The 72089-nt window shown below is 36.7% G+C and overlaps 1 protein-coding gene across 1 annotated transcript; it reads left to right on the top strand.

The window, feature by feature from the left end:
- The first annotated feature begins 39929 nt into the window (after positions 1-39929).
- Positions 39930-65769, top strand: RGS21 (regulator of G protein signaling 21). Its single transcript, XM_052654147.1, has 4 exons — positions 39930-39940; positions 44467-44543; positions 48123-48289; positions 65566-65769. The coding sequence occupies exons 1-4, from the start codon at positions 39930-39932 to the stop codon at positions 65767-65769; spliced, it is 459 nt and encodes a 152-aa protein (XP_052510107.1).
- The last annotated feature ends 6320 nt before the right edge of the window (positions 65770-72089 follow it).

Genomic DNA, 72089 nt, shown 5'->3' with positions numbered 1-72089 from the left:
ATTGTTCCCTCCTCCAGGGGATTTTCCTGACCACAGGGTTTAACTTGCCTCTCCTGCACTGGCAGGTGGATTCTTTTCTAGTGAGCCACCTGGGAAGGCCTCGCTTGACATTTGAGTAAATCAGGTGAGGTTGTCATAAGTGACAAGAGATGCAGGGGAGGAATGCCCAGGAAGAAGGAGATGAAGCTGGGAAGAAGGAGGCTTGGGAAAGTATAAGAGGAGCAACCAGACTCATGTCACTGGGCTATGGGGTGAGAGGCTGGAACCAAAGGTAGTATTATAGGAGCTGATGTCAGAGAGGTGACCGGGGACCAATTCCAAGGGAAATTTCCACTCACTCTGAGGCAGGGCTGTACCCTTGAGTGGGATGGGAAGTCATGGGAAGGACTGGATGGAGGAGCAACATGATCTGACTTACTTGTAAATAATTGAGCAAGTATTTTATTTAAAAAACAGAAATAAACAGTGAAAACTGATGTGAATCCGTCTTACAAAATATTCTCCAAGGTGGTCTTCTTACAGGGTACTTAGTGAGAAATGACAAATTTCAGAAAAAAAATGTGAATGTTTTTGAGTCATAGAGAATTCCAAATCAGATAAAGAGTATGTGAAATACAAAAAGGCAAATTTCTCTTTTTTTCAGTAAAAATATTTCCTTTAAGAAAATAGTGTAAGCTGTTTACAGGAAACACCATCAGTAAAAAATGGGAATTAATTTTATCTGTTTAGTATTTCTAAAAAATTTTTCAGTAAAATCTCACCACGCATCCAAGCATCCCCCAAACTTGATCACCCCTCACTACCTCCATTGTTGCCACCTTTGTTCAAGCCACCATTATTTCTCACCTGAAATGGTTCAGTAGACTTTTACTGCCCTGTATACCCCATCTCCAGCTTTCCATTACAAATCATATTAAAACATATTAATAACTTTGATATTGTCCCTCGTATGTCTTCCCACCTTATCAGAGAATGGTAGGGAGACAAAACAAAAGAAAAAGGACCCCAGTTTGCCAGACTGAGAAGAGGTTATAGGGGTGAAAGAGACAAGGACGGACATCCTTGGGAAGGATAGTTATTTGATCAGTGGGGTGGTGATGGAGTTGACCGAGTAAAAATCAGGGTAAGGGGTGGATACATCTTGAAAGTAGAATCAAAACAATTTGGCACCTAAACGGAAGAAGGGTGTGAAAGAAAAATACAAGGGGGCTTCCCTGGTGGCTCAGTGGTTCTCACTAAGTACTCTGCTTGCCAATGTAGGAGACACAAGTTCAATCCTGGGCCAGGAAGATCCCACGTGCCACAGAGCAACTAAGCCCATCACAACTATTGACCCTGTGCTCTAGAGGCTCCCCACCCTGAAGCCTGGGTGCCCTAGAGTCCATGCTCTGCAATAAGAGAAGCTCCCACAATGAGAAGCCCTCTCACTGCAACTAGAGTAGCCCCTGCTCGCTGCAACTAGAGAAAAGCCTGAACAGCCAAAATAAATAAAATTTTTTTAAAAAGAATATAAGGAAAAGTCTATAAACGAGGTCAAAATTACTTCTCCACAATGCCCAGGAAAAAAAAAGAAAACCCTGATGAGATAGCTAGAGATTATTCTTTCCTTATTTGCACTTAAATATGTAATAGATTCGAATAATAAAGAATCTGATAACACCCAGAAATCAAGGACATTGAATTACTTCTTTCATAAGATTTATATTAGGTGCAAATGAAAAATCTATTATCTCTCCAAGTATTTATCAGACGTATAACAAAACACAAGATTTCAATGTTTGATAATACTATAGTATTGAACTGTTCCCTGGAAGCATTTTACTAAACGTTTTCCAAATGCCCCTTCCTCAAGTCCTAAGACATTTACTATTAGAACCTCAGTTCCATTTAACTATAACATTCCCATTAATAATACATTTCAGGAGAAAGCAAATATGGTCGCCTAATTAATCAAAGCAGCAATATTATATCCAGATTCAGATCATGAAGGGAGTAGAAACGTTTCATAATAACACAATTCAATTCAACAGACTTTGCAATTTGGACAGTTGATTTGTTTCAAAGGCATTCTGTTGGCCAAGTTATCTTGTAGCCACCCCTGCACCAATTATAATATCCGGACATGCAATCAGCCACTCCACAGGAGATCCTCTGGGTGGTACAATTCTAATTTCCTTGTATTTCCTCCAACTCATTTTGTATATCTAAAAGTGCCCATAAATCCTCTTGCAAGCTTTTACTCTTTCTATCCACTACATGCAGACCTTCTTTTAGGGAAGTTCTATAAAAATTTCATTCTCCAAACCATTTCCCTGAAGTTTTTTGCAAAATAATTTTTACTGAAATATATACTTCTTTACTATTTCTCTTGTACTTTTTCTTTTACAACATTGCTTCCTTCAACATTTATCCCAAATTCACCGTGCTCTTTTTGATTACTGTATTCATTTTAACTTCATGCACTTAAATTATTCAGTTCTAAGTTATCATGGAGATAAAATCCTATAAAAATACAATCTATTATTGCACAAGTATAACTCAAAATGAAGATAGTTCTGTTTAAAACTGTGCTTTATGTGTGTATAAGTGTGTGTGTGTTCTTTTAAGGAGATTTAAAATGTTCTTCTTTTCTTGAATCTGACCTTCTAGTTTCAAAATCTTTTGCTTCTCACTGGATTGTGAATGTGCCCTTTCCCTGTGTCTGAAAATCTTTCAACCTTCACCATTCATTCTAAGAATCAGTAATACGTTATGTTTTTATAGAACCTTTCTTCCAGGGAACAGAGAGTGTTTCATATATATTACCACATTCATCCTTGAAATTTCTCTCACAACACCCATAGCCCTAGCTAAACTATGCCTTGGTTGAAAGCTCAATCCGTATCTTTAGTTCTTCCTTCCTTGACTGCCTTTTGTATCAACTCTGTAAATCACATTTTCAGAATCCTGCATCTGTACAAAATAAGCATAATTCTATCACTCAATGACTTTTCTTTCTACTCTTGTTCTTGGAATTCACCATCTTTATTTCAGAATTTTATCACAACCTACCTGGACAGCCTTAGGGTTATTAAAGTTTAGCTACTTCTCTCTGGAATTTCTCCCACATGAGAGTGAAATGACTTGGTAACATGCTTGTACCACTTTTTTTCTCTACCATGTCACTTATCTTTGTTCTTTATCATAGTCATGTCCCTTTTAAATTGATTTTCCTTTTCTCCTCATGATTAAAAATCACATTCTCAGTTTTATTTGATGTTTATATAAGTACCAAATGTGTGTTTTGAAGTGCTGATCTCTCAATAGTAATAGATAACATTTGTTAGTGTCTACCATGAAGCAGTTGCTTTCGTAAATGCTCAGTTCAGTTGTCTCATTTAACCATCTGTTGTTTTAGTCCAGTCGCTAAGTCGTGTCTGACTCTGCGACTCCATGGTTTCATGGAGTTCTCTCGGCAAGAATACTGGAGTGGCCTGCCATTCCCTCCTCCAGTGGACCACGTGTTGTCAGAGCTCTTCATTATGACCTGTCCATCTTGGATGACCCTGCCTGGCATGGCTCATAGCTTCAATGAGTTAAGCAAGCCAATTCGCCACGACAAGGCTGTGACCCATGAAGGGCATTTAATCCTCAGTACAGGAATAAAAGCTCAATCTCATTTTCTATATGTTAGAACTAGAAAAACTAGGTTTCCAAAGTTTAAATAACATGCCCAAGGATGAACAGAAACTAGCTGAACATGGAAGTAGCCTAAATATATGTTACCCTACATGATCTCATCACAATTATCTTATATTGAATTTTTAAAGTAGTATTTTGTTTTAAATACTCAGAACCCATCACTTATCTACAAAAATTGTAGTTCATCGATCCCATGAAGAAGGGCATGGCAAGCCACTCCAGTATTCTTGCCTGGAGAATCCCATAGACAAAAGAGCCTGGAGGACTATAGTCCATAGTGTTGAAAAGAGTCCGACATGACTGAAGCAACTTAGCATGTATGAACGGTTTCAAACTGGTTCAGAAAATCAGTCTGAAATCTGACCATTTACTTAAACAAGATTACAAGTACTCAAATGTAAAAGTTTTCTCAGAGTTATTAATAAAATAAGCCATCATCCATTGTTGTTATTCAGTTGCTAAGTCCTGTCTGACTCTTTGTGACCCCATGGACTCCAGCATGTCAGGCTTCCCTGTCCTTCATTATCTCCTAGAGTTTGCTCAGATTCATGTCTGTTGAGTCAGTGATGCTATCTAACCATCTCATTCTCTGCTGCCCCCTTCTCCTTTTGCCTTCAATCTTTCCCAGCATCAGGGTCTTTTCCAATGAGTCAGTTCTTCACATCAAACGGCCAAAGTATTGGAGCTTCAGCTTCAGCATCAGCCCTTCCAATGAACATTCAGGGTTGATTTCCTTTAGGATTGACTGGCTTGATCTCCCTGCAGTCCAAGGGGCTCTCAAGAGTCTTCTCCAGCGCCAACATTTCAAAGCATCTTCCGCACTCAGTCTTCTTTATGGTCCAACTCTTATATCCATACATGACTACTGGAAATACCACAGCTGTGACTATATGGACCTTTGTTGGCAAACTGATATCTCTGCTTTCTAATACACTGTCAGTCAAACTGAAAAAACTAATTATCTTCAACGTGCATTTTGAAAGAAAACCATTAGCCAGAACTTAATAGGAAAGTGATATTGTACAGAGGGTATGTTCCTTATTTTTATGTCCTGAGCTGCCCAGTCTCTGGTTCTGTTTTTCCTAATGAAATGGCCTACTTCTATTGGTAGAAACTATCCTGTTACAGATGGCCTACTTCATTACATGACATTGTATTGACTTTTCCCTTTGATTTTTGAATTCTGAGGACTCAGCATTTCTATGTGAACTGGTTTCTTCTCAGGAAGCTCATTTCTCTTCAGTCACTTTATATAGCACTCAGGGACAAAAAACCACGTTAAGTTCTCAGATACTAAACAAAAGCAAAAATAATCTAATTTTAAGGATTGTTTGGGTAAAGCTAATGATTATGCTAAATATTTACCTTTACAGATTTATCACATATCACATTTCAAATACTGCACTCATAAGGTATATTTAACAGAGTAAAGTAAAATACCAAGTGAATTACCAAGGAAAGGAACACATTTCCCTACCTAATGTAATACTAAGATGATATTACTAAACTTGAGGGTACGTGTGACAGAGAACAAAAAGTCAATTATTTGAGCTAAAACCCCAAAAGGTTAAGAGTAAAAATGTGACAAAGTAATTTATTCAGCTTTTTATATAATGTCAGTGTTACAGCATGGAAGATAAACCATATTCCATAAGCTAACCTTTAGTGCCTTCAAATCCTTGAAGAGCATGAGCAACAGCTCCATCACTGCAGCAGCTGATGTTTTACTGATTACAAGACAGATGCAAAAATCTGGGCAGATGCAGTGCCTACTTCTTCTTCTCTCAACACTTCATGTATGTCTCTCCCATTTAGGGCTCATTCCTTTAAAAAACCACCATGTGTGACCATTTCCCTTCAAGTCTTAACAATAAAGATGGTGTTTATGCATTAAAAGATATTTCCCAATTAGTTGAAATCATAAAAGTAGTTATGCAGCTTTTAAGTATTATAGATGTCTTTCAGATAACCTTTGAATTATAAAAACTAAAGGCTATAAGCCATTAAAATAAAAGATAATTTTCCTATGAAAATGTTTATACCATATGAAAGCCATGCAAATGCTGCTTTTGGAAAAAAAAATTTTAAACGTTTATTTATTTATTTTTTTTCCTCAAATGAAGCCCTTTCCTCAGAGCACAGTTGCAAAGCTGGGATTTACATATTTTTGACTGAAAAAATAATTTACATATCATACGGTAAGTGACTTCACAATGTGAAGATTTTAGGGTGCTGACACTACAGGTGCCAGGCTATTGAAAAAAGAGACTCAGATAGTTGAGACTGCTGTAGAACTTGACTTATAATATGCTTAGTAGATATATCACCCAAATCCTTCAAATTGAAACTAAAATCTAAATATCTTGAGTATGGAATGGATTCAGTGGTGTTTATATATTAAACTTGACCTCAAAAATAATGCAGTTAAATGAAGATTGTGTAGGGAAAAAAAATCTATGATAGGGAATATGTCAATATAGAAAGGCTTCCACTTGGAAAAAAATTCCTCTAAAAGAAGTACAGGTTTCCCCATCGATAGTGTCAATCAAGAAAGAATCAAGACAGCAAGGACGACGACGGTTTTCCCTGCATTGCACTTGTGAGTATAGAGATTTAATGTTTGTTATATCAATGAATGTGCTATAAAGATTAAAATGATGACATCTGAAGATACAAATGCCAAATATTAGATTCTATTCATCAAACTCAGCAAGTTTAGAATCATAAAATGGAAAACTTTTACTAGCTGTTCATTTGGTAACATTTGCACAAAATAATGTATTTTGTCACAAACTGTCAGAGAACTGACACTCTGCCAAATAGTCTTTGATTCAAGTTTGTAAAAGAGTAAGATGAACTAAGGAGCTGAGACTCCATTGGGAGGGGGAAAAAGAGACAAAACACAGGCTCATAGAACCCACAGAATTTTGAACTAGAGGAAAAGTTAAAAAAAAAAAAACACACCTCTCATCCTGTTTTTCTATCTTTTTGGCAAAGCAACTACAGCAAGTGATAATAAGACCTTAGTCAAGGGCACAGTTAGTAGGTGGCTAATTACCATCTTATCAAGCAATATATTATATAAATGCAGAAAATGTGATGGTATATGTAGCAAGCAAAAGTAAATTAAATATAAAATTACCCTTCCTATATCTGCATTTATATAGAATTAAACAACTTCGGCAGAACTTAAAAGGATAGAAGTACTACTTTTACAATGTTTAAGGCTTAAGAGATATATTTAAATCAGTATTTTCACTGTTCTTCAAGGTTTTCTTTTCAAAATCATTTTGAAAACTGAATCCTCAAACCATTCTAAATAAAAGTATAAGTCCTTTGAAATACTACATTCTTTAAAAATAGTTTATATACTCAATTTGCAATTTTGTCAGATTCCGGTATTTAGTATGTACATTCCAAATTTAAGGAGTGGTGTTACCATATTTATACATTTACTATTATATGTGCCAACTAGTATGTATGTCCATACAGCTGTGTATTAGTGATTCGGAGCATGCGCTAAAATTTATAACATCAAATGCTGACAGCTCTTCCCCTTTTTTCTAATATGTGTATCATTAAATGTTAATACACATTAATGTCCACCATATATCTGTATTTTAAAGAAATCAAGGCCTTGCTATTTCTAGACATTATCAAAATGTTGCATTATCTAAAAATCACAGTCATTAAACTTAGAAATGTCAAGTATGCCTCTGGGTTTGTTAAGGGGACACTACAGTTTTCCATTTGATTTGAAAATAATTCAAGCAGCCACAGCATCCTTGAAGTAACACTATTAATTACTTCTGCTAATTACCTCTGAGCCCAGTGAACACTTTGTGGAGAAGAAGCCAAGTGGTGTCCCATGTGGTTCAGTTCAAGGGACATCACAGAATCTCACCCCACCAGCCTGCCTCTGACTTCGCCCCTCCCTGGGGCTGGACTCTTACCACCTTCCTACAGTTGCAAAGTCTGCCAGAACTTTGTGCTGAGCTCAACTCCTCTGCCCTGGTCCTTCTGCCACACTGTTCTTCCAGGACTGGTCTTTCAGAAGAAATAAGGGGAGAAAGATTTCTAACAGAAGAGAAATCCTGTGCCAAACTTGATTTACTTCTTAATTTTAGCTACATTAGTTCTTTCTTTATTGATGGGATTTATCATTCAGGTGACACTCTATGACCTAAACTGATATTGATTCATCACCACACTCATCACCACTCAAGCTTAGGAGAAAAACTATCTCTGAAAAAGAAAGTTTTGTTCAATAATTTTCAGGAATTTTCAAAATGTTCCTTCCAACAACTAATACAAGTCCTTCATAACTCCTTGCTGTAATAAAGACCTGTGGTCACTTTCACTTGGAGGAAAATGTAACAGAAACCAAGTTCTAACATCATCTGGGTGTCCATCTGGACACCAATAAAGAGAGGACAGTGAGGTTCAAATCGCCCTAAGCATGCAACCGGCTTTGTAATATCAGATCCCATTTCCAACTCTAATCAAGTTAGTTTTAAAGTGATTGTTTTCCAGGAAAATTCATTTCCCATTAATTTTAAAAACACATTTTCTATTCTTGCTGCCTCCTAAATGTTATTTAAAAATAAGAAAATGACAAGTATATAGACTTTGGTATTTGGAAAGAATTTCACACAAATCTTGGCTAAGGTTGCCTACAATTTGCCAAAATGAGATCACACTTGGGTCATCAAGCAAACTGGCTTCAGTCTTTCTATTTATTTTTTGTAAAGAACAGATTCATTAAAATAAGACCTTGTGGTTCAGTAAGAAAACCAGGAGCTTTGTGGGGTCAACCAATATTGACTGAACTCTGACTCTATTGATAATCAATGGTGAAAATTCAGGCTGCTTTTCGGATTTGATGGAGAAAGGTCATTTTAGCTACTTCACAGGGCAGCTAAGTGGATAAAGTTGATTACTGAACATGAAATTTCTGCTATAATGCCTGACACACAGTAAGCATTTAATAACTGGCAGTTCCCTTTCTACTTCAGTTTTGACTAGTCCTATAAAAATTAATATTTTCAACTCTTCATTACATACTGTGTGCCTCATTATAAATGCTAATAGAGTTCAGATTCATGGGTGGATCAGTGAATTATTCTGCTTAAGCTAAGTCCAAAGGTCAAGCTGAGGCTCATGCAGTCCTTCTAGATATGGCCTTTTGGAATAAATTACACAAGAGGACTACTCAATCAGACCAGTGCCCAGGGAAAGCTAACAGTGCTGCTGGAAACTGGGTGCAGAGTGCCTGAGTTCTAATCCCAGTCATGCAATGCTGGGGAGATGACTCAACTCCCCCTGCCTCAGTTTCCTCATCTAAAAAAATGGTGATGAAGGTCAGAGGAGGATGTTCGGTGGAGCTCAACCCATGCTTGCTGGGAAGTGGAGCATTTGAGTATAGGGCAGACACGGGGGCAAACAGAATGGAGTCCACACAGCAAAGGACACATAGCAACACAGCTGAATCTTTTAAAAAAAAAAAAAAACATAATGCTGCTGAGAGACGTTAAGAAATAAAGTGAAATACACAGCACAGCATCATTTAGCTTTTTAAATTAAAGAATAGGGCAATTCCCTAGCAGTCAACTTGTTACCACTCTATACTTTCACTGCCTAGGGCATGGATGCAATCCCTGGTCAGGGAACTAAGATCCCACAAGCTGCATGGTGCAGCCCAAAAAACAAAAACCAAAGGACATGCATTCACATAGCAAAACACATTTTGCAAGCATATATGCACATGAGATGTTTCACACGACAATGACTGCATGAGAGGTTGAAAACTAAAGAATGGCGACTCTCTGTGGCCCCATGGACTGTAGCCCACAGGCTCCTCTGCCCATGGAATTTTCCAGGCAAGAATACTGGAATGGGTTGGCATTTCCTGCTCCAGGGGATCTTCCCAACCCAGGGATCAAACCTGCGTCTCTTGCAACTCCAGCATTCGCGGGTGAATTGGGAAAGTCCTTCATATAGTAGAAACTTAGTAAATGCTAATTCTGTAGCTCAGAGCATTAAAAAAAGAAACACAAAGGAAAGAGTGTGTGTGTGAGGAGGTGTCGTAATCATCTCTTCAAGCTTTTCTTGTAAGAAAATCATTGGTCATCTAAAACAGGGCTACAAAGAATGGACTTTAAAAACTTCATCAGAATGTGCTATTTATGATTTACCGTGTGTGTGCATGCATGTGTGCGTGTGTTAATCGCTTAGTCACGTCCAACTCTTTGCAACCCCTTTGACTGTAGCCCGCCAACTCCCTTCTCCAGGGGATTTTCCCAACACAGGGATTGAACCCAGGTCTCCTGCATTGCAGGAAGATTCTTTACCATTTGAGCCACCAGGGAAGCCCTTCTGTGATTTACTACATTGTGAATTTAATCTCCTACTGCTACATTAGCAGTTTTAGAAAAAATTTAGAATAGGAAAGAGCATAAGATAAAACAAAGCTAATTTAGAATAAGCTAAAAATATTGAAAAATTCTTTTTCAGCTTGGTTGATCCTAAATAAATCATGGGTATGCTTTTAAATCTGGCTCACACACACACAAGGCAATGGCAACCCACTCTAATGGATGGAGGAGCCTGGTGGACTGCAGTCCATGGGGTCGCTAACAGCTGGGCACGACTGAGCGACTTCACTTTCAATTTTCACTTTCATGCATTGGAGAAGGAAATGGCAACCCACTCCAGTGTTCTTGCCTGGAGAATCCCAGGGATGGGGGAGCCTGGTGGGCTGCCGTCTATGGGGTCGCACAGAGTCGGACACGACTAAAGTGACTTAGCAGCACACACACACAAAAAGAAACATAAAGGCTAATTACAATGCTTAAGGATTTACAAAGATTTTAATCTCCACGTCTTCTGTAAAGTCCACAATTAGCATATTTTCAAAGAACAGAGTCTATAACAGGTAATATTATCATCACCATTCTTATCTAATTAAGCTATCTATCTTAAAATTGAAGTCATATAACAAATAAAAATTCTAATATTTAAATTCTAAGCTAAGGCTTTACATCTTTAACATAATTATACTAAATTTCATTAATAAAATCAAGTCAATATTCACAGCATTATTTTATTTCCATTAAATTTAGATTTCTATTAAACCCATTTTTATACTAAGCACTCATTTAGAAGAAGAAAGAACAATACACCTTGATTTTCCAAAACAACTCTTAAAATGGTTCATCAACTAGTGAAACCACCAGTGTAATTACTTTTCCCATTCTCAAGAATATAAAATGATCTAATTTATAATTAGTGTTGTTATGACAAGTGCCTAATAAACTTTTAGTGATTTGACATTACAGCTGAATTTTCATTGGAAATAGTAGAAAGTTTTATGACTTGAGACTTTCTAATCTAGAGGCATATTGATAAAATCCAACTCCAATATAATAACATCCTGATCCTTCCTTTTTTCTAATTATAACTGTAGGTCCTAAACATTAAAAATATAAATAAATAAGAAAGTTATTGACACCTTATCAAAAGGAGTAAATCTTTATTGATTTTATTTTTATGCTTTGTCACTGCTTGTTTATTAATTATTTACATATTCATATATAATACACACATGATAAACTGAAATATGTACTATAAAGCTGCACACTTAGTAAATCAAAACAGTTTCACATTAATATAGTAATAAGATATAGTATAGTATATATATAAATATAGTTTAGAACTCTGATCTGAGAATAATGTGCTCTTTGAATGTTTTTCATTTTCAGTACTTGAACAAACCCTTCATTTTCAATAGCACATTATACTATCTTAAAATGGAAAATCTAACTCCACAGACTAGAACAGCCAGAACACAAACCTACACCCACAAACTCTTCCCCTACCCATGCAGTTTATAGTAGGTAAATCTTCTGTAATGCCTCATTTTTTAAAAAGACTTCAATGCAGGATTTTTCTTATCATGTCCTTGGAACTACACAATATGTTCCCAGGAAATGAGAAGTGGAACAGTTAATCCAATATCCTGCCCCTTGCAGGGGCCACAGCTGACACTTCCAGGGAGGCTGACAAACACACAGACATGCCCCTCAGCTTCCAAGGTAGATGAGTCAGCCAGGAAGTTCTATCTGTCCCCTTGAGAACCTGAGAAGATTCGTTTGAATATAGAAATATGACATTCAAATACCTAAGGCCAATCATAACTTTTGTAGCAGCTGAAGAAAAGCCCATCATGACAGATGGTAACAAACTAGTTACTCAGAATATATTTTTCCATCTTCAGACTGGTATCTCCTTTAGACAAAGGATCTCTAGAAATCTATAGATCTGCAGTTCCAGCTAATGGTACATATGCTTTAAAATTTTTCTTCAAATATTTTCTCATTCTGGGTTTGGACTCATAATGATTTGATCATTATCTATCAACAAATATTATTCTTAAACAAATTAGGAATGGAAATGCTTGTTTACAATGATTCATTTTGTTCTTTTATTCATCCCCCTCCACTCTGCATCCCTAAATCAAGTGTCCTCAGGGTGTCCCTTGGTTTCCCATGGTCTGCCCCAATGCCATACATACCCATCTCACCCAGGGTCCCACACAACAGCAGACCTCTCAGAAACCCCAAAGTGCTCCCTTCCAAATTTTGCAGACTACTGTCCTCCTCTATTGGCTTATTTGTCTAATAAAAAATTTCTTCATATGTTTTTAAAAACTGCAATTAATTGTCTCTACCAAAATCAATGCTGTTGAAAGGCACTGTGCATTCTGGAATGGTTCCTGGAACAGAAGAAGAAAATCAGTGGGAAATTAGATGAAATCTGATTAAGCCTTAGAGTTTACTTCACAGTAATGTGCCCATGCTGGTTTCTCAGTTTTGATGAACATACATTCAGTTCAGTTCAGTTGCTCAGTCGTGTCTGACTCTTTGCGACCCCATGGACTGCAGCGCACCAGGCCTTGCTGTCCATCACCAATTCCCGGAGCTTACTGAAACTCATGTCCATTGAGTTGGTGATGCCATCCAACCATCTCATCCTCTGTCACTCCCTTCTCCTCCCACATCAGGGAGTCAGTTCTTCGCATCAGGTGGCCAAAGTATTGGAGTTTCAGCTTCAGCATCAGTCTTTCCAATGAATATTAGAACTGATTTCCTTTAGGATGGACTGGTTGGATCACCTTGCAGTCCAAGGGACTCTCAAGAGTCTTCTCCAACACCACAGTTCAAAAGCATCATTTCTTTAGCACTCAGCTTTATGATCCAACTCTCACATCTATACAAGACTACTGAAAAAAACAAAAGCTTTGACTAGATGGACTAGACACTATGAGACAATGTCTCTGCTTTTTAATATGTTGTCTAGGTTGGTCATAGCTTTTCTTCCAAGGATCATGTTTCTTTTAATTTCATGGCTGCTGTCACCATCTGCAGGGATTTTGGAGCCCAAAAAGATACAGTCTGACACTGTTTCCACTGTTTCCCCATCCATCTGCCATGAAGTGATGGGACCAGATGGCATGATCTTAGTTTTCTGAATGTTGATCTTTAAGCCAACTTTATCACTCCCCTCTTTCACTTTCATCAAGAGGCTCTTTAGTTCCTCTTCAGTTTCTGCCATAAGGGTGGTGTCATCTGCATATCTGAGGTTACTGATATTTTTCCTGGCAATCTTGATTCCAGCTTGTGCTTCATCCAGCCCAGTTTCTCTCATGATGTCCTCTGCATATAAGTTAAATAGGCAGGGTGACAATATACAGCTTCGATGTACTCCTTTCCCGATTTGGAACCAGTCTGTTGTTCCATGTCCAGTTCTAACTGTTTCTTCTTGACCTGCATACAGATTCCTCAGGAGGCAGGTCAGGTGGTCTGGTATTCCCATCTCTCATAATTTTCTATATTAAGGGAGAAGGGTGGAATGGGTGAGGCATCTATATGAACTCTGTATTAGCTCTGCCACTTCTCTGTAAAAATAAAACTAGTGCAAAATAAGTGATGTATTTCAAAAACCAAGATTGGGTTTTATTTTATTTTATTATTATTTTTTTTAAGATTGGGTTTTAAAATGAGATTTCAATGTAGGAACCCAAAGAAAGAGGAAGATGGAAATTCCAGTTAGTATGACACTTCTGAAAAGGGAGAAGTTTGAGGTTAAGAAATTTCAGTCACTCCTCCTTTTACCTTGTAGAGGCAGCTGCCCCTCTGCGTTCACATAAAGGTTGGCTGTGAAGGAAACTGCGTTCATTTGCACGACATCTGGTCAGACACCAACATGATCACCAGATTACTTTTCAGGAAGACGACTCATGCTGCATCATGCAGTGTGGCCTTTAGGAAGGCGAGGGAGCACTCCAGGTGAATATGTAGGTGCATCACCCAAGAGCTACACTAGATTAGTTAAAGCAAAGAGAATGTGAAATGGCAATTGAAGGGGCAGTAGGAAACTACACAGGATGTGGTGTGAGAGAGGAAAGTGTCAAAAATGACTCCTGGATTGCTTCTGCTCAGGTCACAGAGTAAATGACAGAAAAACTGACTGAAAGAGAAATTACAAAAGAAACAGCCATTTAGATAGATGGCCAAGATGATAAACATGAACATGCTGGCAGGTTTGGGGAAGTTTTCAGTAGAGATAAAAAGATTAGAAGCTCAGAAGAAGGCTTCTGAGCTGCAAAGGAAAATTTGAAAATCAGCCTTAAAGTGGCATAGATGAATTTACTGAATATTATTCAAATAGTTATTGAGATGATGCAAACAGAATGCATATTTAGGACAGAAAAAAGTCAGGTACTAAGCTTTAGAAATGCACAGCCCAGTGATCATAATTATTTATTAGATTTATGATACAGAATTTATATCTAAAAAGTAGCTTGTATGGAAAAACTGATTGTCAAAACCCATTTCACCTCAAGTTAGTGTTTGTAGCCTATTTCATTATTTGTTCCTGAGAAATACCACAAGTGACAAAGAAAAGCAAATACATAGCTAGAGATGGATAGAAATGATACATACACAATAATTATTATTTCCACAGACACATGTATATGTCTCTAGAGTCATAATATCAAAAAAAATCAGCATTAGAGAGTTTTCTTTAATATTAAAAGATCAATATGGCTTGCGACCAACTATGTTCAATTATATTTAGGTAAAAATGAAGTTTGTAAAGCCCTAGGAGGATGACAAACTCCACAAGAATAATTTTACAATTATTCCACTAAAATAATTTTCTCCCTAGGAGAATTTTCACTTCAGTTTGACACTGGTCTCCATTTGGTATAATTTTCCCCTTGCTTAGGTGTTTTTCCGTAAGACATCTATTTCACAAAAGGATAAGGCATTAGTAGTTTCACTTAACAGTGATTGCATGTTGCACTGGTTGTGAAACTGAACTAAAAGTCAATAACATGATATACTGTTCCCTTTGGAATAGTATTTCACCTGGATATGAATTTCACATTGGAAAAATGGAAATACTGATTATCCTGCACTTGGAAACCTGAACATAAAAAAAAAACAAAAACATTCACAGAGGGATATATACTTATGAAATTTTAACTTTTAAGAATCTCCACTCGTGGAAAAATATACTGGCTTCATCTACATTTATTAAAAACTACTTATCTCTTTTAACTTTTGTGTTGAAAAATAAGTGATATCAAATCTCATGAAAGGCAAGCCTATAAAATCTAACCCATTCCAACAAAAGTCTTAGACTCAGGCTATAATTCAGAAGCTATATTGAAATAATTGGAAACTGATATTTCTAAGAATAGACTGGGAAAGTGAGATTTCTTAAGCTATGAAAAATCATTTCCCAAGAGAATAGGCAGACAAGTCACAAGTCACAAACTGGGAGAAAATATTTGCAAAATACAATTCTGATAAAAGGACTGTTACCCAAAATGTACCCAAAAATCTCTCAAAAAATCAATAATTAAATAATCTAATAAAATAGTAAAAGATTTCAACAAATATCTTACCAAAGAAGATATACAGATGGCAAATAAACATACGAAATGATGTTCCATACCACATGTTATCAGAGACATGCAAATTAAAACAAGAAACCACTACACACCTCTCCTAATATCTGGCAAAAATCCAGAAACCACTACACACCTCTCCTAATATCTGGCAAAAATCCAGAACACTGACAACAAATGCTGGCAAGGAGCAGCAGGAACACCAATTCATTGTCAGTGGAAATGCAAACTGGTGCAGCATTTTGAAAGACAGTCTGGTGGTTTCTTGTAAAACTGAACATACCCTTACCATAAAATGCAGCACTTAGGCTCCTTGGCATTTACCCAAGGAAGTTAAAATCCTACTCCCACAAAACCTTGCACATGACGTTTATATCGACTTTCTTCATAATCGCCGAAACCTAGAAGTGACTCTGATGTCCTTCAGTAGATGCACGAATACATTCGAACAATGAAATATTATTACGACTAAACAGAAATGAGCTATTCAGCCACAAGAAGACATGGAGGACACTTTTACTTCTGCTTCATTGACCTGCTTCATAAAGCCTTTGACTGTAAGGATCACAACAAACAGTGGGAATACCAGACCACATCATCTGCCTCCTGAGAAACCTGTATGCAAGTCAGAAGCAACAGTTAGAATCGGACTTGGAACAACAAACTGGTTCCAAATTGGGAAAGAATTATGTCAAAGCTGTATATTGTCACCCTGCTTATTTAACTTATAAGCAGAATACATCATGCAAAATGCCAGGCTAGATGAAGCATAAGCTGGAATCAAAAATTTAGGGAGAAATATCAATAACCTCAGATATGCAGATGACACCACCCCTATGGCAGAAAGTGAAGAGGAACTAAAAAGCCTCTTGATGAGGGTGAAAGAGGAGAGTTGAAAAGTTGGCTTAAAACTCAACATTCAGAGAACTAAAATCTTGGCATCGGGTGCCATCACTTCATGGCATATACTTGGGGAACGATGGAAATAGTGAAAGACTTTATTTTCTTGGGCTCCAAAAACACTGTGGAGGGTAACTGCAGCCATGAAATTAAAACACACATGATCCTGGGAAGAAAAGTTATGACAAACCTAGACAGCATATTAAAAAGCAGAGACATTACTTTACTGACAAAGGTCCATCTAGTCAAAGCTATGGTTTTTTTCAATAGTCATGTATGGATGTGAGAGTTGGACCATAAAGAAAGTTGAGTGCCAAAGAAATGATGCTTTTGAACTGTGGTGTTGGAGAAGACTCTTGAGAGTCCCTTGGACTGCAAGCAGATCCAACCAGTCAATTCTGGGAGGACTGATGCTGAAGCTGAAACTCCAATACTTTGGCCATCTGATGCTAAGACCTGGTTCATTGGAAAAGGCCCTGATACCGGGAAAGATAGAAGGCAGGAGGAGTAGGGGTGACAGAAGAAGAGATGGTTGGATAGCATCACCGACTTGATGGACATGGGTTTGAAAAAGCTCTGGGAGTTGTTGATGGACAGGAAAGGCTGGTGTGCTGCAGTCCATGGAGTCTCAAAGAGTCGGACACGACTGAATGACTAAACTGAAGTAAAAGATGACATTCTGCAAAAGACTAAACTATGGAGATAGTGAAAAAATCAGTGGCTACCACCATTTGGGTGGGTGAGCAATGAATAGGCAGAGCACAGAAAGAAAAATCAAGGCATTGAAAATACTGTATGATACCATAATAATGGATAGATGTCATTATACATTTGTCCAAACCTATAGAATATGCAGTACTAGTAATGAACCCTAAGGTAAACTCTACTTTGGATGCTTATGCTTCATTGATGCAGATTTTTCCATTTTCATTCTGGTGGGGGATGTTGACAACTGGAGATGCTATGTATGTGTAGGGCACAGGGTATGTGGGAAATCCCTGTAACTTCCTCCCAGTTTTGCTGTGAACCTAAAACTCCCCTTAAAACAAACAAACAAAAAAATTCTTAAGGGCTTCCCTGGTGGCTCAGGGGTGGAGAATCTGCCTGCCAATGCAGGAGACACAGCGTCAATCCCTGGGCCAGGAAGACCCCACTTGCTGTGGAGCAAACATGCCACAACCATTCAGCCTGTGCCTTAGAGCCCATGCATCACAACTACTGAGCCCATGTGTCATATCCACAGAAGCCTGCATGCCCAGAGCCTGTTGCTGCTGCTAAGTCGCTGCAGTCGTGGCGGACTCTGTGCGACCCCATAGACGGCAGCCCACCAGGCTCCTCCATCCCTGGGATTCTCCAGGCAAGAACACTGGAGTGGGTTGCCATTTCCTTCTCCAATGCATGAAAGTGAAAAGTGAAAGTGAAGTCGCTCAGTCGTATCGGACTCTTAGCGACCCCATGGACTGCAGCCTACCAGGCTCCTCTGTCCATAGGATTTTCCAGGCAAGAGTACTGGAGTGGGGTGCAATTGTCTTCTTGTGCCTGTACTCCACAACAAAAGAGGCCGCCACTAGAGAGTAGCCTCGACCCGCCACAACCAGAAAAAGCCAGTTCAGGAACGAAAATCCAGTACAGCCTAAATACATAAAACTACAATAAATAAAATAAAATCTTTAAAAACATTGTGATAATAGGGATGAAATTTGCCCCATCTGTATTTAAGTTGCACTCTATGTGTGAATGAAGGTGTTCTACCTTGTATATCTTACTATTTTAGTTTTACATTGCCTTGTAATAACAAGAATTTTGCTTTGATTAACTAAAGACAGACCACTGTTGATCCACGCCTCCAACAGAGTCTCCCAAACATTCACAGGCAAGTCTGACTCAGTCTCTTATATGGAGTCACTGCTCCTTTTTCCTGGGTCCTGGTGCTCAAAAGGTTTTGTTTGTACCCTGCAAGAGTCTATGTTTCCCCAGTCCTGTGGAAGTTCTGAAATCAAATCCCCCTGACCTTCAAAGTCAGATTCCCTGGGGATTCTCAGTCCCTTTGCCAGAGCCCCAGGTTGGAAAGTCTGTTGTGGGGCTTAGAACTTTTGCAACAGTGCGAGAACTTCCAAAAAGATCATGGCATCTGATCCCATCACTTCATGGCAAAAAGATGGGGAAAAAATGGAAACAGTGACAGGTTTATTTTCTTGGGCTCCAAAATCACTGTTGACAGTGACTGCAGCCATGAAATTAAAAGATGCTTGCACCTTGGAAGAAAAGCTATGACAAACCTAAACAGCATATTAAAAAGCAGAGACTTGACTTTGCCAGCAAAGGTCCATCTAGTCAAAGCTATGGTTCTTCCAATAGTCATATATGGATATAAGAGTTGTACCATAAAGAATGCTGAGTGCCAAATAATTGATGCTTCAGAACTGTGGTGTTGGAGAAGACTCTTGAGAGTTCCTTAAACTGCAAGGAGATCAAACCAGTCAATCCTAAAGGAAATCAACCCTAAATGTTCACTAGAAGGACTGATGTTGAAGCTGAGGCTCCGATACTTTGGCCACCTGATGTGAAGAGCTGACTCATTTGAAAAGACCCTGATGTTGGGAAAGGTTGAAGGCAGGAGGAGAAGGGGATGACAGAAGATGACATGGTTGGATGGCATCCTCGATTCAATGGACATGAGCTTGAGCAAACTCTGGGAGATAGTGAAGGACAGAGAAGCCTGTTGTGCTGCAGTTCGTGGGGTTGCAAAGAGTTGGACGTGACTGAGTGAGTGAACAAGACAAACAAATAAGGGCAGAGGTTGTAGGGAGAATATGGATCTTTTTAGGTTTTCTTACGAAAAAGTAATATTCTATAAGGAAGATTATAACATAATTATTATAGAAATAAAACATGACTAGTCTATGGTGAATAATTAATACTAAAATGTATATGGGACTCCCCTCATGGCTCAGTCGGTAAAGAATCTACCTGTAATACAGGAGACTATCTAAAATGCAGGAAACCCAGGTTCAATTCCTGGGTCAAGAATATTCCTCATTAGAGGAAATGGCAACCCACTCCAGTATTCTCGCCTCGGAAATCCCACAGACAGAGGAGCCTGGAAGCTACAGTTCATGGGGTCACAAAGAGTCAGACACGCCTTCTGACTAAACCATCACCAAATGGTATGTATCCCATTACTGTTACAACTCTATAGTACAAAGAATAAAGAATGTTTTCTACAGGGACAGACAAACCTGGATAGACTTTGTGAGACCAGTTTAGAAAAATGCTACAAATTACTTTAAAATGATATTCCTTTTTATCTTGCATCACTTGATGAAACAAAAGTTATTTCAAAATACATAGCAAGAGCTAAACAGTGGTGTTATCGTCAGGATTACTGGCCTGGAGAGAGAAAGGAAGAGGCCAAATTAGACTCCTGTAAAATTTTTGGACAAACTTGGGTTCCAATTTTAATATTCCAGGTAGTCAGCTTTATGAACTAAGTGAATCAATTTTTGCACCTTAAAAATACAGCTTTTATCTCAAATGTTAAGTTTGAGATAACTATTAGAAGTAATTTCATAAGTAAAAAAATATATATATATATGTATGTGATTATTTTTGTTGTACTGGCCAATCAAACAAAATTAACCAAGAAGGTTTTCTTCACTTGTATGAGTAAAATCCAAGTAATTGGCAATGTGACCATATCCTATATGCAAAATAAAATATAATATCCTCAATTTTAAAAAATTAATGATACATAATGATTCATGTCTGTTGAAATTAATACTGTGAAACATATACACAATAATGCAAATCAATTGAAATTAACACTAATTTCACATTATACACTAAATACATATTATATTATTTCATATTATGAACTCCATTTATAAACCTGGAGGTAAAAGAATTGGAAACAAATTTAAACACAGATGCTTATCAATTACCTGAAAAAAGTTGGTTTTATTACTTCTAAGGGCTTAGTAAGTTCCATTAATAATTTGTCCCTATATTTTTTTTTCTGAATCAAATGTATTTACAAATTGCACATAAGAGTTTTAACAAAAGAGGCCATTACATGTGCTATGGCATTTCATTGCTTTTTTAAATCAGAATGGCAAAGCTTTTGTTAAAAATAATAAAAAGTCATAGACAAATTTTGGGGAAATGCTCTTTGTATAAATGCAAATTGGTAAAATGTTTCTAATGGGAAGTTTGACATTAAGTATCAAAATATAAATTGTGCATAGAATTTGATGTAGAAATCTCATTTCTAGGAACTTACACTGATACAATGACATATGTGTAAAACATGTCCACACGAGAAGGCTCATCACAACATCATCTTAAATAGTGAAAAAGGAGAAAAAACCCAAACTTTAACAGAGAATTAATTAAATAAATCATGAAATAATTTGCAGACAATGGATACTATGCTCAAGAAATCTATTGATATGGAAATATTAAAGTTTGATATTAATAGGATCTCATATTTCACATTATAAATATGATTAAATTTATTTTTAAAGCATTATGCAATTTTATATAATTTCAAATAGACCAATTATTGCAATAATCCCATGAGCTATTTTTGTCTCCTTTTAAACAAAAAGATTCAGAGGAGTTCATCCCAATCAGAATTACACAAGTAAAAGTTATATGATACAATAAATCACAAATTTAATATTAACAAATTTTCCATTTTTTAGTGGCTTCATATCTTTAGGTCAAATTGGAAATAAATGATAGCACTTCACTAAATTCAGTGAAAAAAGTAATGGGCAAGTAAAATATACAGGACTGATCCCATTAGTGTGAGCACAAAATCCAATTACCAAGTCTCTTTTTCCCTTTGGATATATGTCAGCTTCATGAAGAAAATAAGCTATATATTACTCCATTGTTAATTTTGCCTCTCAAGGCTATTACCCTGAAATTAACCAGGTCTCCTGCTTATCAAAGCAGCATTTTGACTGTTTCTGACTCTGAGGTGTCTATTTCTGAAAAGAGTGGAAATCACAATGTCTTGTAATTTATCTGCTGGCTATTGTTAACGGGAAAAAAGGTACCTATGCAAACTGCAGCTTTTATATAAGAAAAATTAAACTGTGTTGCCCCCTGTTACTCGGCTGTGAAGAAAACATTTCTGAGGAATTAAAATTTTTAGGCAATTCACAGACTCTATAAAGCAGAGGGATGTTTATCAAATGAGGTGTGTCATACAATTAATGTAAAACTGTAGCCAAATCTTTGTGCTATAATCTTGTTGCCTGAGGCTATAATACAAATGAGGAAAGGTGGTCAGTAGAGACAGGAAACAGTTCAAACATTGAATCTTGCCCCAAACTCCAAAAATCTACATATTCAGGATAGATGTTCTTTGCCTTATCACATTATGAGCAGGGACAGATATAGGAGTTTATTTATTTAAATGGCACTATTCTACTTAATTATGAATTCCATCTTGCAGATACATACATGGCAAGTTAAAGCCATGTTACTATGGAAGTCTCCCTAGCTGTTGAGAGAGGAATAAAAATGCTCAAGTTATTTATTCTATTGAATTATACTTTTACATTTAATTCTATTAATATTACATGGCAAACAATTGTATTGTTATGTATCAAGTAGTATGCTAAGTTCTGAGAAGAAATTTAAAGATGAATAAAAAACAAATTTCACAGATTAAAAAAAAAGATCTAGAAGGAGAGACATTAAAAGTTCCCAAGTTAGAAGTGATTAGACATTTTGCAGAGGCTATGAAAGTTCAGAGGAACACCATAGCTTCTAGTTCTGTGGATCAGAAAAAACAATTCAGAAAACAACATGTCATGTTATACAGCAAGAACCATAAGGATGTTTATAATCACAATCATTTGCAGGAATTTAATTATGAGAAAAAAATTGAACACTAATAAAATAAATACCTACAAACAAGAAGATGCTCAATGCAATGTTATCTATAACACATATCTAATTGCCAAAATAAAGCTATCTAAAGGTTGAACAATAGAAGTTAGCAAATTAAGATAGATAAATATTATTATGCAATCATTTAAAATAGTAACTGTTAATATGATTTTTAAAAACTGGAAATTTTAATAGTGAGAGACAGAATATTATATTTTAAAAGCATAATATAAAATAGTGTGGTTGAAAATATAAAACACATAGGCCTATGAAAAGAACTATAGAAACTATTCTGTGAAAATATATATCATTAAATGGGGAAATGTGATTATGAATTGTCTTTAAATGTGTGTTTATATTGCTGGTGACCTTTATTAAAAATCACAGGGATTTATGAAAAAAAGAAGAAGAATGTGTGCATGTCAAACTTTGACTTATGATCAAAATTTAGAATTTAAAAATTTAAAGATGATGCAGTTTAAGCAATTCCAGAGGGGGGTCAAAGTATGAACAAAGGTACACAATGAGTAAATTAAAGTGGGAAAAAGACAGTTTTCCTAATGTCCAATCTACTTGAAACAACACACTCTGGAAGAAAATCTAGAAAATCAGACTGAAACCAGATGTAGAAGATGCTGAAAGTCATCCAAAGAAGTTTACATAAAATTTAGGAAGAAACAGAGACATATAAGGTCCTAGGACAGAAACTAATGAGATTATATCTGTTCTCAGTAAGACTCTCCTAAGACATATGTGATGAGTTGGAGAGAAAAAAGAATCTGGAGACAGCATAGTTAGTGAAGACAAATGTGCTAGTTTAGTTGGATACTTGGGTAATGCTGGTTAACTTGTGTCATTCTTGTCGTTCAGTCACTCAGCTGTATCTGACTCTTTATAACCCCATGGACTGCAGCACATCAGGCTTCCTTGTCCTCCACCATCTCCTTGAGCTTGCCCAAAATCATGTCCAGCAGTGATTCCATCCAACCATCTCTTCTTCTGTCATCCCCTTCTCTTCCTGCCTTCTATTTTTCCCAACATCAGGGTCTTTTCCAATGAGCTGGCTCCTCACATCAGGTGGCCAAAGTATTGAAGTTTCAGCTTCAGCATCAGTTCTTCCAATGAATATTCAGGAAATACTGATTTCCTATAGGATTAACTGGTTTGATCTCCTTGCAGTTCAAGGGACTCTCAAGAGTCTTCTCCAGCACCACAGTTCAAAAGTGTCAGTTCTTCAGGGTTTAGCCTTCTTTATGGTCCAACTCTCACACCCATACATGACTACTGGAAAATGCATAACTTTGACTAGATAGACCTTTGTCAGCAGAGTAATGTCTCTGCTTTTTAATATGCTGTCTAGGTTGGTCATAGATTTTCTTCCAAGGAGCAAATGTCTCTCAGTTTCGTGGCTTCAGTCACCATTTGCAGTGATTTTGGAGCCCAAGAAAATAAAGTATTTCACTGTTTCCATAGTTTCCCATCTATAGGCCAAGAAGTGATGGGACCAGATGCCATGATCTTTCTTTTCTGAATGTTGAGTTTTAAGCCAGCCTTTTCACTCTCCTCTTTCACTTTCATCAAGAGGCTTTTTAGCTCCTCTTCACTTTCTGCCATAAGGGTGGTGTCATCTGCATATCTGAGGTTATTGATATTTCTCCCAGTAATCTTGATTCCAGCCTGTGATTCATCCAGCTCATGATTCATCCAGCCCAGCATTTCACATGATATACTCTGTATATAAGTTAAATAAACAGGGTGATAATATACAGCCTTGATGTACTTGTTTCCCAATTTTAAAACAGTCTGTTGTTCCATGCCTGGTTGTAACTGTTGCTTCCTGACCTACATACACATTTCTCAGGAGGCAGGAAGGTGGTCTGGTATTCCAATCTCCTTAAGAATTTTCCACAGTTCACTGTGATACATATACATGACTTGTGAGCTATATACATATGTGAGGGATATCTAAATCTGATAATACATTATCTTCATGCATGTATGCATGCTAAGTCTGTTCAATTGTGTCTGACTCTTTGAACCCAACGGACTGTAAGCCTGCCAGGCTTCTCTGTCCATGGGATACTCCAGGCAAGAATACTGGAGTGGGCTGCCATTCCCTTCTCCACGGAATCTTCCCAACCCAGGGACTGAAACTGCGTCTCTTGAGTCTCCTGCATAGGCAAGTGGGTTCTTTACCACTAGTGCCACCTGCGAAGCCCATATTAATTTACATAAAGAACATTAATAATACCAACTATAATGTTTACATATGAGAGACTGAGGGCATAGTAATGGTCATAAGCAAAAACTGAAGAATCAATGATAGAAGAAGAAATGTGAGAAATTCATTTTTGACACATTGGATTTGATGAGTTTGAGGGATAATCAGCAAGGAGGTATGCAACAATTGGCAATGTGGCAATGAGACTGATTTTGGTAATTAATTAGATGGTTATAACATAGCAGATTGTATTGATTTATATATACATATATGAATATATGTATATATATGTACACACACACATACATATATATATAGGCTTCCCAGGTGGCCTAGTGGTAAAGAATAAGCCTGCTAATGCAGGAGATATGATATACTCTGTTCAATCCCAGGGTCAGGAAGCTCCCTTGGAGAAGGACATGTAAACCCAATCCAGTATCCTTGCTTGGCAATTCCCATGGACAGAGAAGCATGGTGGGCTACAGTCCATGACGTCGCAAAGAGTCAGACATGACTGAACATGCAGGCATGGAATATATGAATGGTGGTGGTTTATTCCCTAAATCATGTCCAAATTTTGTGACCCAATGGACTGTAGCTCATGAGATTTCCCAGGCAAGAATACTGGAGTGGGTTGCCATTTCCTTCTCCAGGGGATCTTCCCGACCCAGGGATCAAACCCGGGTCTCCTGCATTGCAGGCAGATTCTTTACTGACTGAGCTACCAAGGAAGTCCAGGAGATTGTATTGATTCCTATATCCATATACAGTAATAACAAATACAGTTAGCTATAACTGGATGTACACAGTTTAGCCATGCCACCAAGGCCACTTAAAGCAGAGAATATTCAACCCTGGGTAAATAGGAGTTCTGCATTCTTGTTTAATCTGACTGCATGTAGCAGTGCAAACTCTTCACCATTTACTTTCTCCCTTGCTCCTGGATCAAAGAGCTATAGGTAATCTGATAAAAATTGTATTATTTTAAATAAATATAGATGTGTTTAAACTGTTTTTCAGCCTTATAGAGTTATAAACAAATGACAACTTTATACAGTTAAAACATATAACTTTGTGTTTTGATATAGGTAGACAATGTGAAATAATCACTTCCTTCACATCCTCATCAACACTTGTTATCTTTTGGGTTTTATAATAGCTATCCTAACAGATGTGAGGTGATAGCTCACTGTGGTTTTGATTTTCATTTCTCTGTTGATTAGTGATGTTGAGTACCCATTACCTGTTGCCCATTTATATGTCTTCCTTTAAGAAATGTCAATTCATGTCCTTTGCTCATGTTTTAGATCAGGTTACTTTATCTGTTATTGAGTGGTATGAGTTTTATTTACTTATTTATTTTGACCATGTCACGTGATATGCAGGGCCTTAGTTCTTGGACCAGGGATCAAACCTAAGCCCCCTTCAATGGCAGCTCGGAGTCTTGACCACTGGACTGCCAGGGAAGTCTCCGTATGAGTTTGTAATATATTTGTATATTAACTTCATTAACCCCTTATTAGATATATGAATTGTAACTACTTTCTCCTATCCTGTAGTTTGCCTTTTAATTCTATTGTTTTCTCTGCTCTCCAGAAGCTTTTTCATTTCATACAATTCCATTTGTCTACTTTTTCTTTTATTGCCTGTGCTTTCAGTGTCATATCCAAGAAAACATTGCCAATACCAATGTCAAAAAGCTTTTCTTTTTGTTTTTCTGTTAGTTTTATAATTTTAGGATGTGTGTAAGTCTTTAATCCATTGAGTTGATACTTGTACAACTGGTGTAGATAATGGTCCACTTTTTTTTGTATGCTAATACATACTTTTCAGAAAATCAGGCATACCTAAATACCTAATAAGTGGCATAGTGAGAGTAATGGTTAAAAATTAAGCCACAAGTACTTAATTCCTGAAATCATTAAACTGATAGGTTAATCATTGATGCTTAGTTGCTAAATTTTGTCTGACTTTTTTGTGACCCCATAGACTGTAGCCCCCCTGGATCCTCCATCCATGGAGTTTCCCAGGCAAGAATACTGGAGGGGGTTGCCATTTTCTTCTCCAGGGGATCTTCCCAACCCAGGGATCAAACTTGTATAGCCTGCATTGGCAGGCGGATTCTTTATCACTGAGCCACCATGGAAGCCCCAGAGTAATCATTAAATTCCATGAAATCATTAGACTCATAGGCTAGAAAATTATAATGCTATAGGAAATAATGAAAATTATGAAATAATGAAGAATAATTTTCATTATGAGATAATGAAAAGTATTTACTAGGGACTTTAAAAATGGATATAAAAGTATTTCTACTTTTTGTTAAAAAAGTAACATTGAAAATATATTTACTGCTTCTCCTTCAAGAGAAGGAATACCATTGTGAAGTAATATTAAAAGAATAAATACTTATATATCCAAAATAAAAAAGATATTTGGAGCAGAGTTTTGAGTAAAAAAGATATTTTTTATTTGAAAAAGTTAAATGCTGTAAAAAAGAAAAAAAGATCATGCATCAGGGCAAATGAAGCAGAATCTTAGACTAAAGGTTCACAATGGCTGAAAAAGACCAAAAATATAAATATTAACTTCAAGATGTTCACAATCTACTTGGTAAATTGAAGATTCAGAAAAAGAAAACAAACCTTAAGAGAAGAAATTACTGGAAAATAATGAAGGAAAAACTTTCAGACCTAAAGAACATAAAGCTCTATATCGAAATGATCATGTGTCCAGTTTATTAGGTGAATGAAATAGAACCACACTAAGTAATAGTATTAAACTATTTTATGAATCCAGCAGCAAAAAAATATAAAGAGATAAGAATCATATGGTATCAGTCATCAGCAATGTTGGATGGGGGAGGTTGGGCAGCAATACTATCAAAATTACAAGGGAAAATGGTTTTAAACCTAAATTCTATTCCACTCGAATTATCAGTAGTATATCCATAGGCAAAAGAAAAAAACAAACAATCCCCATACAAAAGAAATGTAACATCTAAATTTCCACTTTATATAAACATGAACTCTAAATGGATCATAGAATTAAACATAAAGCATAAAACTCTAAATTGTTTAGAATAGGAGAAAACGTTTAAAACCTAGGACTTGAGGGGGAAAGTCTCAGAAACAGCCTCAAGAGCACATCCATAAAAGAAAAAAAAATTAATAAGTTGGACTCCTAAAATCAAAAATGTTGCTCTGTCAAAGACCCTGGTAAGAGGATGACATACATTAGGAAAGACTATCTGGAAGCTACATATCTGATATGTATATATTTATCAAACTCTGATATATATAGTTATCAAAATTCAATAGTTTTAAAAAATAAATAGAGGTCCAATTAGGAAATGGACAAAACATATGAAGAGGTACTTTACTGAAAAGGATATACAGACTATAGATAAGCACATGAAAACATGCACAATATTATCAGCTATTAGAGAATTAAAATTAAGACCACTAAGGAGTTATCATTACATGCCTATTAGAAGAGATAAAATTAAAAGTAGTGACAAAACTAAAGCAAACAAGGAAAATAAAAGCTATCTTAAAATACTTTGGTTATTTTTAACATATATTTATGTATATACATATATGTAAATGAATACATATGTATAGATACACGTATATACACAGCTATCTGAAAATATTCTGGCTATTTTTTTTTACACACATATATATTTAGATGTATACATATATATGGGCTTCCCAGGTGGCGCTAGTGGTAAAGAACCCTCCTGCCAATGCAGGAGATGTTAGAGATGCATGTTTGATCCCTGGCTTGGGAAGATCCCCTGGAGGAGGAAATAGCCTCCCACTCAAGTATTTTTGCCTGGAAAATCCCATGGACAGAGGATCCTGGCGGACTACAGTCCGTAGGGTCGCAAAGATTTGGACATGACTGAAGCAACTTAACACGTATGCATATATACACATATGCACTTAAATTGCAATCCTCAGCATTTATTCCAAATAAATGAAAACTTTGTTGCTGTTGTTTACTGGCTAAGTGGGTTGCCATTTCCTCCTCTAGAGGACTTACATCCACACGAATATTCATAATAGTTTTATTTATCATAAACCAACCACTCTAAACAATTAATATGTTCCTCAGTAGGTGAATGGTTAAGCAAACAGTGCTACATCCATACTATGGAATGCTATTCATCAATAAAATGGAACAATTTGGGTTACAAAACAACTTGGGTGACAAAACAACTTGCGTGGATCTCAAGGACGTTTTCTAAGTAAAAACAACCAGTCTACAAAGGTCACATGATATTCAATTTCATACATGTATGATAATGTAACAAGATCAAAAGACAAAAAGAGAGATGGAAACAGCCTATTAATTCCCAGGGGTTAGAGATGAGGCAGAGGGATGACTGTAAACGAGAAGAATGGGGAGGTCACTGAGCTTCTGTATCTCTATTGCAATGAATCTAGATGTAGCAAATGACAGAAATAAACACACATGTACAAATGTCAGTTTGCTGGTTCTGACAGGGTGCTGTGATTTTGTATGACACAAGCACTGGGGAAGACTGAGTGGAGGGTACACATATGGTTCCCCTCTGTCCTATCTTTATAATTTCCTGAGAATCTATAATTATGTCAAAATAAAAAGCCTGTAAAAAAGTAAAATAAAACATATTGTATGGCTTAAATATAACTCAAAATTATACCATTAGTCTTATGGAAAGAGTGAACTACTTTAACATATGGCTCCTTAAACGTATGCTGGATATAAAAAGATGGACTTCCTGTACACATCTTTGAGTCTGCATGCCCTTTGCTAATCTAGGCTCCACGTTAAAACAGACCTTCTCATCAGAAGTGTGGTGGAAAACAGATTAAGATGTAGAGAGATGTGAGCTTCAATCTAAGATCCAGCAGTTATTAATTTAAGAAGTTTGCTACTTATGTGTATGTGTTGTGTGTCAGTCACTCGGCTGCGTCTGACTCTGTAACTCCAAGGACTAGAGCCCAGCAGGCTCCTCTGTCCATGGGATTCTCCAGGCAAGAATACTGGAGTTCATTGCCTTTCCCTTCTCCAGGGGATCTTCCTGACCCAGAGATCGAATCCGGGTGTCCCACACTGCAGGCAAATTCTTTACTATCTGAGCCAGCAGGGAAGCCCCACTACTTACGCAGTCATACATAAAAACCTTACTGTATTTTCTAAGGTTCAGCTTATCATATTTAAAGTACAGATAATAAATAGTGAATATATAGTTTTGTGGTCCAGAAAAAAACACTATTTATGAAGTGATCTCTACCAACTTCCTTCCATTTTATTTTAAGAATAGAATTATTGGTCTATGCTGGGAAGAACCTACATTTCTTCACATAAAAATGAGTATAACCTACTTTTATGATTGCATCATGAAAGGTCACCTAACGTTGGCTTTTCTGTAGTTGAGAAACTTTACAAAACAAAGAGAACAAGTGATGTCTAATTGATGAAGTGATGTCTAATTTATGCTAGGATATATGTAGGAAACTTAGGATGGCCAACACCCAAAAAATATCAAAGAAATGCTGAAAAGGGCAGAGATGGTGGAATAAAGAATGAGTTGCAAAATTAGGAAGAGACATGAGGAGATAATACATAGTGCTTATGAGTGTGTGTGTTTAGTTTGAAAAAGCCCAAGTAACAAAGGCATTAAGTATGTTAAATCGTATTGCTAAAACTGCAAAAGCAAACATGCCCTGTATCTACCCATCTCCTTCTCCTTGTCTCACCAAATTTAGGCTGATACTAGTATAGTGCTTCTTTTAAAATAAATCATAATCCATACACCACTTATGTTACCAAACTTGAAAGCCTACCCAATGAGTTTGCATAAATTCTATTTTCATGTTTTATTTCATATACTCTTCCAATTAAATATTTATTAGTATATCTGCATCTACAAATAAGAGTATTCAGATTTGATCCTGAATAAATACATTCATTACGTTATTCCCCCAGACATATCTTCCATAAAATAATAATTTCATAGGTTGTTAGAAAAATGCTTGATACCTTTATTCCTTTAAAGCTATTACAAATACCTTTACAGCAAAGGATTAATCTAATTAGAGATTTTAAATTATGTGCAAGGAAAGAACATAGGTTCTGGAATCTGGGAAGCCCATATTTAATTCCTTACAAAATCACTTAAACCAAATAACTTTTGGAAGGAAAAAACTGACTTTTTTAGTTTGTTTTCTCACACATGGAATGAGAACCTTAGAGCTTTTATAAGAATGAACTTGAACACGCTGTATAAAGCTATATACACATCTGGCATACAGTAGAGGCTTACTAATGGGAATCACTATCATTAATTATTTTATTTACCCTCCTCATTGTTACTTGTGGGTTCTTTAATATTTCCAATATGTCTCCTAGATTTCTATATGGTTTCCTACCATATCTGGCTCACTTTATTCTTTTTAAATATTCAGAGGGCATTGTTAGAGGGCAAGGTACTATGCCATGTGCTGTGAGATGAACAAAACTTTATCTCGGCCTCAGAAAAGAAAAGAAGACTGCGACAAGAAGCACACAGATACTAAGAGCCTTGCAGTATTACCAACTGAAGGTGAATGACACAGTGGTTCTCCGAAGAACACCAAAGGCTTCTAAGTAAAGGCACCTTGAAGAAAAACTATTGATTTACAACTGACCGTGAAGGGTCTTTGTTGCTGTCAGAGGGCTTTCTCTTCTTTTGAGGAGCAGGGGTTACTCTCTAGTTGTGGCGAGCAGGATTCAGCAGCTGTGGCTTACGGGCTGAGCTGCTCTGTGGCGTGTGTTCTCCTCCTGGACCAGGGATCAAACCTGTGTCTCCTGCAGTGGTAGGTGGATTCTTAACCAGTGGACCAGCCAGGAACTCCCCATAAAGGCAACTTTTAGGCTATGCTTTTAGAGATATTTCTAAAGACAAAAAATGAAAATGGATAGAATAGTAAAAAGTCCAAGAATGGAATGGTTAGATTGCAGAGGCACCCTCAGGGAATGCAGGCACTCAGTTTGTCTAAAGGAAAAACAAAAATCTGTGTCTTAGAGAAAAGATTTACATGCTGTCATGCTAAGGACTGTGGGCTTACTGGATAAGCAATGGGAAACTAGTGCTCAGGAAAGCACACTCACTGTAATAGTATAGGCTAACAACTCATAATATCCTTCTGTGTAAATTACACTGTCTAAAAATCAATTGATTGAAAATTAATGTATGTATGACATTTCTGAATTTCCTGTAGCCAGTCTATAAGTCAAGCCTAAGCACCAATGATCAGAAGATTAAAAGGCTCAAGTAGTCAAAGTGATAAATTCAATGGAAGACATTGCTACTGTCTGATTCCCAGCAGTGCACATATTTGATGACTTCCTGCCTACTTCATAATATTGCAAAGAGAGTTCTTCCAGCAGTAATCTGCAAATTAAGGGAAACCCATTCAGCCTTTCAAAAATTAAATGGTTTAAAATCTTGATGTATCTAGTCAGATATTTTACTAATACCTGCTACAAAGAGTGAAAAGCTGTTCATTGCCTTTACCCCTTCTCCATTCTAGGAAAAGATATTTCACATTTAAAAGCTGAGATATATATGGATATATATACATACACAGACAGATATACATATATATATTATACATGACAGCAAATTATTTTCTAAAGGGAAATACATGGCTAAGAAGAAAAGAAGTAATCTTGTTATGTGTTTGAGGAAAAAGTTGGTCGCCTTAGTGAGATTTTTCTTTGCCTTTTTCCTTTTTGATTCCGGGTAACTTATAAGAGGGTGTGTCAAGTTATCCCTAGTGGGAATCTGAATCTAGACGTAACAGCAGAATTAAATAAACTTTAATTTGTATCATGGCTTAAGTATCTGATTTAGTAATATATTGTAAAAGGAATGGAATCACTGGTCTTTAAAATAGTACAGGGCACTGTCTGCTCTGTCTGCAACGTATTTAGATGTAACAGAGTTTTGATTCAGGCATATATAGCCTGAATTTGTATTTTATTCTTTCTTTTTAGGAATCAGTGCTCTCAAATACAAGGAGTATGTAAGCATCTTCTTTCTTTTGTGTATTTTAAGATTATATTGTAATCTTAAAAGAAGACTCATTCTTCTCATTCTATCAAAATTCCACTACTCAGACCATGTGAGTCCCTACTAACGGATTTTGAATATTCTCTTGGTGCACGTAAAGTGAACAAAATATTTTTAGCCAAAGATGTACACTGATTCCAGTGGAAATATTGTTTTAAAAACTATAGAACTGACTTGTATTGCTATCTCCCCATGACTGCTACCCTGCCCTACATGCTTTTGTACAGGATTGAATACTGAACTCTATCAGATGGTGAGGAAAGGGAAGGCTAGCTCAGGAGAAAAGTCAGATACGTTCATACAAGATGGCAGCACAGAAATTTGAAACATGAGGGGGAAGAAAGTCAATTCAATGGTCATTTTCCTCTATGTTAAAATGTTCAGCTAAAGTAAAGAAAAATCACAAATAGTCAATTAATAACAGATATTATATAGACTATGAGATTATACTGTGGTGTTAAACAGTCTTTACCAAAGGAAAAAGAGAAGTTGTTCTTTTGATTTGGTTGATACATTTAGCTTTCCTCATTTCTATTATACAAACAAGCTTAATTTTAATTAATTAAGGTATATAAATGCATTAAAATTTAAAATATTTTTTAACTTTTAAAACGTAAAAAACCATTTTACTTGCTTCTGAAGCTTGGTAAACGGAAAATTTCACTTTATCAAGGCAAATCAGTGTTCTGGTATCCTACAATAACAAAAAAGTACATTTAAGACGTACAATCGTGAGATGTGACTAGCAAGTAATGTGACTGATTTGTCAACCAGAATACTAAACTAAACATTCAAACGAGCATTATATTTCTAAGCAGCCACTACGGGAGATCAGACACATTTCAATGGTGCTGCCACTGCTCAACGCAGTTCCAACTTTTCCTTTAGAAGGCTCTCAGAAATAATTTATGAGCCACACAATGCTCAGGCTCACTGCTTTATAAATTACACTTCATGCAGCAGCAACTTGAGGCAAAGCAGAAATGAAATATGCAATTTTCTCTTTTCTTTGTTTACAAAAAGAAACAAATGTTAAATTATTAAGCCCAATAAACTGCTTTTATAAGCTTATTATTTAAATCTAAAAAGACAATTGCAAAAATAATAAACATAATCATCATCATTGTTCTTTTCCCGTTTGAATCTGCCTGGGGACATAATATGAACCCATAATCAGTGCAGCTGCGTTGTAAGCTCTCCTAACTTCATGCTTGATGGTCCTGTTTGTTCTCCCAGTGACCACCTTGGCAAATTCCAGTATTTTGTTTCTCCTCATTTTTCACAACCTCTTAGTCATCTGACATTCTTGATCTTCCTTTTTCCCGTCAAAAATGCTATGAACAGCATTCTTAAAAGGAAATTCCACACCACCACGCTACATCGTTAAGTCTTTCTCTGACTTACTGTGCCATGTCTTTGTCCCCTGTTCATGTAAGTGTTGCTCATCATACAGAGTTACAAAAGCATTTAAATATTTCTTGAATAAATAGTTAAGAACTCTGTTCTTGGCTTTGCTTTTCTGTGTTGTGATGCCGGGAGCCAGCACGAGGAGTCCCGCCCGTGGCAAAGGTCATGAGGTTAAGGGGCCCGACGGGCAAAGGCGAGTCAGGCCTTAAAGGAGCCTCGCTGAATCTGCTCATGCATCTGCCCCAAAACCAGAGTCTGCCTGCCTTACTGCATTGTGCTTTTCGCCTACTCTTCTGACATTAACAGGGGGCTATCCCCCACCACCTTGCTCTGAAAAGGAGTTAACTTAGGACTCCAGTTAATAAATCTCCTGGTCATGACAAAGGTGTTTCAGTCCAAAAACCTCTCTGCTGGCAGACTAGCTTGTGTGACAGGATTATCCACACTCTTGCTACTACATACATGATTGTTTACAACCTCTCAACCAACTTCCCTGGTGGCTCAGACAGTAAAGTGTCTGTCTACAATGCAGGAGACCAGGGTTTGATCCCTGGGTCGAGAAGATTCCATGGAGAAGGAAATGGCAATCCACTCCAGTACTCTTGCCTGGAAAATCCCATGGACAGAGGAACCTGGTAGGCTACAGTCCATGGGGTTGCAGAGTCGGACACGACTGAGCGACTTCACTTCACTTAGTTATCACAGGGTTTTTCTAAAGATAAAAATCATGTTGGTGAAGGGTTTCATTGCTGAGTTAATGATTGCCGCCAGGCCTCCATATCCTTAGGCACCTGGGAATATGTTAATTGATGTAATTGGAATGTAGAAAAAGAAATATAGTAGTTTTGATGTTAGCAATACTAGACTTTTGAGTTAATTTTCTCTTTTGTTATAGATCATTGTACTCCTCTTTCTTTGTTATAAATCATTGTGTCCTTGCTATGTAAACATATAACTTTATCACTATCTTAAGACTAAATAGATCTTAAGGGGAAACAAGTTTTCTGATTGATTAACTTTTATCAACAGAAAGAAAGGTGGGGCCATAAAATGTTAATCGGTCTCCAGACCAGAAGATACTGTAAAACAGATGTAAGACCCTTGTAAGAACAAAGATATGCCGAGAACACTGTCTTTAGATAAGGGTCAGAGCAGCTGACCCTGTGTGAGTCTGTTTCTTACATTTATCTCTATGTATAACTAAAAGTATAAAAGTGGACCTGGAAAATAAAGAAATGGACCAGTTCCCGGAAAGACTGGTTTCCCCCATGTGGTCTTTTCTCGTTCTCTTCTTTCCTGGCTGAATTCCCATCTGGAGCACGGAGGCTCGCCAAGCCTTCTAATTTTGCCGGGGCTTCTAAGATCTGACCGCGGAGGCCTTTGTGTCTCCTCTCCTTCGGGAGAATGGGAAGACGCCTGTGGCCTACGTAGGTGGTGCAAACTCCTTGTCTTGGAGTTTTATTGGTTTTCCACGTAAACCAAGTTATTCAGCATCTTTTTCTCCACTTATTTTCCTACTACACTATTTCTTTCTAATCTCCCTCCATATCTTTAATTAAACAATTAATTCCTCAAATGCCAACACCGTCCCCACTTCGAACTACCCTGGATCCACTGGGGCTGGACCCCGGCAAGTGGCACCATTGTTAAACTAAATATTACACATTTAACTATCACTGCTACTCAAATATCAGGTGCCACTACTCAGATTCAGTCCATTCATACCACTTTCTGGTTATGCAACCTTGATCAAGTTCTCTGACCTCCTGAGTCTCACTTTCCTCATGTGTAAAATGAGGGTAAAATAACAGTCTATCTCATAGAGTAATGATCAGGGAAATCATGCTTAGGAATTCTTTGTTATATTTTAAGTGTTCAATTATTTCAACTATTATGATCCACCCCCACACCAATACTTCATGACATCTTCACTTGGATATCATACAGTCCATTCAGCATATTTTTTTATAGATATAAACTTTGTCTAGAAGTTGCACCAAAATAAAATGTTATACTTTCACAAAACATGGATCTATTAGTTTAATAGATTAAATTTTTGTAAGAGAATTAAATTCTTTTAAAATGACTTTTCTCCTACTTAAAGGTACTGAAGGATAGACAGAAATAGCCTTTTTAAACTAACAGAGAGGCTTCATATAGATGTAAAAGCTCTGTGTTGTCTTGGGATATGCTGTCAAAAATGCTGTGACCTCCGACTGACAGGAAATTTAATCAAAACTCTGCCAACATACTGTGTATCCCTAAACTTTCTTTTACCTATTGATTTCCCTAAACTGGCTTTTCTTTTGCCATTCCCATGGTCACCCAGGAACACCATTCTTTCAGGCTATCAGGTTTGAAATCTGGTCCTCTGACCTTCTCTCTTCCATCCCTTCTACACAGCCACCAGAATACTGATGGCTACTCTTCCATTCTTCTACAATTGTCCTTATCCAAACCCTTGGCATCTCATATGTGGACCACTTTATTATCACACTCTTTCAATTCATTCCACATACAAGTTCATCATGCTAGTTTTCCAGAATCATCAATCTCAGATTGCCTGATTACAGTTTTATATTCCTATCATGCACATCATTTTGTACACCAATCATAACTCATTATACAAAGTAAACATTCAAAAATTCATAGACTAAATCTCAACTCCTTACACAGAAACCCCCATTGATTGCATGATGATAGTATTGCCCATACAAGCCCCATACTACATCTTAACCACCATTATTTGACATTTACTACTCTGTGAATGCCAAATAAGGGAAAAGAATAAGAAACAAACATACAAATACTATATGTAAGGTGTCTTGGCTTAGCATATTTTCATTTGGTTTCACACAATAACCCGTGAAAGAGGCCCTATCTCCATTTCAGTAGCAAAGAGGCTCAGAAATGTCAAGATTACTGTTCGGTAGGAAGGATCCACATTTTATGTGAACTCTGGTCTCAAAATTCATGCCCATTTTATTTCATTCCTGTCTTCTTTTAAGCAGCATTTTTTAAAGATTAGAGTTCCATGGGCGCAATAGTTTCCTACTGCTTCTGTAACAAAGGGTCACAAATTGAGAAGCTCAGAACAATACAAATTTGTTATTTGTTATCTTAGAGGCCAGGAGGTCAGAAACCCCAAATCAGCTTTATTGGACAGTGCTGGTTGCTTCTGCAGGCTTTGAGAGGAAAACTCCTTTTTCTGCCTTTTTCAGCTTCTAGAGGCCACCTGCATTCCCTGGCCCATCCATACACCACACCAGCCTCTGGCTTCTGTCCTCATGTATTTTATGATTGGTCTGAACCCTCCTGGCCCTCTCTTGTAAAGACCCTTATATTACACCAGGCCCATCTCGCTAACCTAGCATCATCAACCTCCATTTGCCATGTAGGGTAACACACCCACAGGTTTGAGGCTATAGGGACATGAACCTCTTTGGGGGCCATCATTCAGCCTGCCACACTGGGCATGAGCTCTGACGACAGCGTCTGAGTCCCCTGAAACTAAGAGCTGTTGATAATTAGATGTCCTAGCAACACCAACACGACAATCTTCTCTCAACGCGAACTGAACACAGTTAAGAATCATTTAGCTTAAGAAGACAAGTTTATTTACTCACCTGCTCATTTTATTATGAACTTTCAGGTTGGTAAATAAAATTCAATTCTGTCTTCCTGAGCAATTAAAAGAAGCTTGAAAAGCATAGGAAGTACACATTAAATAACAATTTACGTGTGTGGGAGGAGTTATGAGAAGGAATATACTTGCAGTTGCATTGAACTCAAAACAGAAATTTCATTTTTTTAAGTTTTACTGTAAAATTAGTCTACTCCTGGCTCTTATTTCTTGTAGACTTAGCATGGTTTTTACCATGAGGATCTTTAAATTTGGACAGCTTATTTTTCTAAAATGTACTACATTCAAGACATATGTTTATATACTTTATAAGTTAGTACTTCATTATCCCCCTTCAGCAAAACAACAAGCCTAAATATGTTTAATGATTCTGTTTTTTGCATCTCATAAGAGCATTACTTAATGGTGCTTGAATTAACCAAATGAATGGAGCTAACTGATGGCTTCCTTTCTTAATGATACTGACTTTTTAGGTCATTGCTTCTGCTTTTCTTGGTCTCATTAGCCCAGGGCCACTTGCCTAGGGAATGTCCTCTGGCATTTCTGTAGATCAATGAAACGGGGATGCTTCCATGCTAACTCAGGGACAAGCAGTTTTTCTGCCATCTTCTGACTCCTATTTCTTCCACCCTGAAAACTGTCAATCTTTCAGGAGTGTTTAATTTACATTAAGGGTCATAAATATACACTGGTAGAATTTTACTACCAAAGAACTTTATCATATTGGCATAAAAGGTTGATGAAACATGGGGTTATAGGTACAAAATTTCAACTACAAATAAAAATACCAATATAAGTCCTTTACCTTGAAAAATATATTCAGCTATTATTATCTCATACATTACCATTGCATAAAGAAATATTGGCACAGAATGCCTTGAGTTTCATGGTAAAATAAATTGACAAATGTATGTTATTAAACTATAACAAATGCACAATTTTTTCAAAAGTATGATGCCTTGTGCTAGAATATTTTAGTTCATGAATAAGATTGGAAAAATCTTAAACACATATACTTAAGAGTATTAAAACACATATATACTTAAAATATATATACTTAAAACATATACTTAAAAATATATGCACATATATACTTTAAAAATGTACACATTTTGTACACATACATACACATATATACTTATATACACATATATAACATGTGTACACATATACACACATGTGTGTATATGTATATACACGTCTGTATATACACTGTGTGCATACATGTATGTATATGTACAGGTGTATACACATATGTGTATATATGTATACACACAATGCATGTGTATATACATATGTGTATATGCACATATGTGGTGTGTGTATACATACATATGCATGTGCATATATGTATACATGCACATGTACATATGCATGTACATATGTGTATGTGTATGTACATATGTATGTGCGCATGTGTACATATGTGCATGTGCACATGTGTGTGCACATATGCATGTGTATATATGTGCACATGTAACATGTGTGCATATATACTTTAAATATATAAATACTTAAAACATATATATACTTAAAGTATATATACACATATATACTTAAAAATCTTAAACACATATACTTAAAATAAGAGTATTAAAACACATATACTTAAAATAAGAGTATTAAAAAGAAGTCTTTCTCAGACTTTGAGAACCGAAGAAGAGAAACAAAATGACTTTTTAGTCAGATTAAAGACCTAAAAGTATACAGAACTATATCTATGTTTTTTCTTGAGTTGATTTAACCTCCTGTGAACAATAGTTGTCTTGGAAATGGACGTATATGAACTTTAGAAACCAAACTTCCAAATGGAATTTGTTCCAGTTATGCTACAGACTGGAGGAAATGCCACACTTATTCAGAGTTATTTGTTACTTAGAAGTTCAAGTGTTCTGACCAGTGAAAAGTTAACAACAAGACGAAAAACAGCTGAGGACGGCTTGATTTAAAGAATGCCGGTTTGTGACCCAGGGGATGGCTATTTGCATACTAATTGTACTGTTCCTGCTGTCGCACTCCCTTCAGCTGGAAGATCAGTCAGAAAGAGAAATTTGGCATCGTCTGTGACAGTCAGACAGTGGAACGAAAAATGCCGGTGAAGTGAGTTGTTTAAAGTTCTTTTTATCTCAGAAGATGTACAAATGAAAACACTTGAGTCTCCATGAGTCTCAATGTTGCGTTTCTTTCATTTATTATAACTATGTTAATTGTCTTCCCTCCTGATTTATACTTTTTCTCCTTTCTCAACTGATTTTTCCTTCTTTTCTAAAATCTGTCCACAGTGCATGTGGTTACAGTTAATTCTTTATATTTACTAAGATAAGGCAAGGTTACAAAGTGGAGAAAACCCGCTCTATGTGAGGCTCTCCCAAATTATTCGATGTTCAGGTTAAAGACCTAAGATATACACGATCCTAGCAAAAATTATTCGCTGTTGCAACATGGACTGAGAAACTTGAACACAGATATATCTGTTGATAAGGCAGCAGCTGTCACTTCCTGAAGCACTGGGCTCCTTGTGTGAATCTCCCACTTGCTAATTGAGTGTGGAGAGCTCAGTTGCTGGAGCCCACAATTTTTTTAATGGAATACAACAGGTTCTAGTGGGCACCATTAGCAAGATAACTGGTAGCTTTCACACAGTTCCTATCCAGACTGACTCTACTCTGGACATGTAATATGAGGACTGTTGGCCTTGATGGCACTCACATAAGGAAGGAAATCAGCCCAAACCCCATGAAATGCTAAGTGTGATTCTGGTTCCAGATACACAAGTGAAATCTTCATGGCAAGTCATACACACACACAAGTTACCCTGACCACGCATCACAATTTTACAGGAAATATATGCACACACACAAAGGAGATGAGCTGGACAAAAGCTGTGTAAAGTTGCAACTAAGACACAAATAAAAGAGAAAAAAAGAAAACAAGAGAGACAGAAAGGAAAGAGGGAGGGAGGGAAATGTACAATGTCCATTTATTTACGGTACCACATGTCAAGTAAGTTCAACCCAGTCAGTATGTTCTGAAGCCAGCCACCCTCTTTATCCCACAATTTTAATTCAATAGATTTTTCTTAACATTGGTATAGTTACATTTCTAAAAATTTAAAACCTATATGTCAGTCACATCTAAAATAAGAAAGGTCCTATTTTGGTTTGACAGCATACAAACTGAAGAATCACTGTCTTCTGAAAAACTTTCTATTGAGTAGAAATTAAAATTTAACTATGTAGAGGAAATATTTGCTGTGACAGGTAATAAATCCTATTATAGGATTTATTTGACACATTATATATGTTCCAAAATGTGAACAAAGTATACAAGTATATGTATATTGACTCATCTATGCCAAGAAGAATTGTGAAAAGAGTTTGTGGATTTGAAACACAAAAATACACCTGTGTTTGAACTCTAACTGTCTATTAATATATATGTGATATTACACCAATTATTAACATCCCTTCTTCTTACTCATCGGTAAGTGAAGTGAAGTGAAGTCACTCAGTCATGCCCGACTCTTTGAGACCCCATGGACAGTAGCCTGCACCAAGCTCCTCCACCCATGGGATTTTCTAGGCAAGAGTACTGGAGTGGGTTGCCGTTTCCTTCTCCAGGGACTCTTCCTGACCCAGGGATCGAACCCAGGTCTCCCACATTGTAGACAGACGCTCTACTGTCTGAGCCACGAGGGAAGTCCCTCATCGGTAACACGGGATTAAAACAGACTGTCATTTTCAAGATTAAATAAGGTAAAGGACGTGACATGTTTAGCACAATGTGATATAGACTGTAAACATTTGGTACATTGTTAGGCATTTTTGTGCTATTACAAAAATTGTCTTTCAGTGTATTCACATATAACAATAAATTGCTCTTCCACAGAATCACATATAATCAACCCCCAAATTTTTATTTGGACAGCAAATTAATATTGTTTCTTAAAATAATGAATCTGAAAAGCATTGCCTTACAACCAACCCTTCCATTCTATCAGGTTTGATACTGAACCTTTAAGTCAAATTTGAACTCTTAGAAAAGAGTGAGCTGAGGGCATTCCAGGCACAATTACACACAGCAGTGGGTATTTATTCAGAGGGCTGAAGGACAACTTTTTTCCTTTATAACATCCTAGTATCTATAATTATCACTAATATTCTAGACCTATAGAATACCTATAATATTTTAGTATAATCTCTCTAATTCAAAGCATAAGCAATTTTGTTTTGTTCTTGGTTCTACACCAGCTCCAAGACTTTGCTCTCTTTTTCCTGTTTTTACTGTTTCCCTACCTTCACGATGATAATAAGAATAGCTACCACTCATTTGAATAATTCCATTCTAAAAAGACTCTTTTACATTCCAGCACAGTCACTGAATATTCCTTTTGCTTTTGGCTTAAGCATACTGTGGCTCTCCCTAAAGGACATGGTTTGCTTTGATGCCTTCAAAATGGATGTTGTCCATTCCCTATAGTTTCACTCACTTGGGGTTGACCGAGAGGTCCCTGGTTTGTTGCTGCCCAGTGATGCTTTTGCATCACTTCTCCTCTTTCCTCACCCAAAACACACTTTGAAGCTAATAAAATTCAGCTACACCTTTACTAACCTTCTCATCACTGTCATCTACTAGCATCTTAAAAGTCATTGCACTTCTTCCACTGAAGGCTTTAATGCCTGCCACTGTTTGGGGCTTGGCCATTCAGTCATTATTTGTTTATACGTCCAAGAAATATTTCTCAAACCAGACACACTGCTCTCTGTGCTGGGCAATAATTTTTTTTTTTTTTCCTGTCATTGTACAACTTACAAACAAATGGGGGAGTACATATTCATCCCTGAATGATTCTGCCTAGAGTCTACTTCTCAGGGTTTTCTTTGATGGCTGTTCCTTATTTAAAATGAATGTACTTTGCAGCCAGACTGGAGATCAAATCTCCTCTCTGCCCTCTTCATTAACACACATTCCACAGGCACTAAGGAGAAATTTGAGTACCACGCTAAGCACCAAATTTCAATCTACAAATACAGACAACATTTTAAACACATGCATTTTAAGTGATCATATGATAATTTTAACACCAGGGAAGCCTCGCGTGCTGCAGTCCATGGGGTCGCAAAAAGTCGGACACGACTGAGAGAATGAACTGAACTGATAGGATTCCTAAAATTTGATAAAAGAACTAATGTTGGACTCATATGAGATATAACATGATCATTTTAGAGTAACAGTTTTTATAGTGCACACAAGCTCTTCTACGTAAAATTAGATCTTATATAGGGTCCCATTCTCCATTCATGAAAGATGAGAACTGAAAATGCCCATTTGAATGAAAGAACACCATTTCAAAATGGCTTCATGGGAAACCTTGCGTCCCCAAGATTTAGTAGATCAAGGGAGAAAGGAAAATCAGTTGCCTGTCATTGAGGAAAAAGTAAAAGAAATGGCAGATAGGAAATCCAAGTACTGGGAGATATCAGCATGTGTTCCCTGTCACCCAGCCTCCCTGTGTGGCCTCTGAGTACAGACATTACCATCTGAAAATACAAGTACAACAGCAGCAGAGAGAAGAGCAATGCAAACTGGGGCAAACCACACAAAGTAATAGAATGTAAAAGCATAGGGACTGCATGACCCTAGCAGATTTAAGATTAGTCACCTTGATATGCAAATATAAATTTTATAAGAATGACTGGATGTGAGACTATCCATCTTTTTAATAGAAACCTTCAATTAGATCATTCCTTTCCATAGCTAATAAGTAATTTGCACATCACAGCTACATCATCCAAGATTTTTCTTCTGGGTAGCAGCTGTTTTCTATGGATGGAGGCTTATTTCATTAGGATCTTTGCTTATTAAGGGGAATAATGCATGATATATTTACATCTCAGAAAGTTTATGTTGGAAATTTGATTTATTATTTCTACATCACATCCCTCAAAGTATACCTTCTTCAGAAGACTTAAGTTAATAAATTTTTTGACTGCTTTGGAAAAGATATTACTTTGTCCTGATAGATACCTAGATTTAAATAAATCAACCCAGATGGAAACATACCTTTAAAGAGAAATGAAGGCTGTCTCAAAATGGGGTAAAGACTCCTTAAAATACTATAAATAAACATTTTCAAGATCATTCCACATTAAAAATCTTTAAAACTGTAAAGAAACTTAAGATGCATAATTATGAAATGGACAATTTTGTATACTGTGAAAACTTAGAAAATAGTTCTTTCATCACTATTGCTATCATGATAACTCTTCAGGAACAGGCTAGTGTAACCCACATAAATTAACAATTAATATAGTTGAGATTAAATTCACTAGGTTCCACAGAGCAATGAGCAATCTCTCTTGTACCTTCATTAGAAATCAAGAATTTGCAAGTATGATCAATACTGTTGGTTAGAATAGTAAATAATTCGCTGGTGTCAAATCACATTCCCCTTTCTTTGCTATTGCTGTCCACTGTAGAAGATATTATATAATCCTTGTTGATCTTTTGTAGCTTAATTAGTGATGCAAAGCTCATTTAAATTATATAATTCAACAAATACATATAACTCAAATGTTACTATAGATTACAGAAGAAAAAGATCACAATGCTATTGTCAAGGGTAGATGTTGTTTCCACAGGTCACCAACTACAGAAACAATGGCGTGGTCTGAAAACATGGACACACTTTTAACCAATCAAGGTAAGATCCAAACGATAACAGGCCTAAAAATGCAAGGATTAAAATTAAATCAGTAAATTCTGAAAAGTTGTAGACATGTTATAAACAATGAGTTTGATCAATATGTGAAGTATAAAATTCCCCAAAGTCTTACAAAACTTATACAGGCCCAAAGTTTAAATGGAATTAGGTTGAGTCTAAATGAAGACAAGATTATAGAAATTACAGACATTAAAAGAACAAGAAAATTCCAAATAGAAAGGAAGTGATAAAGTTGTCTTAGTCTCATTATCATTTGATGTATATCAAATACTGGATTGCATAGCTATCCCCTTCTCCAGGGCATCTTCCCAACCCAGCGATCGAACCTAGGTCTGCCACATTGCAGGTAGATTCTTTACCATCTGAGCTACCACAGAAGCCCAGGAATACTGAAATGGGTAGCCTATCCCTTCTCCAGGGGATCTTCCCAAAGCAGGAGTAGAATCACGGTCTCCTGCATCGTAGGCAGATTCTTTACCAGCTGAGCTACCAGGGAAGCCAGTCTCATTATCATTTGATATATATCATAACTATTATTGTTGCAAATTAAAGCATACAAACTATTGAAAAGTTGAAAATTTAAATAAATCATTTGCTTCTTCAGGCCAAAATAAAGTATGTATTCCAACTGAGTTATTCTTACTTTAGAGAATACAAAAACATATTTGAATATATATAAATATGTACATTGTGGATATATACTTGTGATTAAAATCATGGCTTAATAAAGTAAGTTTGGTCAATTATAAATAAAACATCCCAGAATTTAACACAAAACAGTCATATACAAAGATATCTAGAATTCTGCTTTTGCTGTACATAAACCTGCTTTACAGCATTTCTGTCCCATACAGGATAGAAATGATGCTACAAGAGACATACACAGAAAATATTTAAATGTAGTGCTTGTTCTAATCAAATGGCATTTCCACTTGAAATTTATAAAGTAAATATCAGAATATTAGAAATGCTTGAAACATGATAAATCTGAATATGTTCTTCATGGCTGGTTTTTTTTTTTTTTTTCATAAAAAACAATTTGATTTAGATGAAATTGCACTATCATTTTATGAGTCTTAAATAACTAATTCCTAAAGTATAGACAGAAGATCCTGGTGGGCTACAGTCCATGGGGCTGCAGAGTCTGACATGACCAAGCACACACGCACACATACTTTGGGCTTCCCAGGTGACACAGTGGTAAGGAATCTGTCTGCCAATGAAGGAGACACAAGAGTCTCAGGTTCGATCCATGGGTAGGGAAGAACCCCTGGAGGAAGAAATGACAAATTCTGTGGACAGAGGAGCCTAGCAGGCTACAGTCCATGGGGTTGCAAAGAGTCGGACACTACACACACAGAGCACAGACATAAAATAACCCGTCGAAACCCTAGAATCCAACTAAGAACATGTATTAAAGCTATACGGAATTTCACTTCTGTAAGTTTCAAACGCATGTTTCTTTTTTCCTTAAATACATGACAAGCGGGACAGGTCAGGTTTGCTAACACCGTGGGGAAGGTGTCTCTGCAGTGGGGGACTGGCTGCGGCAGTAGTGCAGACAGAGGCATGAAGGTTATAGATGAAGGCAGATGCACCCCCCTGCAGATCTCCTGGGATTTTGTACCTCATGCCCACAGAAAGTACAAAAGTCATAGATTCATCTGCAAAGCTGTTTGGATTTTGCTTTTCTAAAACCAGAAAAATATCTCCCATGCTTTTCAATGCTTTAAACAGATGACCCACCATATTACCTACTTGTTTTGTGACTTGATGATACGCCTTGCACATACTGAGCAGAGATATTAGTGTGGTTTCTGCCACCTGCTCCTGACATATTCCACTCCTCAGCCCCCATCACACCTACCCATAACTATTCCCTCACACAGAGGGACCCTCAGATAATATATGGCTGTGACTGTGGTTATTCTAAAGTCACTTGACGACCTGTGAACTTTCAAATTGTATGTATATAATAGATGAGTGATTCAATGACAGTTTCTGCAAGGAAGAGATAACTAGCCCCAGTGTACCTGTTTATTCTATTTCTGTGTGTCCAAACAGCAACGGGAGGAGAAAAGGAGGAGTGACTGTTAGCTCAATGCTGCTTTTCATGAATATGGCAGGAGGGGAGAGAATAATAATATTTTTAGATCTCTAACTTCCCATCTCACTGGGATGTATTTAGATAACCCATATTGCAAAATACTTTCATATCCCTTAATGACACATATATAAAATAATGCCAGACATCCTTCTACAATATTCTTTCAGTATTATCAAAGTATATACTTTATTATATAAAATAGATTTTTTGAGTATAAGTTCTACTTAGATCTCTCGAATTCATCATTGTTTGGATCAAACTCACGGAAAAATTTAATTGTGTTACTAAGAGGATTTTTATAACCCAAATTTGTGTCACAGAAGCTTCTCTAATGTATTTTCTAAACACAAGACATGTGCAATTGAATTTTATAGTGCTCACATATTAACAACATTCACAGTCTGCAATATTTATACTGAGAATTTTAATTGGTATCTGATCATCTTTTGCAATGACCTATTATTTCAACTCTACTTCGAATCATTTAAAAAAATTGTTATGTTTAGTTTTAATCCAGGGCTTTTAGATAACCACCCTGTTCCATGAAGACCTCTTCTACTGTCTATGCTAAACTTGACTTTCCTTCTAACCTGCAGCAACCAACAAACAACTAACTTAGGCCCCTTTCAACACATGTTTCTCTGATACTTACTTTTTTGCTAGTCAATTTCTCCCTACTTGGCAACCTGAAGAGTCAGCTCTCTAGCACATAGTTAGGGAGGAGTGGCTTTGAGCCAGGCTGAGGGACCCCCTTGGCAGGTGTAGGAGAAAACCACCAACGTATTGGAAGGCAAATCCTCTGAACGACAAACGTGCCAATGAGTGTTTCTTCCTCCAAGACACACAGTCTCACTACGAGCAGACGATGCCATAGGAAGGTACCGACTGAAACTGACACAAACTGAAAGGACTGCTTAGTTCAGGCAACTGCAGGAATTTGATAATAATCTTTCTAACCTGGTACCTCAGTAGAGGCCCACTCTTAACCATCCTTGGCTGTAAAAGATTTAGAAACATTGCCTTCTCAAAGGAGTTCTAGGTATGCCAAAGAAGATTCTGAGGCACATTTTATATGAGGAAACTAGCGAAAAGAGTCTAAACAGGTGATCAGAAACTTAAACATTTATGAACAGGAATAATAAATGTTTAAATGTGGCTGAAAATAAGACAGTGAGAAGAGCTGGAACGTATGGGAATCCTAGAATTTCTGGCTGTTGTTCAATTTTTTTAACTGCTAATATTAGAAAAATAGATTGAATATTTTACATCAATGACTACTGATCCAAAATCAAGCTTTCTAAAGTTAAAAACTAAAATGTATAAATGCTATATTTAGAAGGATGATAAATATTTGCCACTGAATCCTCAAATGCTTTCACTAAGCAATGTATACAGTTGGTCACATGACTGCACTGTGTGATGCACAAACGTTTTCCTCATGTATTTTATAGCTGGTCTGGATGCTTTTCGAACATTCCTAAAATCAGAGTTTAGTGAAGAAAATGTTGAGTTCTGGCTTGCCTGTGAAGACTTTAAGAAAACAGAAAGTGCAGAAAAAATTGCTTCCAAAGCCAGGATGATTTATTCTGAATTCATTGAAGCCAATGCCCCCAAAGAGGTGAGTGAAATATTCCACAACAGTGAATATTTATCCACTTATCCACTAACACATCTGCTCCCAATTGAAAGACACTAAGTCCACCTCAAGGGAAATTAAATTGTCACCATGTCTTCAAACAGAAGATGTCCGTAAATTTGAACAGAAGTTCCTTATGGTGATCCTCTGGCACTGATTCACTAAATAGTTTCTAGCACTCTCTATGTGCTTCAGTGTTTCTATTTTCTGAGCACAACAAGCAGGCTCTTCAAAAACAGTCTCATGTCCCAAATTAAACAGCTCTACAGAAATCCTACTTAAGCATGCTTCTGGATTTCAAATTCATTTTCATTTTTCCTTTTGTAAGCACAGGGGTCAATTTGGAATAGAACTCTTGAATACAATTTTTAAAATAAAAAAAGATACATACGTGAAGATAAAACCTACTAATCAACAGTACAAATTCGTAATATTTAATGTTCTGGAGACCCACATCACTGCAAATAATAATGCCTTACCTTCTCAAAGAGGGGGCTGCCTGACTTTATTTCCTTGGTGGCTGTTGGGCTGCACCCCGCAGGCTTGCGGAGACATCCATGGTTCAGTGAACGGGGCGGGGCTTACACGTCTGAAGTAGGGTCCCGGAGCCACACCCCATGGTTTGGGGTGGCCGATGGAAGGGACATGGAGGCAGACTTCACTGCGGGGGATGGAGAGGAATGGGGAGGCTACTAGTTAACGGGGAAATGACTGGCATCGGGTTGGCTCTTGGGTACCAGGGAAACCAGCAGAGGGTCAGGGCCCTCTGAGCACCTTCTTGGGGCAGAGGTCTTCCCGTATTAAACTATCAAAGGGAGTCATTCTGTCCTAAAGATTAAAGCAGTCATTAACTGGGCCTGAGGGGCAAACATACAGATGTTTACTGACTAAGGTCCATCCTGTGAGCGGGCTGTAGGGAACCAGGAACTGCTCCAGGAGCAGGAAGTGGACAGGGAGTGAGCAAACAGCCATCCTGCGTGGTCAGATCACCGTGGTGAAAATGAGCCACGGCTATGCAGGCGGCCTGGTCCTACAACAGTGAAAATGAGCCACAGGTATGTCTCAAGTGGTCAGATTCCACCTGTGCTGCATTAAGATCAGGAAAATAGAAAAGGCCTTACAGGAAAACGTGGAAGGACTTTGAGAAGAGCCCCTCAAAAATGCTTTATGTGTATACCATCTCATTTATAATTGATTTAATTTCCAGAACCAAATGATGATCATCTCTGCTGCATCCCCTTAATGTTTAACTTTAAACTATTTACAATTTAAAACTGCTGCAATCCCGCACTGATTATAACATCTAAGCAGAGAGCTTTAATGCCTAAGCAGCAAACGGGAATCTATCTTAAGCCACTAGCACCGAACGTAAACCACCTACGTCATCTCTCCCTACAGAGCTGAAATACTGATACCCTCCCAAGTGACAGCTACTGTATGTTCTAATCCAAAGTTAAAATTCATGGTATGAGAAGTTATTGTACTAATGAGGACAGAGGACAGCAAAGATAAAATGCAAACATTTTTTAAAATCTATGGCATAAAGTTGTTGTATCAATAGTTCAAGTTTTAGATGGACATTAATTACCAAAGCATATGTTGGTATAGTAAAATTTTGCTGACACATGAACCACTGAAGCTTAGAGTGGAATTCAAAGGGGGAAAGAAAAAGTAACTTAACTCCTGTGAAGCTATTTCAACATTCATTTCCCAGTCACTATCTAAGAATCAATAAATGAGTCCAGAAAAATTTAAATGTAGTGTATAAGATTTGTCAAGTTGATTAATGTGTCATTCCCTAAAAGTCTTTGAAATCAACTCTAAAGGTAATCTATTTATTGTGATATTGGTTTGAAAGCCAGATTTATTTTTCTTCATGTATCTGCTTAATGATTATTTTAAGTTTTTCAAATATTATATATGAAAAATATTACATTAATACTAAAGAAATGTAATCTCTTAATTACAGCTGAACTCAAAGTTATATAATAAATTATCAATTTGGATTAAATAGTTTTATTTTCCTAATCTTTCCTGCCAAAATAAATTAATATGGTAATAATTTAAAAGAATAGTACAGTTACTGTTTTAGGATGCAAAGCTTTCAAACATTTTATAATTTGTCCATCTAGTTAATTTTATAGCTGTTTTACAAATCATGGATTATATTGTCTCAAACTGTCTAAAAATATTATTATTGATATGACAAAATTCTCATTGAAGATGAAGTGTATATATACAATTGAAACTGCCATCATCTTTCCCTATTATATGCCATTAATTATTTCCAATTCAAATTAACTAAAGGGCATTTGTCTCTTACATACCAATTTCAGTCTTCAGCATCAATTATATATTATATAATACAAGTATTAGTATGAGTCATTAAATGGAAATTTTTTAAGAGTCTGTTCCCACAATGAAGAATCTGTTCCCACAATGAAGTCACACAGTAGAAGGGGAGATTGACATGTGATAAAACCAGTCAAATACACAATAGGCAACTAGTAAGTTGAATCATTTAAAGCTTGTTATTAGCAGTGTGCGGAAGAGCAATGAAGTCTATCCAGAGATTTACAGGATGGATTTGTAGGGTGGTTCACGTATGAAAACTATGTCATATTTATCAAGAGAGCAAATGAAAAAAGTATTTCAGACTGAGGGCACAGTGTACAGCGTAGATGTACACAACTCCCTAGAGTTTTCCAGAAATCACAAGCATTTTGATATCACTAATGAGAAGCAGTGGGATAAGGCTGGACAGGCAGCGATAAAGATAAAGAGAGGGTGGGAAGTAACCTAGATTTATCTAGTAGGCAGACTTCACGAGACAATGTGATATATCTGATATGGAGGTTAGAAAATACCATTTTCATAAGTAGAAAATTAATGAGAGAATGAGATTCATATGAAAGCATTCTTCACTTTTCAATATTCAATTACAGTTGTAAAACTGTCTTGCATAAAGAAATCAAAATTATAACCAATTTCCTCGGTAGAAAACCCTAAAATAGAGAACAATGACAAGGTCACATCATCCAAATGTCTATTAAGTCCCATTTACTTTCTTTTCAACTTTTCATGTCTTTATTTCTTCATCTGTAAAATTTCTAGCATGACAATAATTTTTAATTGATGCAATTAAACAATTTACCATCAGACTATTTACTAACAATCCCTCTCTATAAATGGATGTTACTAATGGTTCTTCGTTTCCTATTCTAATAGGCAAAACTGCACAGAAAAACTGACCTTTCAGGTCTCTATGAGAGATGATAATTGCAGGAAACTTTATGCCTTCTCCCTTAGAGTTTTACCATCTTTCTGGTTTTCTACAGTAATTGTGTGATGTAGTAGAAAATCTAAAGCTTAGAGATACAGACTCAAGTCTTATAATCTGGTGTTGACCTATTTCATCCCTCTAAGCCTCAGTTTCCTCATCCAAAACCGTAGCTGTGAAAAAGGACACAGCAATCATAGAGGATAGATGAAAATGGTGAATGAGACTGCATATCTAGGGTTTGCATCAGGCAGAACAGTCTTTAAGAAATTTTAATTCCTTTTTTTCTTTACACAAGTCACTATAAGTGCTACTGACTCTACCCCAAAACATTAACTAACTTCTAAGACCATCTGAGAACAAGCCACTTTGAATGACTTGATAAATGTATACATGAAAGTGAAAGTGTTAGTCACTCAGTTGTATCTGACTCTTTGCAACCCCAGGAACTATAGCCTGCCAGGCTTCTCTGTCCATGGGATTCTCCAGGCAAGAATACTGGAGTGGGTAGCCATTCCCTTCTCCAGGGGATCTTCCTGACCCAGGGATTGAACCTGGGTCTCCTACACTAAAGGCAGATTCTTTACTGTATGAGCCACCAAGTAGCCCCTAATTGTGTATATATATATATGTGTGTGTGTGTATATATATATAAGTGAAAGTGAAGTCACTCAGTCCTGTCCAACTCTTTGCAACCCCATGGACTGTAGACTACCAGGCTCCTCCCTCCATGGGATTCTCCAGGCAAGAGTACTGGAGTGGGTTGCCATTTCCTTCTCCAGGATATATATATATATTATATGTTATACATATATATATATATTACATTTGTGTATATATATAATATATATATATGAACACAAATTAGAAAAGCATGTTAGCAAATCACAAGTTTCAGGTAGAAATATCTACTAATTGAATGGATTATACCTAGATACTTTCAGAAGATATTGCAAGGGGAAATAAAAGTGTGAGTCAGATATTTCTGACTAAGTAGTCTGAAAATGAGAAAATTATTAGATAAGCAATATATATTTTAAAGTGTCCTTACTCCGCACACAGTAAGAACTCGAATGTGGCAAAGAAAAAAAATTCTTAACCTTGTATTTATTCTTCCTTCAATTTGGACCATTAATTTCATAATATTTAAAAAATTTCAAACAATGTTATTTGGTTTCAGAAGAATGTAAATCTTTAAAAAAATTAACATAGTACAAGCCATCCGGGAAACCCAAGATACTGACATATTTTAAAAATTTATGTTTTATTTCTGTCATTTATGAATTATGTTTGTATCATCTCTTATATTAATAAGAAAATTAGTCAAGATGGAAAATATGTGATTAAAGAGAAAATTGTTTATGTTGATTGTCATTCTGTGAGAATGGAAAATTTTCCAAATCATACCACACTGTAATGTTTAAAACTTATATAAATTCAAATTCAAATTATGACCAATCTGGGAGCAAATACATTGGCAATGTTTTAAGTAAAAAAAAAAAAAAAAAAAACAAAAAATTGAATTCTTAAATGTATTTATTAACTGTGAAGACATCATAACCCATAAAAGAGGAGAAACTATCATCATAAAGGAAAAGAATCTTAATGCATTATGCAGGACAATTTTAAAATATCTGTCTGGATGTTTTGCTTTTAATTTTTATTGTAGCACAGTGTTATTTGGTGACTCTTATTTCATATCAATAAATGCTTATTCTGTGCCTACAATTAACCACCATAAGATGAATTCCTTCCATGGAAGGGAAGTTGGGTCTAAGTAAGAGAACACGTAATAAACACAGAAGTACAATGCAATGTGTTGTGTAAATGAGGTAGCTTGATAAGGATATGCAAGAAAATAGCATAGATTGAAACTATGGTTTGGCTCAAAAGAAACAGTCAGTCTAGCTGGGTTAAAAAATTAGATTTCTAGAACCAGGAAAAAATAGCAAAGCAACAAATGTTTAAGTGGAAAATTTTTAAAAACAGATGAAATTGTTTGCATTATATCTTTTTTTACGATTTTTATTTTTCTCTCCTGTTTCTTTTGGTGGGGGCCACATAATGCGACATGCAGGATCTTAGTTCCCTGACCAGGTATCAAATCTGTGCCCTGTGCACTGGGCGTGTAGAGCCTTAACCACTGGACCGCCAGGGAATTCTTTGTTGTTCAGTTGCTCAGTCATGTCCCAATTTTTGCAACCCAATGGACTGCAGCATGTCAGGCTTCCCTGTCCTTCATTATCTCCTGGAGTTTGCTAAAACTCATGTCCATTGAGTCAGTGATGCCATCCAACCATCTCATTCTCTGTCATTCCCTTCTCCTTCTGCCTTCAATCTTTCACACCATCAGGGACTTTTCCAATGAGTCAGCTCTTTGCAACTGGTGGCCCAAGGACTGGAACTTCAGCTTCAGTCCTTCCAGTGAATATTCAGGGTTGACTAGTCTAATCTCCTTGCTGTCTAAGGGACTCAAGACTTTTCTCTAACACCACAGCTCGAAAGCATCAATTCTTTGGTGCTCAGTCTTCTTTATGGTCCAACTTTCACATCTATACATGACTACTGGAAAAACCATAGCTTTGACTAGATAGACCTTTGTCAGCAAAATGATGTCTCTGCTCTTTAATATGCTGTCTAGGTTTATTATAGCTTTTCTTTCAAGGAGCAAGCGTCTTAATTTTATGGCTGCAGTCACCATCTGCAGTGATTTTGGTGCCCAAGAAAATAAAGTCTGTCATTGTTTCCAGTTTCTCCCCATCTATTTGCCATGAAGTGATGGGATCGGATGTCATGATCGTCATTTTTCGAATGTTGAGTTTAAGCCAGCTTTTCCACTCTCCTCTTTCACTCTCATCAAGAGGCTCTTCACTTCCTCTTCACTTTCTGCACTAAGAGTGGTATCATCTGCATATCCGAGGTTATTGATAGTTCTCCCAGCAATCTTTCTTCCAGCCTGTGCTTCATCCAGCCTGGCATTTCGCATGATGTACTCTGCACATAAGTTCAATAAGCAGGGTGACAGTATAAAGCCTTGATGTACTCCTTTCCCAATTTTGAACCAGTGCATTGTTCCATGTCTGGTTCCAAAGGGACATTGTTATAAAGGTTCTTGATGGTCAGGGAAGTCCTTGTATTATATCTAAAAGATGACAATGATTGAATAGTACTGAGGGAGAATATGAGATAAGGCCTTTATTTTATGATTTTATTTCTTCATTTATTTTTGGCTGTGCTTGGTCTTCACTTCTGTACAGGCTTTTCTCTCGTTTTGCCGTGATGGGGCCTACTCTCTAGTTGTGGTGTGTGGGCTGCTCACTGTGGCGGCTTCTCTTGCTGCAGAGCACAGGCTGGATGTCATGTGGGTTTCAGTACTTGTTGTGCAGGAGCTTAGTTTCTCTGAGGCACGAAGAATCTCCCCAGATCATGGATCAAACCTGTCTCCTGCATTGGCAGGAGGATTATTTACCTCCGAGCCACCAGGGAAACCATGCCTTTACTTTAAATAAGGTTAATTTTGAGAATTCCTTGGCAGTCCAGTGGTTAGGACTCTGCACTCTCACTGCTGAGGCCTTGGGGTCGGAGCTCTGATCAGGGAACTAAAATTCCACAAGCCACACGGTACACCTCCCACAAAAATAAGATTAGTTTTATAACCCTGAGGGAAAAGATAGACCTCTGAATTCTTGACAGAGAGAACCCCATGGCACTATAGGCATTTCTTGATATTCTCAAAATGCCAGTTCTGTATCCTCCATTTTATATTCCTATTTTCTCAAAATGGTAAAGAATCTGCCTGGGTTCAATCCCTGGGTTGGGAAGATCTCCTAGAGAAGGAAAAGGCAACCCACTCTAGTGTTCTTGCCTGGAGAATCCCATGGACAGAGGAGCCTGGTGAGTCACAATCCATGGGGTCGCAAAGAGCTGGGCACAACTGAGCAACTAACACTTTTCTCTTTGCATTTTTAAGTGTTACTTCCCAATGAGCTGATGCTATTTTCAGTCTTGATCCTGACCCACAAGTTGCTGCTTGTCAACAGTGCCCCCGAACTGTAGAATCATCACCACATATAATGTTTGCTTATTTATTAATTTCCTAAGTTTTTATACACTAATCAATAGTTAGTGGTCTATTACATACCAAGCACCATGCTGATGCAGCTATGAGAAAAGACAGAGTCTCTGAATAAATAAAGGTAACCATCTTGGTGGGAAGACTCTAGTTTTTAAAAAAAAATAGAATAAACTTTAATGGATGTTGCGATAGGGAAATACAGGTGATGTGGTCACTGCAACTGGAAAAATCCAAGTCTAAGGGATCAGGAAATGTGTCTCAAAGGAAGCAATTAGTGAGCTTTGATCAGAGATGTGAATGCAGAAGGAAATAAGACAAAATGGAAGGATGGAAGGATGATAGGAGAGGAAACGGAAGAAGGGCACCAGCTGGTGTCTAGAAGGCTGGCCCAGTAGAGGAAGAAGCCTAGTTCTGGGTGCTTCCAAGCATAAGTGGAGCCAAGAGCATCTTCTGAATCCTAGTGATTTCTGCACTCTGTCTTAGGCACTACAATCATCCACCTTGTACAGGTGAAAAATGAACTGAGGCTTAGAGAGAAAAATGATGAGTGCTGCAGTCATTAAGATACACAGATCATGAGGAGGGAGGTCTTCTGCCCCTGCTTTTACATTTTAATTTCCTTCCTCTAGACCTACTACTGATTTGAAATGTTCATGACACAGCCTGGGAACCTCGACGTTTACGCTAAAGGTGAAAGCAGAAAACGATCTCATCACATAGAGTCTATCTTCCTTTCTGTCAGAAGCTGTATTTCTCTTCTCATATTCTCTCTATTTTGTATAACTTCTTAAACTGTAAAGCAAAAAAAAAGTGGCAGGAACCTCATTTAATAGCCTGCAGTATCATTTTGGCCCTCTGAAAAAATGACTACTGCCTTTCAGCTCTAAAACAAAACGCTCTTTGAATTTGCACACATCCCTGTGCCACTCACTTAATCTTGAATTAGTGTGTTGGGGTTCATCCAGGAAACCTGTCCATCTTATTCTCTGTCGCCTGCTCCAGATAGCACTTGCTGCTTACATCTATTTTTAGCAATCCGTATCCGTCAAGCTTTTATACATTGATTGCATACGTTTGATTTTTTTTTCATTTCTCTTGTCCAATTTAAGGTGTCAGTGCTGCCTCCCAACTCATGTCATTTATTTCTGTCTTTAAAACCAACTGTGACAAAGGATACACTCCTGTGCAGAATGGATTCCCTCTCAATGTTATAAACTTGGCTATTCTCAACTTTCATAGTAACCCTTGAGAATATACCTCAGGATATTCATGTGCCTTTAATGATGCCAAAAATGAAGTAATACTAGAGGTGTTAGCGGTGATTAAACAGAATTATGTAGCCAAAAACATGATTATAGGCAACTTTAATTTGAATAGTAATTTTTAAGCGCTGCTGTGAATGAGGTTAAGGAGGCTGCCTGCCCCATTTGAGTAAGGCGCTTTCCATATGCATGCGCACACTCTTTGCATAATGACCATCTCCTGCTACACTATACATTCTAAATGAGGGAAAGGCAATCTCATTTGAATGTGAGAGCTTGACTGAAAACTTTTCATTCAAATTATGTAAAAATACATAAAGCACAGTCTAGGGTCACGGGAAAGCCAAAAGGTAGTTTCAAATGCATTCTCCCTGCTAAAATAATTTGTTGGAAGCCAAAAGCAGTTAAAACTGCTGTCATGGAAAAGAGGAATTGGCTTGCATAACTTGCAGTTATCAAAATCACCTGAGCATTAAAATATCCCCAGCTCATTATAATAAAATCGCTTTTTAAACAACAATGCAAACCAGAGGCACTCATTTTAATGCAATGGATAGTTGTCAATGTCAGCTGTGTCAAGGCCTTTTCAAAAATGACAGGATTTAAAAGTCGCTAAACAGTTGCGATGACATCTCAGCTGTCATTCTGTGAGAATCACAAGCCTCTGTCTTGTTTTCTGAGATTGGCAGTGCAGCAGTCTCAGAGAGCTAAGATAATTCGTGACCTTTGGAAAAATAAGCAAATTAAATGTCTTTCTCAGTATCCTTGAAACTTCAGTGTATCCATAGAAACAAAATGCAAGTGACTATTCCCATGAGTAAATAATATAGATATAATGCTCTTCATTTCATCAATCGATATGCCATTCAGCCCCTGCTCTGGACCTACTAATCTGAGCAGCTCAGCTGAGTCTAAGCTTCCCCCAAGGCCCAGGCAGCTCAGGACGGCCTCAGGTCCACACAGTTGGGAGGCCTGCATCTCTAGAGGGTTACCTCCCGTCAGGGTACCTGCTTTCAATCTACTCCAATCTCAATATCTCCTCTGTGCTTACTTTTTGAGATAGAAATTGATACAACAACTTCACCAAAAATCAAACTTGAGATGAGTGCACAACTGGAGGTGCATTTGGCAGACATGAACCTCAAAGTGATCACATTAAAGGAATGTATGTATCAAAATATATGCTAGGCTGAATATTTTCACTTTTGTCTTGATACTAAAATTTCAGGGGACTCAAGAAGAAAAGACAGGGCGCTGTGGGCAGACTACACTCAAACTTTATTCAGACCGACTCCTTGGGACCATTTAATGACACATATCACCCTCTTTTTACTGAAATACCAACTTCAGTTGGCTTCCTGTACTTAATTTCTTTCTCTCTTACTGACAATTCTTTGCCAATTTCTTTTACTGTTCCTAACTATAGCCCAGCACATACTATCTTGAGAGGAGGTGGCTGTCATCTATTTTCTGCCTGCATTTACTCCCCGGGGGATTTCTTCCAGTCTCTGGCTCTAAAAGGGCATCTCAAACTTCACTACAAATCTGAGTCCTTATTTCCTCCTCAAACTTTTCTTCTGAGTCTCTCTATCTCAGTGAAGGGCAACTCCATTCTTTTTGCTCTGGCTGAATAATTGATACTCATCCTTGGTTCTTCTTTCAGCGCCATATCCAATCCTTTGACACTTTGTCATCTCATTCTTCAGAATATTTCTAAAATCCAGCCATTCCAAAAAATGTTGTTGCTTATCCCAGTTCATAAATATTCAGTTGCAGGCTTCATCTATTCTATATTCTAAGTACCTCTGAAATCTATACATTTCCCTCCATTCTCTGTGAAATGACACAGCCTAATCCTCCATGACTAACCACCTGAATTTCTGGTATGACTTACTAATTTTTCTACCCTTTATCCACAACTAGTCATTATATCACATAGCAGCCAGTAATATGTTTTTTCAAGCACATGTGTTTACATTAGTACCTTACTTAAAATTCTTCTTGTTGTTTTCAAGTTAATTAAAAATTATTTAAGAAGACCTATAAAAGTCTATGTGATATGGACCTGCATGCCTTTTCAGGCTGTTGCCCCTTTCTCTCTGAAAACCTGCTGGGCTTTTTCCAGTTTTCCCTCCATGGCCAGGTGCCTTCCATAATCTTCTATACTCATAACAATATCTTGATGATCAGTTTACAACCTTATTTCTTTCAGAAAGACTTTTTTTTTTAAAGAAGATAGCTTCTTCCCTTTGGATTATTTTCTCAAAATCTGTCTTCTTGATTGACTCTCAACTTAATTATTTTTATATGGTCAGATCTTAGCACAATTCCTAAGTACCCATTCAATGAAATAATTTAAATGAATAAATTACAGAAATTTACTATAAAACAACCACTTTTTCCAATGAGATCTGTTTTTATTAAAGAAAAATAGGGACAATAATACTATCCATCTTATAGGTGTGTGTGTGTGACATACAGTAGCCATATAAAGACTTAGCACAACAGTATTAATATTTGATGAATATTAACTATTATTATTTACAGTTAAAGTAGTCTTCTTTAAATATCCTTAGGATTATTTTAGAGAGATGTCATTGCTTAAATATTTTGAAACAGGAGATGATAAAGTCACCAAAGAAAATAATCCAGGGAGAGAAGACTGGGCATGGAACTGAGATGATGCATGACTCCTCTGCTCATATGTTGAGGGACAGGTAGAGAAAAAAGAATCAGGGAAAGAAATAGGGAAAGATAGAAGACAGGTTAATTCCATGCCACAAACTACTGAATTCCCTTTGTAGTGACTTTCTCCTCTGATTATCAGACTGAACACTTAACATTAACAGAAGCCACTGTGCCCAAACCTGTATAAGCAAGAAATCAAATTTCTTAGGATTTTTAAGTCAAAATAATGTATGATGATAAGGTAAGTATAGTGACACTCTTTCTGTAATCAAGGAAGGGTTCTTGGAGGATATTCAACTTCAGCTAAATCATAAAGGGTTAAGGATAATCTGTACAGAATAAAGTTGTGGAGGAGAGAGGAATTTTAGATGGTATATCAGAATAAACAAGAGCTTTACAAAGAAAATTAACTCAGAACAGAAAGTAGATGAACTTCTATTCATCTCTGGATGTCACCAAAGATAAGTAGGAGGTAATTTCATAACAACATTTGAAGTCCAGGTATGAGGAATCTCAAATGCAAGGGTAAGGTGTTTAAATTTTATATTATAGAAACTAATGGTTGTCGGCTAAACATTCATACAATGAAAGTGATATTTTGGTGAAACTGGCATAGTAATGCTGTTCACTGTGTGTACAAGGGGAGGGAACAACTAAGAGAAAAATTCCATGGTTCAAGATATTATGTTATACAAGATTAAACTGGAGAGATAGGAGTGGATTTAGAAAAGGGAGAGGAACCAGAGATCAAATTGCTAACATCCATTGGGACATAGAAAAAACAAGAGAGTTCCAGAAAACATCTACTTCTGCTTTATTGAAAATGCCAAAGCCTTGGACTGTGTGGCTCACAACAAACTGTGGAAAATTCTTAAAGAGATGAGAATACCAGACTACCTTACTTGCCTCTTGAGACATTTGTACACAGATCAAGAAGCAACAGTTAGAAACGGACATGGAACAACAGACTGGTTCCAAATCAGGAAAGGAGTTCATCAAGCCTGTATATTGTCACCCTGCTTATTTAACTTAGATGCAGAGTACATCATGTGAAATGCTGGGCTCAATGAAGCACAAGCTGTAATTAAAAATGCTGGGAGAAATATCAATAACTCCAGATATGCAGATGACACCAACCTTATGGCAAAAAGCAAAGAACTAAAGAGCCCCTTGATGAAACTGAAAGAGGAGAGTGAAAAAGTTGGCTTAAAACTCAGCATTCAAAAAACTAAGATGATGGCATCCAGTCCCATCACTTCACGGCAAATAGATGGGGAAACAATGGAAACAGTGACAGACTTTATTTCCTTGGGCTCCAAAATCACTGCAGATGGTGACTGCAACCATGAAATTAAAAGATGCTTGCTCCTTGGAAGAAAAGCTATGACCAACCTAGACAGCATATTCAAAAGCAGAGACATTACTTTGCCAGCAAAGGTCCGTCTAGTCAAAGCTATGTTTTTTCCAGTAGTCATGTATGGATGTGAGAGTTGGAATATAAAGAAAGCTGAGCACCAAAGAATTGACGCTTTTAAACTGTGGTGTTGGAGAAGACTCTTGAGAGTCCCTTGGTCTGCAAGGAGATCCAACCAGTCAATCCTAAAGGAAATCAACCCTAAATATTGATTGGAAGGACTGATGCTGAAGCTGAAGCTCCAATACTTTGGCCACATGATGTGAAGAACTGACTCATTTGAAAAGACTCTGATGCTGGGAAAGATTGAAGGCAGGAGAAGGGGATGACAGAGGATGAGATGGTTAGATGGCATCACCGACTCGATGGACATGAGTTTGAGCGAGCTCTGGGAGTTGGTGAAGGACAGGGAAGCCTGGGGTGCTGCAGTCTATGGGGTCACAAAGAGTCAGACACGACTGAGGACTGAACTGAAGGAGTGAGAAATAAAAAGAGCATTGTGAAATTACAAAAGAAAAGGTGAATAAGGAAAGTTCTATATACAGATAGATAGAGAAAGAGAGAGATCAGAGGGAAAAAAGATTTGTCAGAGATGATTCTTAAGTTTCTAGCTGGAACAACTTGGAGAAAAATAATGACATTTATAAAAACAGGTGGGTGTGATATTTTGTCACTGACATTAAAATGAATTGCCAAGACACATCTTCCTAAGTCTACTTATTATCTCCTGGGAACAGTGTCTCTGCTCATCACTTAGATATCTATAGCTGATGTTGGCAGCTTATTGGTAGGAAAACAGGCAAATCAGAGAAGTGAGAGGGGCAAGTCAGAAGTACAAACTTAGTATATTTGAACAAATAATATTGATTATCAGTAATATACTGAAATGAATAGTTCTGCTTAAAATGCTACCGTGATTTTTAACAAATGTAGAAGCTTTTTTCACTTTATTTACATGACACACATGTATTGAATCCTTACACTGTGCAAGGCATAGTGAGGGATAGGCAAAATGTAAATATAATGTAAGTAACACAAAGTCCCTTCACAGGTCAGAAAAGGTAAACCTTACAAGGTAGATGTTATTTGAATGTAACTTTAAGGACATAAGAGCTTCCCTGATAGCTCAGATGATAGAGTCTTCTTCCAATGCAGGAAACACAGGTTCCATTCTTCAGTTGGGAAGATCCCCTGGAGAAGAGAATGGCTACCCACTCCAGTATTCTTGCCTGGAGAATTCCATGGACAGAGGTGACAGTCCACAGGGGTCACAAAGAGTCGGACACAACAGAGCGACTCACTTTAAAGACATAAAAGACTGTGAAAGACTTAGATGAGGAGTGGGTTTCAGCTAGCCTGGGGTGCTCAGGGAAAATATTCATTGGTAACAATGTACATGAATTTGAGCAAATTCTGGGAGATAGGAGAAGACAGAGAAGCCTCGCATACTGCAGTCCAGGGAGCTGCAAAGATTCAGATGCTACTTGGCAACTGAACAACAGCAACAAAATATAAGAAATCTGAGGGTAAGAGTCTACCTTGGTGGTGACACAGGGCACACAGAGAGGAGAAAGAGTATATCGGTTTGGACCATACTGTATCGGGCATGAATGCCAAGCTCAGGGCTTTGGGCATTTTAAATAGGGAATAAGGAGCTATTGCAGATGTTCCGTTCTGAATAAAATAATCAGGCAGCATTCTGCACACACTGTCCCTGCTATCAGTGAAAATTCACCCAATGAATGAATGCCTAAAGGAGTCATCTTGGTATATTTACCATTATGGGGGATATAAAGTTAAATTGCAGATGACACCATTGAAGAATTAACAGCACATTTAAAGAAGAAATGGGCAATCCATATTCTCATACCCTAGCAACACAAAATAGGATATGAAAAAGATTCCACTGTGTGTTGAGAAACCCCTACAGAATCTTGATAATACCCACTATTCTTTATTCCCACTATGGGAATCAGGAACTATACCAGATTCATGGCATGATATCATGTCATCTCCTTGTTCAAAAACCCTTCTGTATCTTCCCACTGCTTTTAGTAGAAAGTCCTTTACCACAGAAGATTAATCCTACAAGACTTGACCTGTACCTCCTCTCCCAATCTCCGCACAGGAATTTTATCACCCTCTGCACCCCCACCACACAAACACAGAGGCTCTTCAGAACATCACCAACTCGTTCTTGCCTTTGGGACTCTGAATTTTATTTTATTTTATTTTTTTGGCCAGAAACCTTCTTCCTCAGATTCTTAGAGAACTGGTTCCTTCTCATTCTTCAAGTGTAAATCTAAAATAACACTGTAGAGAAAATATATAGTACTTTCTCCAAATATAGAAAGCATCCGGCACATAACAGACTCATAAATATTTGTGTAATCAATGATTATACGGATTACCTCACTTTAATTCTTATAACAACTCAATCAAGAATGACTGGGCTTAAAGATGAAAAATAACTCGGTCACCCAGGTCACCAAGGTCATAAGCATCAGAGTACAGATTGGATAACTATCCTATAAGAGTACCACTACTCCACACCATCTTTCTGTGTAAAGAAGCAGAAACTGATTATAGATTTTGAAGCCTTGGAGGACTTTGCAGAATTTCATCTGGAACTTTGATGCAGGACCTGAGAGGATGATCAAAGAAATAAAAACAAGATGTAATCTGAATCCCCAAGTAGCTGAAATCCTTAAGAAAGAAAATATCAGTGAGTAAATAGTGGCCTTTGATGATTCTTTTCAAAATATTTTTTTCTTTTTACTAGAATAATAATACTGAAATAATTTGATATTACTTATCTCATTTAGCCCTTAAAAGACTTCAAGATGTTATTATTATCCTTTTTTAACATTATAGAAATAGAAAGTTGAAGGAAACTATAAAACTTGCTTTACTCATGTGAACAGCAAGTAAGTAGCTGAGAAATTTGATTGAAGGTCTGTCTGCCTATCTTTTAACTTCAATTCAATGAACATAAATTATCATTTATAGTTTTTCACCAGATCCCCAATTTTTAGCATTTTACAGTCTCCCTTATTTTGCCAAGAGACATAATTCTATGCAACAAATAATTTTGACTGCCTATTATAGCAGCAGCAGCACCTGCCTTTGGTGAGCTTTGAGTTTTAAGATTCACATCTCTTTGATAATTCACGAATATTTTCAGTTTAAGTGAAAAAACTTGAATGTGAAATTTTCTGCTTCTCAGAAAGTATCCTGGAAATGGGTAGAACTGGACAAGAATTTCCATGAGGTTTGGGGCATTTGTGTATTTGCAGGTGTGTTGTGTTGCAATGTGGGGAGATTGGAACTCTCCTGCACTGCTGTGAAAGGGTAAAATGGTGTAGTCAGTTTTGGAAAACAATTTTTCCTCTAACAGTTAAACAAGAGTTACCAGATGACCCAGGATTTCCATTTCTAGGTATATATCTAAGAAAAACATGTCTGCACAAAAACTTGTACACAAATGCTTATAGCAGAGTTATTTATAATAGCTAAAAAGTAGAAAGTATGCAAATGTCCATCAATGGATTAATGAATGGATATACAAAATCTGGATATCCATACAATAGACTATTAATTGACTATAAAAGGAATGAAGGACTGATTCATGCTAAAGCTAGGATGAGCCTTGGAAACATTAGTGAAGCCAGTCTCAAGAGCCTACATAATAAGTGATTCAGTTCATGTGAAAGTCTGGAATAGGGAAAGCTATAGAAACAAAAGTATTAATATAGATTAGTATAGAACTGGTGGAGAAGGAAATGGCAACCCACTCCAGTATTCTTGCCTGGAGAATCCCAGGGACAGAGGAGCCTAGTGGGCTGCTGTCTATGGGGTCGCACAGAGTCGGACACGACTGAAGCAACTTAGCATAACTTAGCATGTGTTGCAATATAATAGATCTCTATTGAACCTTGCTGAGAATGCTTACTTGTGGTAGTGCTAAGGGGCAAGGATGTACATACACACATCTGCACGTGTGTACGTACGTTCCATAGGAGGCGTGGTATTCTGTGAACAGGGGTAGTGTTAGTTGGTTCATTTTGACAAACAAAAAGAAACACAATGGATGAAAAGCAACATTATGAGAATCAATACCGGGAGCTATGGAGAACGGGAATGTGCTGGTGAAGGCCAGTTTAGTAAATTCTCATTACTGCTCTGCCTATAGAAGAACATTTCAGGTATTAAGGCCCAAGTACTAGAAAGAAAGAAAAGATGGTAAGCAAAAAGAATGTGAAGTCATAAAAAAATCTTATCTGCATCTCCTTTGTAATTTTATATAATCTCAAAATAAGGTTTGACCTCTGTTTGCTGTCAACGCCAACCCTCTCAACCTACGTAAAGTAATTAAACCAAGGATGTGTTCTGCATTTCAGAAAATGAAAGTGTAACCTTTCTGTTGTTTTGCATAAGATTAACTTTAAAAACAATTCAAATCATATGTGGCTCTCCCATCTGTATAGACCATGCAGTCTTTATTAAACTAGTCTAATGAGATGCAATTTATTTCCACAGATTAACATTGACTTCAGTACCAGGGACCTCATCTCAAAGAATATTGCAGAACCAACTCTCAAATGTTTTGATGAAGCTCAGAAGTTAATCTATAGTCTGATGGCCAAGGATTCTTTTCCTCGATTTCTAAAGTCAGAGATTTATAAGAAACTGGTAAATAGCAAAGAGATTGGAAATCATAAAAAATGGCTCCCTTTCTTGTAAAGAAGGTAAATAACAAGCTAACAATCAGATTATAATTTGGGGGGAAAGAAGTGATAGGATAGATCAGCTCAATCGATAAACTTCAAGGCTAAAATGTTTTAAATATACAAACACAATGTAAGTTTTTTTTAGGATTTAGAAAACATGCTTTACTTCAATAGAAAAATATGTTATATCTGAAGCCTGAATGTTTAAGTCACTTGTTTAGAATGTGTTTCTTTTATCAGGTACTTTAAAATCTCTTACTGGGAGAGTACAAAGCAAGTTTATGGAGCTGTAATATACTCTTAAACCATAAGTGGGTAATCTCATGACATTATAAATTCAGGAAACTATCTATCTTCATGCTGCTGCATGGGAGACTGTTTAGCATCATACAGATGATTTTAAATACCATTTGCATTGTTCAAAACTTCACTTTTGTAAAAAGAGAAATTCTGAACCAAAACACAACCCTTCATTTAGTATATCAACTATTTCTTTGCAACCAGGATCTGCTACATAATGATGCAGTGGTTATCTAAACTGCTATGGCCCTCAGATTAATGACGAAGAAAAAATGGCATATATATATATATATATATATATGCCATTGATTAAACCGTCAAAAAAGATCACTTGGTTTAATTCTGTGGCATCACACAGGCATGTATGAAATAGGCCTTGTAGGTGGGAAGGATTGATTTTTGTAGCTCAATAAAAATATAAAGGAAAGAGGAGGAATAACGAGGATGGATAAGTGTATATATGATGAGCTGCACAGCAGTACCTACCACATAAAACAAAAAATTACTGCAACATTATCTACTCAAATAAGTATGGAGTTAAGCATTCACTCCTTCAGCACTGTAATTTGTTTATAGAACTCAAAGAGATTTTCAAAATGCATTTCTTTTGAGATGTTCCTGCGTCATACTCTTTCTACATGTAAATGTCCTCCGTTTTGACCAACTCTGCAACCCACGGACTGTGGTCCACCAGGCTCCTCTGTCCATGGGATTTTCCAGGCAAGAATACTGGAGTGGATTGCCATTTCCTACTCTACCATGTGTAAACATTCCATGATAATTTTGAATAATTTAATGTCAATATGAGAAGCTATAAAGATTCAATAGATCTTCCATGTTTCCATTTTGTTTTCACAGATTTACTTAATTTTGTTGATATGTCTATTTTACAGATTATTTGAACATTAGAAAATGGAGGGAAAATAGCAGGATTTATGTTTCCACAGGCTACTCATTTGATAAACAAAATTCTGTCTACTCTTTGTCTTTAAAAATAAACATTTAAACACACGCAAATGGAGTGTTCCCTGGATACTTGCAAATTATTTAAAGGAAAACATAATGAACACTGATTGTGAATATTCAGTGTTCCTTAATCAGCACTTAATGGAAAAGAGCTATACTCTGCAACATTTATTTGGAAGGACTCAGCCTTAATTTAGCCTGTATTTAAAGAGGAAATTTAAAAATTATCCCTAGAGACAGAAAAAGAAAACTTTATTTATTTATTTTTATTGTTGCCTCTATTTATTTATTTTTAAATATAAATTTATTTATTTTAATTGGAGGCTAATTACTTTACAATATTGTATTGGTTTTGCCATACTTTAAAATAGAAATTAAAATCACATTCGTCCTTTTAGACAAAAAAAACCATGATCTTGGTTATTTCCTAGGTCACATGCTGGTAAGAGGCAGAGCTGGTAGGAAGAGTGCTTTCCACATGGGCCACAACCATCACATTGTTCCCACAAGAGCAGAGCAACGTCCGTCCCATTAGGACCTTGCTGAGGCCAGAAATCTACTATCCTACTCAACCTCAAATACTTAGGGGCCCTTTCCTTTCGTTCAACATGCAAACTGCCCTTTTACAGTCAGTTTGCAAAGTCCTTCTGGTTACCTTAGAGCAAGACTTCCTCAGTGACTGCCTCAGGTTTTCTCTAAGAATGCACAGGCAGTCACAAGTCAGACTTTCACCACCCAGAAGCAGATGGTGGGTAGTGGGTAAAAATACAGTAGGTGTTGATGAGATCTGTTAAAACATGGATGTTGAATCACCTCTCACAGATTCCAGTCAAAGGCCCTCAATAGCAATTCTTTCCCCTTATCTCCTCAACTATAATCATAGGTTTTCTGACTTAGAAAAGAAAACTGCCAGTTTGGGAAATAAAATCAGTTTTCAGGTATTTGGAACACTTAGTAGTGATGAATTTTGGTAAAATATCAGATCTTTATCTTTGATATGTTGTTCTCTGTAGGTCTCTTTTACTCCATATACTACTTTATTCATCAGTTATCACTGATGAGTGATTTTACAGATGAGATTTTTAAATAATTTGCCAAAAAATGAATAACATCATTAACATTCCTGGTAACATTCTTAAATATTCAACAATTGTTTAATTCCATTTTCTAAAAATATTTACATCAGCTTTAAGAGATGAATTACTTATATTAAAAACTAAGCTAAGCAGTAAAGCAGTAATAAAATAGTGACATAGATATAATCTTCAAATTATAAGAAGAGTTTTCCCAAGCCTAGTGTTTTCCATTTCCTGATAGTTTTTACTATGTGTGTGAAAGTTGCTCACTTATGTCCAACTCTTTGTGAACACCCATATTGTGGCCCACCAGCTCCTATGTCCATGAATTCTCCAGGCAAGAACACTGCAGTGAGTAGCCATTCCCTTCTCTAGGGGCTGTTTCCAACATAGAGATCAAACCCACACCTCTTGAGTTTCCTGCATTGGCAGGCAGATTCTTTGCCACTGCAACACCTGGGAAGACTATAAGTTTATGCAGATACTTGCTTCAGTTCAGTTCAGTTCAGTCGCTCAGTCATGTCCGACTCTTTGCGACTCCATGAATCGCAGCACGCCAGGCCTCCCTGTCCATCACCAACTCCTGGAGTTCACTCAGACTCACGTCCATCGAGTCAGTGATGCCATCCAGCCATCTCATCCTCTGTCGTCCCCTTCTTCTCCTGCCCTCAATCCCTCCCAGCATCAGAGTCTTGTCCAGTGAGTCAACTCTTTGCATGAGGTGGCCAAAGTACTGGAGTTTCAGCTTTAGCATCATTCCTTCCAAAGAAATCCCAGGGCTGATCTCCTTAACAATGCACTGGTTGGATCTCCTTGAAGTCCAAGGTATTCTCAAGAGTCTTCTCCAACACCACAGTTCAAAAGCTTCAATTCTTCGGCACTCAGCTTTCTTCACAGTCCAACTCTCACATCCATACATGACCACTAGAAAAACCATAGCCTTGACTAGACGGACCTTTGTTGGCAAAGTAATGTCTCTGCTTTTCAATATGCTAATTAGGTTGGTCATAACTTTTCTTCCAAGGAGTAAGCATCTTTTAATTTCATGGCTGCCGTCACCATCTGCAATGACTTTGGAGCCCAAAAAAATGAAGTCTGACACTGTTTTCACTGTTTCCCTTTTCCCAAGAAGTGACGGGACCAGATGCCATGATCTTCGTTTTCTGAATGTTGAGCTTTCAGCCAACTTTTTCACTCTTCTCTTTCACTTTCATCAAGAGGCTTTTTAGTTCCTCTTCACTTTCTGCCGAAGTATCTATTTCAACCTCAAAATATAATCAACTTTTTTTATACTAATACTATATTATAAACAACTAAAATCTTTTGGGCATTACAAACATGAGCTAGTGTCAAATTTCTTTCCCCAAACTTTTTTTTCATTCTGTGTTTATACAGAATTCATTCTATTTACTTTCATTGTTTTACTTTTTTATATAGTGTTTCAGATTTTGTGTGGTGTAGTTATTATGTATGTATCCATAATATTCCCAATGAGCATATATGTTGATATAATAAAAGCAAAGAAAAGTGTTTTTTTTTTGTTTCCTTTCCAATATCTTTTCTAATGAGTTTAATAGCATCTTGGCTTTTAAACAAACAGTAGCGTCCTGGCCCATAGCTTTGGAAAACAGTCTAGATTTATTTTCCAATATTTCAAGGAACGTTGAAATCTATTATCTAGGACTTGAAGTTTAAATTAAATGGACCTTCCCTTTCATTTAAATGGAAGCTGATCAGCTAATCTTCTGAATTATACAAGCCATGTCCTAAAATAAGTAATCAATAATAATCATTGTTAGATAACTAAGTGAAAGTCGCTCAGTCATGTCCGATTCTTTGTGACCCTGTGGACTATACAGTCCAAAGAGATTCATTTTTTAAAGAGAGGAAATTCCCCTTAAAAACAAAAACAGTCTGGTCTCAGTATCATAGCCTTCATACATTTATTTCTTATGCAAAAACTCCATTTCTAACATTCTCCCACACAATCCTTGTATCAGTTTCACCCAATTATATCTTATGTGGGCCTGATTTTCTTCCCAGCTACACAGTTTTGTAATTTATTTCATGGTGATGCCAATTAATTTAAAATGAACTCTTTTCACAACTATGTGGAAAAGGTGGGATGTTGTCACAGCAGTAATCAATTATTATATGAATAAAGGGCACTCGCTCTGTGTTCCTCTTAGTGTTTTGTCAGATATGTCTTTGCATTTTAATTGGGAAGCATGGGGAATGAATTTTTAAAAAACTACTTACTTTAGCTACGCCACTTCAGAGGAATTTTATATGTTTTATTAAAATTACTATTTATAGTGTACATTTGAATGTAAAATATATATGCATAATTAATTATAATAATACATAGATAGATATTAGTGTGTTTCCAAGTATAACAAACAGAAGGTGGGAAAATAACATTTCTAACAATAACCTCATTTCTCTAAGAAACATAATTTTTCTCTCCTTATTTCATTTAAGATACAAAAATGGGATAGGATGTCTAGTAGAGACAAAAAATTTAATTGGGTTATTGTTTAGCCATTGAATATTTATGTCTTGTGTTATATCCAGATTGAAGTCAGCAATGAATATTTCTGGAAAAAGAAACCTGTCTTCATGAGTTTACATTTTTCCCTGAGGTGATGATTGTTTAGTTATTCCTGGATATCTCACATAAAACATTTATTTCATCAACTTATATTTTTACAATAAGAATTTTGAAGTAGTAAATTTTTAACAAATATGGTATAGTTTCCTTATTCTGATACTTTTACTGATTTTGTGCATTAGGGAAAATAAGTTGTAAATTAATTTTATAAACGATGATGTGCTGTGCTTAGCCGATCCCGACTCTGCGACCCCATGGGCTGCAGCCCACTGGGCTCCTCTGTCCATGGGGGTTCTCCAGGCGAGAATACTGGAGAGGGTGGCCATGTCCTCCTCAAGAGTTGGCTTGGATATAAAATATTATAAATATCTGGGGCTTTTTAAAAACTGATAAAAAATTAAGTGGTTTATAATGTAGGTTATATTAAATATTCTTATAATTGTTTCATCTATTTTAATTAAACTATCTTATTTTTAAAATATCAGTTTAGGCTTTTAAAAGTCAATATTTTTTTTAAAGTAAATATTTTTGTGAGTGATGCCTTTGAATTATTATTTTTGTTCTACTTTCCAAATACATCGTGTTTACCACAAAGACATAATCAGGAATCAAAACCACAAAGCTGGTTTTCATTACTGCTTATAAACAGAAAAGACAGAGGAAATTCCTATTATGTACTAGGGAAAATATATTTTGAAATTCATATTTCAAAGCAGTATTTCTTTAATACCTGAACATGAATCTTTTTTGAGATCATACCAAAATCCATTATTAAAAACCAAGAACACATTGATGGAGATTTAAATGTGGAGTTTATGATTGAATTATTAAAAATTTGCTTTAAAAGCATGTTTATTGCCAAACAATTCTATAAACTCTTTTATAGGATTTTATTTTTTGCTAGAAGTGGTCTTTTATAAAGAGTAAATAAGCCCCAACAATAGAAGGTTAAAGATTGATTGAAAACTCAATATGTTTTAAGCCAGATAAAAGCCATTCTCCCAAATGTAGTTTTTATATTAAGTGGTAGAAGTCAATGAAGAGTAAAAAGTAGTAAGCCATTGCACAATGGCTTAAAGTAAATTTAGAACTTCACTGAAAACTCTAAAGTTGTATGTATCTACAAACACATACATAAACCCAACTATGAAACTGTTTCTACCTTTTGAAAGAATTCAGTACTTGTTTCAATTGATTATTTTTAAGCTCAAATAAACTGTATTTCATAATACCTCCATTTCAAATAGGAGTAAAGCCTCAGAAAAAAATAAAATGCAAGTAAATATTATATATTTTTTCTAAATTAATAACTGAAAAAAGAGGCTAACTGTAAGCAAAATATATTTATTTTCTCATTCTGTAATTAGAATGGAATCATTT

The sequence above is a fragment of the Budorcas taxicolor genome, chromosome 16 (genome assembly GCF_023091745.1).
Source record: "Budorcas taxicolor isolate Tak-1 chromosome 16, Takin1.1, whole genome shotgun sequence".
Lineage (NCBI taxonomy): Eukaryota > Metazoa > Chordata > Mammalia > Artiodactyla > Bovidae > Budorcas > Budorcas taxicolor.
This window is presented reverse-complemented; position numbering and strand designations above follow the sequence as displayed.

Bases quoted from the DNA above. Each gene is read 5' to 3' on its own strand.
- RGS21 (XM_052654147.1), top strand. The intron at 44,544-48,122 runs GTAAGATCCAAA...TGTATTTTATAG, and splicing joins CACACTTTTAACCAATCAAG to CTGGTCTGGATGCTTTTCGA. The intron at 48,290-65,565 runs GTGAGTGAAATA...TTATTTCCACAG, and splicing joins AAGCCAATGCCCCCAAAGAG to ATTAACATTGACTTCAGTAC.